We start from the raw sequence: 68,430 nt of genomic DNA on the forward strand, positions 1-68,430 counted from the left end.
TGCAGAATCAAGTTGTGAAAATGTTGACATCAGAAATACTAATAATAATATTGCATTCGAAAATGATAGCACTGAACCAGATGATAATGATAATGGTCAAAAAATATTTGTTGAACATGATGAATCTTCCACTTGTACTTCAAATAGTACTTTTATTAATAATGATATTATTCAGAAATATAGTGACTGCAGTAATGAGGATAATGACACTGAACTTCAAAAACAATCGATGATTTATACATGAATCTCATGATTCTAGTGTAATTACTGATATTACTGATGGATTAAAATACTTGAGAATTAATTATTTAGAAGCACACAAAAAAAGGACCGTACGATTTAACATTAATATTGAACACAGATGGTCTATGTCTGAAGAAAAGTTCCACAGGAAATTGTTGGTCATTAATGTTTACAATTGCTGAGATTCCAAAGAATTTGAGAAATAACTTTGTAATCGTTATTGGGATATAGTAAAATAATCGTAAGCCTTTAATGGACTCGTTTCTTCAATTTTTCTGCAAAAAATTTAAAACCTATTTTGATGAAGGCATTAATTGGTTTCATCCAATAAATAAAACGCAACATAATTCTAAAATTGTTGTTCCATTAATAGTAACTGATGCTCCAGCTAGAGCGCAAATACAAAACATCATGAATTTTAATGGACGCTACGGTTGTAATCTTTATGAAATAAAAACTAAAAAGTGCAAAATATTACTAAACAAAAAACGTAAGCATATATATCCATTTATTAATAAATAACAGATTATCCTTAGAAGTAGGAAAAAAATAAAAGTTTAAGAAAAAAAAAATACTTAAAAGAGGATTAAATAATATTAGAAGTACAAAATGAATTCTCATCATTTCGATTCTTCCTCTTATTGACAGTACGTGTAAGGGCTCGGAGTTTATGCATTCTGTACTTCTCGGACTAGTAAAGCAATTTACAAATCTTTGGTGTGAATCAAATGGAAAATAATGTTTAAAAAGTTCGTTAAACGACATTGACAAATTTCTATTAAAAATTCGACGACCTGATACCTTTCACCAAATGCCAAGATCGTTGTCTCTCTTGCACTTGTATAAAGTATCCGAGTGGTATGTTTGGCTTTAATTTTACTCTATACCTACAATGATTGAATATTTACCGCATAAATGTTTTCAACATTGGCTTGTACTTTCAAAAGCTATTTATATTCTTCTTGGAAATAATATTTTAAGTGAGGACATTGAAAAAGCAGAAACCTTACTTAAACTAAACGTAACCCTTGTAAAAAACTTTATGGTGACAGACAATTAACCTCCATGTTCAAATGTTATTACATCTTGGACTTTGCGTAAAGAGATGGGTTCCCTTATGGACTTGGTCGACTTTTCTTTTTGAAGGTTTCAATAGATTTCTTTCACGAATAGTTCATGGTTCTAAGCACATCGGACAAGAATTAATCAATAATATTATAATTGCTTACCCAGTGAGAAATGATACATCAAACCGATGTCGAATCGATATCGATTTGATCAAATTTCATCGATGTGATTTTTCCGGGTTATTGAACATCGAAATCTCAAATATTTCGTGATTATTTCAATGTCATGATATTCGTATTTGTTGGTAGCAGTAATAATACAATATAATGTTTTTTTCAAGATTTCCAATGTTTTTCCTTGTTTTTATTGAATATCCATTTATTGTCGATTCGATATCAATTCGATACTCGCGAGAGTTGCAGTGGAAAGCGCCGCGGCGCGGTGCGTCCCTACCTTGGTACCGGCCGGCTAAAGTGGGCAGAAGTGTACAACGTGTATCATCGTTTTATATAGGTAATATATTATAACAAAATAAATCAATTAAATTATTACGTTTTGAACATATTTTTAATATATGATTGTTCTGCATCTCATCAATAATTGTTACTATTGTGCACATATTTAAGGTTATGTATTTTCTATTCCAATGTGAAATTATTATTTTGTTGCATTATTATTGTTTCCTGTAAAAAAGAAAGTTTCGAAACGTAGTCGCAACTATAAGAAGCTGGCTAAAGTATACCACGCGTATCTGCATATATTGCTTTATGTCACAGATAATCCCTTGTTTTATCATAAATTATATATTGTAACAGAATAAATAAATTAAATTATTACTTTTTGAACATATTTTTAATATATGATTGTTCTGTATCTCTTCAATAATTGTTACTATTATGCACATATTTAAGGTTATGTGTTTTCTATTCTAATGTGAAATTATTATTCTGTTGCAGACTGTTGTTTCCTGTAAAAAAGGAATTGAAATAAAATTGTACGTTTCGAAAGATAGCCACATAAAAGAAGCTGGCTAAAGTGTATAACGTGTGTGCCTGCATATAAGTGCACGATGTCAGAGGACGATAGGCCTGTAAGTATTTTTTCCAAAATTACCACTATTAATTTTATTATCACGATTCTACTCAAAAGATTTCTCTTAAGTGGTTTCTAATGGCCGTTTTACAATGAGTACTTTAGTCGTAATTCAACAGTATGGCTATTTGGGAGTCATAAGTCGTTAATCGTAACAAAATATCTAAAATGAAATAATATAGTTTATAATTACAAATAACACAGTTGTATTTGCCTTATAACACGATTATAACTTAATTCCGTTTTTGATATCTGATCAACGACTAACAACTCATTGCAAAACGACTATATATAAGATTTATACATATACTTTAAAATTAGTAGAAGAGGATATAATATAATGACACTCATTTTTATTTTATTGAATAACTTTTTCAATAATCAGTGTTTCATATTGAAACTTCAATAATTATATTTGTCAAAGTTTTACTTATGATATTTTAGACTTAAAGTAATGAAGTATTTATTACTTAGTATGTGATTTATAAAAATGTAACGCATAACATAATCGGTGGAAGAGGAAAAGTGGTAATAATACAGCTAATTCAAAAATCAATTAAAAAAATAGTTTAGTTTAAAAAACAATATTTTGTTATAAAGTTATATATTTTTTACTCGATTTTTTATTTTCCATTGTTTAAAATTTTTATTCGTTCAGAAACATTAAAGATATCATTAGAGATAATATTTAACGTTAAATAACAAGAATAAAATAATATCTGTAATGTTTCTGAACGCAGACTTCTAGAGTGACAATCAATTTATCTAAAAAAATATTTTTGTATGAAAATTTCTTTTAAAAAGCTATATTAACAAAATCTCATGTTACTGTTTAACTTTGCATAACCTGAAATGTATACAACCAAATAAAAAGTAAAATAACACAAAAAACATTTGAGTTTACATACATTCGTGTGATAACGTGCTCAAGTTTAAAAACAATGAGGAAGTATATGTAATTATGTGCTGCAATGTACCTTGAAAAAATGTTGAAATGCTCAAAAGTAAAAATGCCTTATAACAATTGTAAGCTTTATGTATTGATATATTAGAGCCACACAAAAAAAAACGGCGGACTACTAAATGAATACTTCTATAAGCACTTGTTAGATTTTGTCACCTAATAATAGAAATAATAGGGGTAGTTGTTCTGTTTACAATAGCCACAATATCTCCTTCTCTACGAATAATTGATTGAATAAATTGGATTCAATAAAATTATTTACAAGATAGAATAGAATTTTATCAATATGAATATTATCAGGAGCCAATTGATATTTATGGAGGACAAATAAGGAAATATATCATGACCTAATTTTCCAATCATCATCGCAGCCTTTACGCAGTCTACTCCTGCAACAAAAATGTATTGTGTGCTGCAACCTTTCTTCCGTTGACCGTACACCCTGCTAATTTAATCTAACTGTAATTGGTAAAGTATACCTGATGGTTAGTTAACGTTATTTGTCGATATTTTGACGTCAAAAATGACGATAAACAACGTCAGCTTGTTACTTAGAATATTTATGATTTCGGCGTCGAATTAATGTCAATTTCATTATTATTTTTTGGGTAGTGATCATGTAACTTTCCTTAGAGCGGAAAGGTGAAAAGTGAAAAATTTTGCCTTTAACTTTAATGGCGAAAGATTTCACCTTTTCGCCCTGAGGAAAGTTACATGATCGATACCTAGCGGGTACAATGAAACATTTTGTTGAATTGACATCGATTCGACGTCAATACGATATCGATGATTGATGTCGAATTGACATCGATTCGATGTCGATGATCAAAACTGTGACCACCTAAATATCGAAATCGATGTGAGGATCGATATCACATTTCGATATCAAATCGACATCAAGTTGATGTCGATTTGATATACCATTTCTCACTGGGTTAAGGCATTCAAATATTAAAAAATGAAGTTAGAGAACATGTATTATCATTAGAAAGTATTCAAAATGGTATTATTGGAAAACCTTTAAAAATCATTCTTAAATAGAAACTGAAATAAGAAGCAAGTTTTTAACATTTGCAGATATAATGGATCAAACGTTACAAATCGAAAGAAATAATGTACTCATTTACGGTCAAGCAAGAATTTTCAATGAAATTTAGACATCCAAAAGATATAAACTTTCAAAAACAAACAGTTACAATATTGAATTTAAAATAAAAAATGCTGAATCAAAACAATATGGATCGATTAGATTATTTTTTACAACGCTCGATAATGTATATTTCATGTTTTGTCCTTTAACAGTACTTAATAGAAAAATGTTTCATCACCGTGACACCAAAACAAAAATAAATTATATATTACCGATAAAAGAAGAAAATTACTTTTATATGATTCAAGTAAAAGATATTAATTATATGTATAAGTTAGTAAGAGTAGAAGAATGTGTCATCGAAAAGTATCGGACCTCTTGATTATTTTAAAAACTAAGCATTTTAGAAAAAAGTGTTTTAGATAAAAGTTGTAGGGTTTCAAAAAATCTATTTACTGATCTTATCAGTTTGACCTTGGATGGCGTCGCCAAGGTCATATCGAAATTATTAACTTAAACACATTACACAACAAACACAACTTTTTTAAATGGAACACCCTACTTTTGATTCCAGAATTTAATAGCTGGTGTCAAGAGCTTTCCACCCTACAAGAAAGTTTATTTTCGTTGAATACTTTCCGATTTGTGGGGCTTGAAAGCTACAATGTACTGTAACTTTCAAACGTTATAACTCGGAAAGTACTTAATAAAAATAAACTTATTTATAGTGTTTTGAAAAGTTTTCGAAATCGACTACAAGAAAATGCAATAAAATTGTAGAATGTTAGAGTAGTACCGATACTCTTTAATTAGGAAACTATTGATACCCTAATGTTATATCTTTTAATGCATTTTCTTATAGTCGATCGTATCAAGAACTTTTCAAAACACTATAAATAAGTTTATTTTCGTTAAGTACTTTCCGAGTTATGACGTTTGAAAGTTATAGTGCACTGTAGCTTTGAAGCCTTACAACTTGGAAGTACTCAACAAAAATAAACTTTCTTGTAGGGTTTCGAAAAGCTCTTGATACGAGCTATTAGATTTTGAAATCAGAAATAGAGTGTTCCATTTAAAAAAGTTAATGTAATTTTGATCTAACCTTGGCGATGTCTTCCAAAGTCAAACTGATAAGATCAGTAAATAGATCTTTTGAAACCCTACAACTTTTATCTGAAACGCTTTTTTCTAAAATGCTTTGTTTCTAAAATAATCAAGGAGTCCGATACTTTTCGATGACCTTGTATGTAACGCTTCTCCTAAGCAAATGAATGATATTAATTTAGCAAAAACTAGAACTGTAAAAATGGAATATTGTTGGATTGTGATTTTTGCACTGTTGTATCAGATGCTTCGATTGTTTATTAAATATTTTATATAGACTGGATATCAAATGTTAGGCAATTAGAAATAAAGATAATAAAGAAAGAACTAGCAAAAAGAAGAAAAATATACAATCTACTTTAAGGTCATAACTAGGTTTTTTAATAGATATTGTGTAGCAAGGAAAAGGCACTTCTAATGATGGCAATACAGCAAGAAAATTCACAATTTTCAGCAAACATTACACGTTTAGATGAAAACTTAATAATTAGATTTTCATTTTTCTTTTTGCAGGCCATTACTAGTGGGAAGAAAATTAATATTTTCAAATTTACTGCGTTTGCTTTTTAAACCGCTGAATTATATGTTTCTTTGTATCCGTGATACTACACGCCAGTCTCTGTATATAAACTTATTCTTCATGGAGGAGATATAATTGAACATGCGGTAGTAACAATTGGTCAGCTATCTGAAGAAGCTCAAGAAGCAAACCACAAATGTTTTAGGAAGTACAGAGAAAATTATTCTCAGAAAATGGAAATCTAATAATACGGATATTGTTAACAATTTGTTAATTGCATCTGACTCAGTTATTTTATCATCGCAAAAGTTTATCAAGAATAAAGTAAAAGTATTCTCTGAGGATGTTAAAAATCTTTTAAAATTCAATGGCACAGATCCTAATGAATAAAATTCTTTATTTAGATATGCATTTGTTTTGAATAAAAATAGTTTTTATTGTGATGTTTTTTGCAAATGTGAGAGGCAAAGGGACTCACATTAAACAAGTACCTCAAAAAGATCAGATATGTGCCACGTCCTAGTCGTTGATCCTAGATAACGGCTAAGAGCACAAAAGGGTAGGAATTAAATTAAGATAAAAATGTAACAATTAAAAAACTATATGATAATATATAAAAAATATATAGTAATAGAGGAAAATTAAGTATTATGGCTACTGTGGATAGAGTTGTCAATGCAGTATCGTTGTGCGGTGTCGTCAAATTTTATAAAAAAAATTAGTCCCAAATAAAAAATATTAGTCTATAATTTGTTAAATAACTGTGACGAATATAATTGTTTAAGTTTCAACATGCTCAGAGAAAAAATTATTTTTGGAGTTTAATTTATTTTGATGGAACACCTTATGTACATATTTAAAAATAAAGTTAAACTATCTATTTTTTATTTATTTTTCTTCGTGTATTTACCAAATTTTTAATTGTTCTATAAAAAATATAAATGTAAAAGGTAATGTCCGGTTTTCGACCGTATCGCCCTACTGTGCGTCGCCCGTTGTAGATTCAATATACGGTGTACACCGTCGACTTTGGAGTCCGGGATACGTTGCGACCTAGAACAAAATTGCCTATGTAGATACCACGAAAAGGAGGGGGCGAACCCCTCTCCCCCCAAAAAATCAACCCCCAGAAACTCGGAAACAGTGCGTCGTATCGAAAAACAAAAAGGAGCCCAAAAAATTTATTTTTTGAGACGTCAGTTGGAAAAAAAATTGTTGAAAAAATAATTTTCAAAACTTTTTTCCCTCATAACTTCTGAACAAATCGCTACTGCAAAAAACCGCAAGACACGTAACCGTTCTTTTTTTGAGTTTGGTGGAAAAAAAGTTGCTTTTTATCTTGACGCTTTCCAATAATTTTGCATCCATTGATGCTGTTGCTGCAGCTGCTGATGTAATCTAATATGTTAGTCCTCAACAACTGTCGTTCCGCTCTTGCGACGTTCACGTTGACAAGCTGGAACGGCAGCTGCAGCGGTGGCAGTTGCATCGGCGGCAGCGACAGCAGTAGCCGGAGGAGAAGAACCCCCTTGTGTAAGTATCATTCCGTTTTTTATTATTATAAACGCATGCGGAAAAATACAAATCAGTTATGTAAATCATTGTTTACTCGTATTCTCCACCGTTAGGGTTAAATTAGGTTAAATTAAGTTTCCGGCCCTAATAGGAACCAGAATGAGATAGTCCGAAGAGCTTCGAGTTTCGAAAGAGGAGCTAGACAAGGCCATCCAAAGGATGACAAGAAAGACCACCGCCCCCCGCCCCTCCACCGGGAGGGTATGGGCGATCGCCCTGATCATTCTGGAGGACCACCTGAAGAAACTGTTTGATAGGTGTCTGCAACTTGGGCGGTTCCTCGCCTCTTGGAAGGAGGCCGGGCTGGTTCTCATTCCAAGGAGGGCCGCCCCCCGGATGACCCTTCATCCCACCATAACTTTCCCACTTTGCCCATTTGCTTGATAGGCGAGGTGGGAAAGTTATACGAGAGGGTCGTCGCGTCTCGCCTCACGTCGCACGTGTTTGAGGAGGGCCCCGACCTTGAGTTTTGCCAATTTGTGTTCAGGCCGGGGAGATCAACCGTCGGAGCTTTTCGGTAATTGAGATTCCTTGTTGACAGAGCGGTCTCCCGAGGCAGAGTGGTTCTGGCTGTCAGCCTGGACATCAAAAATGCCTTCAACCCTTTGCCCTGGGAGAGGATTAAGGACGGCCTCCAAAAGAAGGAGGCCTATTCTAGAAAAATGGGTGGGGAGGGGGCGTAGAGGCCTCTCTTTCCACATGACGCAGGTGCTCTCCGAACATGATTGTTTCAAGGAGCACCTGCACGACAGAACTGGACGGGAGGTTTCCACGAGATGTCACCACTGTCCGGAGCTTAGGAACACGGCGCAACACATCCTCGAGATATACCCAGCATGGGCCAACAAGCGCCGTGCTCTCGTGACGGTGGTGAGGGACTTCCTCCCTCCCCACGGTCAAGGGAAGAATGTTCGAGAGCCCCGACGTTTAGGACGCTGTGTTTTCTTTTTGCAATACAGTAATGTCGCGGAAAAAAAGGCAGAGCGTAGAAGGAAGGAGAATCCAAGGACCCCTCCAAAAAGACAAAAAAAAAGAGGACGCAGGCGCCGAGCCTTTTTGTACCACTTGGAACAGGGGGAGGGGTGGAAGGGAAAAAAGTGTTCTGACCCCGCTGGGGCTGCCACGGGACTGCAAGAATGCAGGAGGTAGTAAGCTTCCCGTGATATTGGCGGCAGGATATTTGCCCGGTTAACACACGGGGGACTGGAAACACGGGACGCCAAGGGCTGGGGAGTCGGAGGCGTCACGAAGCCGCGTCCCGGTTGGGGCAGACGGCCTGACTTGTCAAGGGTGTCCGGTAACTTCCAAAGGGGAGTCTCCGCTCAGATAGGCAGAGGCCCGTTTGGGTTAGGACTGATCGCGGTGCATGCTAGCCCAATCCCGTGATCAGTCCCAAGCGCGGACGCCGGAAACAGTTGGGTTTTAGTGGGTATACCTTCCCTGATTTGGGAAAGGAGCCCCACATACTCCGCATCCTGACGCCACAGGCGTGGAGATGCAGCAATGCATTTCTTAACTATAAAAAAAAGGTTAAGTTAACGAAGATTCTGGATTCGAAGTTCCTCAGAGATGCCGCCCTCTTCGCGGAGGACGCGGCAGAGCGGAACCGCTCGCAGAAAGACCCGGCCCCGGAGAAGAATGAAGACGGTTAGGCCAAGGACTTAAGGATCTCAGAGGAGAAGCTGGCAAAGGCCGTCAAGAAGATGAGGAGAAAGAACACGCCCCTAATCCGGACGGAATTCCGGGCAGGGTGTGGGCGATCGCGGAATTCCGGGCAGGGTGTGGGCGATCGTCTTCGAGGAGATCTGAATGAAAATCATCTGAGGCGGTTGTTTGACCGCTGCCTCTGGGATAGTTTTCATCTCCCTGGAAGAAGGCTAGCCTCGTCCTCATCCCGAAGACGGAACGGCCCGTGGAGGATCCATCGGCCCACCGGCCCATCTGTCTCATCGAAGACGTCGGAAAGTTGTTCGAGAAAGTGATGGCGGATCGCCTCACGACCTACATGACGTCGGTGAACTTTGACGTAGAATTTTGCCAGTTTGGCTTTCAGCCGGGGAAATCGATCGTCGGAGCAATCCGGCGTTTGAGATCTGTAGTCGACAGGGCGGTTTCACGGAGTAGGATGATGTTGGCAGTGAACCTAGACGCATTCAACACTCTGTCTTGGGAGGGCATTAGGGGAACTTCCGGAGAAAAAAGTCTCCTCCTACCTAGAAAGAATAGTTGAGGCCTACACCTTGGCAAACGTGTGGTCATCCGCAGGAACTAAGATGGCAAAGTTATGCGGAAGGCTATTAACAGGATGGTTCCACAGGGGTCTTGAGACCACTCCTGTGGAATATGGGATACAACCACTTTCTTCCTCAGGCAGCCCTTCCTCGCGGGGTTGTCGTTGGTGTGTTACGCCGATGAAATCCTGGTAGTCATCTCCGGTGACTCCTAGGGTGAAACAAGACGTACCGCCTACAGAACTAGACTTTGTCCTCCAAAGAATCCGCCTCCTGGGCCTTAAAGTGGCCTTGAACAAAACCGAGGCCTTCTGGCTCAGGAGGCCAAAAGAGAAAGGTCCGGCCAGGTCCTATATTATAGTCGAAAGAACTCGGGTCGAGGTGAAGTCTCAGATGAAATATCTGGGACTGATCCTCGACTCGAGGTCGTGCTTCCAGCCTCATTTTGAATGGTTGGCAGCCAGGCTCAGTGCCTCTGTGGCTAGCCTGAGCTGTTTAATGTCCAATTTGAGAGGCCCAGTAAGAAGGTGTGCCACTTCATATGGGGGTGATGTGCTCTATCGCCATGTACGGGACGCCCTTGTGGTACAAGTCCCTGGTGGCCTCCATGTACAATACGAAGCTCCTGCACAGGGAACAGAAGAGGATGGTTCTCAGGGTCACATGGGCGTATGCCATTCCGTGGGAGGCGGCGTGCGCGCTGGCTGGCTTGGCCTCATGGATTTACGTAACTTGCTATCTCACGGACGTGTACTAGTGAAAAAAGGAACTTGCACATGGGGACAAACCAGTGACATATAAGATGGTGGAAGCAAGAAGTAAAACGAGAAATAATCTGGCACTGGCAGGAGAAACTTCCTAATGTCAAGACCGGACTGAGGGTGATAGAAGCTATCAGGCCCATTTTCGAAGAATTGGGTGGGAAGGACGCGTGGAAATCTCTCTTTCCAAGTGGTGCTCTCCGGGCATGATTGCTTTAGGAAGTATCTGCATGAGAAGATTGTTCGGGAGGCCTCCACCAAATGCCATTATTGTCCAGAGGCGAGGGACATGGCGTAGCACACTCTAAAAACGTGCCCGGCGTAGAACGACGAGCGCAGTACCCTCACCTCAAAGATTGGAAACGCCCTGTCGACGGTCGTTGGTAGAATGTTTGCCAGCACTGAGTGCTGGGACGCGGTGGTCTCCTTCTGCGGCGCAGTCATGTCGCGGAAAGAGGCTAACAAGCGAGCCTAGAAGGACGATCCAGGGGCCGCCCCGAAGAGGAGACGCAGGAGAGAAAGACACCGCAGGTTCCTACACCAACAACTGTAGGCCTCCTCCTCTTCCCTGGCAAGGACAAGACTGGTAGTCAGAAAGAACAGATCCACTCTCCCCTCTCCTCGGTATTTGGCTGATTCGGCATGCGTCGTCGAGCATCCAAGGCGACGAGTGAGAACTGGGAAGGTCTTCCTGTCTTCTTCTTTCTCAAGCGTTCTTTCTCCTTCTCTTCTGTCTCGAGCGTTTTCTTTCTTTCTTGTTAAAGGCATAGCTTCGCTTGCGGCTACAAATTCCGATTTTCTTGTCGCAGAACCAAGCGCGCGCGCGACGTATTATTATACAGGGTGTTTCAGACCACCCGTACACCCCTTTTCTCTTCGCAGGATTAGGACCAATCAAAAATATGTTCAGACGAAAGTTGTAGGGTTTCAAAAGATCTATTCAATGATCTTATCAGTTTGACCTTGGATGGCGTCGCCAAGGTCAGATCGAAATCACATTAAGTTTTTTAAATGGAACACCCTATTTTTGATTCCAGAATCTAATAGCTGGTGTCAAGACCTTTCCAAAACACTATAAGAATGTTTATTTTCGTTGACTACTTTCCGAGTTGTGCGGCTTGAAAGTTACACTACCGCCAGCATCAGCATTACTCAAGATGTACCATGTGGTGGTTACTTAGTCGGATTTAATCTTGTGTGTGGGTGTGTGCATACGTGCATGCGTATGTGTATGGGGGAGGAAAAGGGGAGTCAAAGTTTTATGTACTCTGCTTTTGTTTATTAACTGGATTGATTATGTTTGATGATCAATCATGTCCAGATTGACTGTATGCATTTTCCCGTGCTTAGCATTATCCAGAATGAACGACGTGGACGTGACGAGAATTTCATCCCATTGGGGTGCTTGATTCACGTGAGTCCCCTTGCCTCTCACGTTTGGGGTGCTTGATTCACGTGAGTCCCCTTGCCTCTCACGTTCGGGAATGAATGAGTGTATGTTTTGTTAAGCGACTAAATGTTCAAAGTGAGCACCATTCTCTGCGATGCAAGCATCAACTCTATTTTGAAAATCATTGGTTGCTCGAAGAATTTCCTCGGCACGTAAGGATCGAATTGCTTCACTTATTCTACGAATCATATTATCCCTCGTAGTCGGACGTTCATGATAGACCAAGTTTTTTATCCTTCCCCAGAAATAATAATCAAGGACGGTGAGATCTGGTGATCGGGGTGGATAATTGATTGGACCGTATTTGCCTATCCACTTGTCGGGGAACATAGTATTTAATGCCGCACGAGCAACTCTCGATGTATGAGACGGACATGCATCTTGTTGGAACCACATGTTCAGGCGCAATTGCAGAGGAATATTTTCTAGTAAGACAGGAAGATCTGTCATTATCAAGGCGGAATATCTATCACCGTTTAGATTTTCGTCAAAGAAAACAGGACCTATGATTTGACTTCCAATAATTCCACACCAAACATTGACTTTCCAAATGGTTTGATGATCTACTTCTCTCAACCAGTGAGGATTATTTTGTGCCCAATAACGAGAGTTCCAAGTATTAACAGATCCATCACTTTTAAGTGTACATTCGTCAGAAAATAAAATTTTCAAGTGGAAATCAAGTGGTTGCTGTCTTATAAAGTTGCAAAATACAAGTCTCTGTCTAATATCGTTATAATTCAACGCTTGATGAACAGACATTCTGTAAGGGTGAAATTTGTTATTTTTTAGAATGCGCCAAACACTGATTTTACTAACACCAGAATCTTGTTCTCGTCGTCTTAAAGAATCATAAGGGTTCAATTCTGTCGATGCAAGAATTTCCACTGTTCTTTCATCCATAATCGGACGACGAATTTGTGTACCTTTGTTATGTTGAGGCTGAACGACACCTTTAATTTTGATTCGTTTAGCCAAACGTGAAAAAACATTTCGCGAGTGAGGAGTCCGATCAGGATAACGTTCCCGCCACAATCTTTCCGCTGCAATGAATGTACCTCGATACTCATCTAAAATTAGCAGCATATCGTATGCTTCTTCATTGGAATAGGACATGGCTAAATAAACCTAGACTAATAAAGAGGGTCGGATTTTTGTTGCGCGATTGATACTGATATGACGGTTATTGAAGACGTAGGTGACAAGTTTGAGAGAGTTATTGTCACTCGTGTTGAGTTGAGTCACAATAGCGTTGTGGTGAATACATCTCTACTACATCCTATGCAAATAACAATATGTATAAAATCAGTTAGTAGGAAAATCTCGACAGGACAACATTTATTAAATGCACAATTCTTTCTAAATTATGATGTAGAAATATTGCTGTATGGAATATTACATATTCAGCATGGTAATATTGTAAATAAAGAATCAAACAATTTTTTAAATAATTGTGAAACATTCATATCTCAATTTTAGGCCTATCTCATTTTTGACAAATATTCCTTAGAGATTTTATTTTGACTTAAGTGCTTTGTTCTGTTTGTAATAATTTATTATCCTAGTACAATTATTCAAAATTTTTGTCAAATTGTGATGTTATTGTTGTACAATATTATTCACGCAATACACTTATCGAAATTATTAATTATCCAAGGAATTGACGAAAATTTTACAATATTGTTTTAAGATGAAGCGTCATAACGCAAGAATTTTATGGAAATAAAATTTCTAAATAATATTTGTCAAAAATTAAATCTCTGTTTAAGCTGCAAATATTTTATAATTATTTCAATACCGTTTGGATCTTTTTATTTAAAATGTCACTATGCTGAATATGTGTAATATATTTCATACTGCAATATTTTTACATTGTAATTTTGAAAGAATTAACATTTTTGTAAACATGTATATGGACTTCCGTTTCCGGTAGCGAGAGTGATAGACGTGTGCTTGTCAGGTGTGTTTGAGATTGTGTTTTCTGAGAAGGAGGGCAGGATTGGAGCGCAAGGGGGTAAGGGGACAGAGGAGTAGCAGGTGGAGTTGGAAGAATAAGGGATAGGGCAGGGGTAAAGGAATAGTGAGACAGGAGTGATAGTAGGGTTGGGACGGGATTTGGAAGTTAGATGGAAGAGCAGGTATAGAGAACAGTGTTGGGAACAATTTAATTGTTTTTTACAATTAACAATTAACAATAAAGACTTTATCTTTAATTGCGATTAACAATTAAATAAGTTAATTGTAATTGTGGGTTTGTATAAATGATTACAATTAATTAATTATTAATTGTCCTTACAATTAAAACTAATTGATTTTTTATTTACTAATTTTAATTGTGTGTGCAATTAACAATTAATAACTCGAATTTGGTACCGCTATTTTCTGTAATTTGGAGGATACCTGTATATCGATAATGATATTAATAACATATAGTCTAAATTTGAAGCATTTTGTATAGAAATCAATTAGCCGGTGAACGTTCTTAAAAAAATGATTTTCATGAAAAATTTGTAATAAAAAATTAATTTCACAGATCTATCTACATTTGTTTTGAGATATTGCCTTATTTAACACAGTTACTTACATTGTCAGAAAAGGGGATGTTTTATGACAAAACGGAAGTCATTTTCGGATTCAGCATACCCTAAATTCCCTAAAACATAAAGATTACGTGGAATAATCAAAACAGCTCTTGAAAAAATTTTTTTTGCAGACCTGTGTTGTATATAACTATATATAAGTAGGAATGTTTAAATTAAATAACATGTGATATTTCAAATTTTTTTTTATTCAAGAATGTAATATAATCAATTACAAAAAAAACTTTTCTTAATTACTAATACACATCAAAATAAAAAATATCTTTGATTAAGTTTTCTTATAACGTAAATTAGTTTTTAAAACAACCCTTTTCTCAAACATTTGATCTGATAACTTATGACTCTTTGGAAGATTAGTCATGCAAATGAAAATAATCTCTCAACAGGTGCAGATGATGGTAGAGCAGTATTATATTTTATGAAGATATTCTTTATTTCCGGATATCTATTGAGAATTTCTAATTCTTTACTTTCTTCTGCAAAAAACTGAAGCATAAGCAATTCGGCTTTTGTTAGTGATGCATCAGAAGATTGATTGAATTGCGTTTCTGAATTTTCAGAATCCAAATCTGAGTTAAAATTGAAAAAGAAATTTTCTTTTTTTGCATCTTTTCTTGTGTGAATGGTCACTGCTTCTAGTTTTTCGTAGATTTTTTTGATATATTGCTTTTGAAACTGTTCAAAATTATATTACGTTGTGTAGATTCTACACAAGACAGCCACTTGTTTTTAAAACGTGGATAAGATAAAGCAGCAATGGCAGCATTTTCGGATTTTGGAGTACTCAGATCGTAAAACTGGTTAAATCTCTTCTCAACACTTTCTATATAAGTTTTCAGTAGCGTTTTACAGTAAGTTAAATTGTTTTTTCTTTCAATTTTTTTGAGTTTTTTTCTTAAAGCGAAAAGACATGGCAGAACAATACCATAATACATATTATTTTCACCTTGCAGTATATTCAGGGCTTCTGCAACAGGCGCAGCACATATTAAATATTCTTGTATGTAGTCAAATTTGGTGTTTTTAATAGGATTTTTTATATTTAGTTCCCTAAGCAATTGTACATTTTTTTCTTTAATAGAGAGAATTTGTCGAAAAGAATCGAATAAACTGTTCCATCTGGTCTCGCCAGGTCGATTCAAAGTATGCTGTAATATATTTTGTATTATCTCTGCTTGGGTCGTCCTGCAGCTTTCCATAAAGCATTGCATTTTTTCCTCACAGCATTATGTATATTTGATAAGGAAGTATTTTGTGCATTTAATACTCTATTAACGTCGATAGTTGCACATAAACTTAATGTATGTGCTGTGACGTGGCAGTTTTAACTGCCTCGCCACTCCGTTTCCCGCCTAAGCATCGCGCAAAGAGGCGCGTATGGCCGGGTCGGGCACTCAGCGAGAGAACGAAATCTCCGGCGGGACTGCGGAGCGTATTATTTTATTTACTCATTCGCGGCTTATTTAATGTAACTGCGGGCACCTCGACAAACGTCGCCTAAGGACCAGCAGCGGCGAGGGAGACGGACCGCGACAGGAAAAGGAGAGGGTGATCGTCCAGGGCCGGCGCACAGGAAACCGCCGACGGAGAGGAGGACGAGACAAAACGTGGCGACAGATAAGCGCCACGCAAAGGAGGCTCGCGAGTGGCACAGCTGATGGACAGGCTGGGGCGGACGAACGGCCAGGACGAGAGCCGTCGAATGCCGGCTGTCCGTCGAGGAGGGTAGCGGCGAAGAGTCGTCGCTGGGAAAATTCTGCTGCTGTCGTCCGCGAGGACGACGAGAACGACGAGGATGTCGGATGCCGACGGGGACCGCACGACACCTGCGGAGACTCGACACTGCGCTGCCGTGACGTCATGGATAGATAAGGATGGCCGCTGATGGAGTGGCTTTAGGAACGCGGCCGAAGATTCTGCGGCTATCTCCAACGTCCCAGTGATTGGAAGTAAATATGCAAATGGGACGACTGGATCGCGTTTTCTCTTACGGAGCATCTCGAGATTGTCATGATGCTTGGAGTTCGGAGGAGTTTTCCTCACTTAAGTATTACACCGATAATGAACGGATGAAATATTGCCCGGCCAGCATGCGACTACACCATAGCATGGCGGCGACGGTTGGACAACTATTTGGAACACTGAGAATGTCTATAGCATTACTCTAGTATTGTGTTATATTATTAAACTATTATATCATAATATTATATGCTGCTTACTCCTGAAGGAGGACTCTATAGCTGGGACACTTAGGAAAGTTATGATATTTATAAATGTGATTTATAAGTATGTGATAAGTGACATTTACGTTCAAAGTGACTATAAGATGCGCAGTGGTAATCTGCTCAAGCATTGCAAGTGGTAGTTTTCTGACGAATTCAGACAGTTAACATGGGACAATATTTAGCCTTTTCCTCGGATAAAGTGAAATTGATGAGTCGGTAAACATATGAGATGTTCAGAGTCAGCTTCTAATTAAGTCTGACTCAATATTAATCTTTACTCGGATTAGCGAACACGTGCGTTGAGACAGTGCGCAATGTGCTAATGCGCATTTCTTCTCGGAAGTGGCTTCAGGAAATACCGAACGCGTGATATTTCCAAGACATTCACGTTACATGTGTGAATTACAGCTGTCGGTTTATGCAACTCACGTGGAGAGGAGCATAGGAGATAGTGAGAGTGCGTATTAATTAAACGGACTACTGTGCGAACATTGTATTATTTCCTAATGATTATACTGAAAATGTACATTAACACTATTCAGGCGGAGACGCATGCGCGTGCGATTTGGACTATTACTAGAGACATGCACTTTGCGGTGTACTCCTCCTTTGGAAAATAAGATTACCTAAGCCGCGTGGATTTGTTACGATAATGTAAGGGGTGCAGCGAAGTCCAATACTGTGTTAAATTGGATATTATAAACAATAGCGCGTTTCTTCGGGATGGATTTTGCCGAGTGCGGCGACTTGCTGCACTCCGTTGTATGATACATGCTCCTCCAGTGGTGGGGCATGACCTACTTTCCGCGCCTTTCCTAGACGAATGGTGAATGCAATAACGGGTGTGAAAAAGTGTTTTTTGACATTTATCCTTGTGATATATGCATAGGATAGTCAGAATAGAATAAAATGGTATACATCGTACATACGTAAAAAATAAAACGTTTTTGGGGAGGAATAGATGCACTCTATAATGAATACCTATATCTATATCATAATTACATAAGTTAACTAAAGGCAAATATAGATAAATTAAGTATATAAGCTTAAGCTTAGCTTAAATATATTATGTAATATAAATAAATAAAACTTCAAACAACATTACCCCCCTTATTAGCAAATGGTTTGGTTTGTTTATATAAAATAATGAACTAGTGGAACATTAAAATAATAAGTGCGATGAGACACTTCCTTCTTAAAAAAAAAAACATCTATGAAGATACTCATAAGTCTGGAAGGATGACTACAACCTGGCATCTAAATATAAATCCGGGAACGTGAAGCAATCTAGGCCTACACTTATAATTAGTGACGTAAAGTTACTTAGTAACAAGGAAAAAAAAAAGGAAGAGAGAAGTGAGTTAATTGTCCGTCAATCACTAAATCAAAAATAACAACACACACATATATATATATATATATATATATATATATACAGGGTGTTCGTTAATGGTTGTCCAGCCTTTTACCGTACGTAGATGCCGTACCGACTGAGCTTGCTAATTTGCTAAACGTTTCCTAGATGACAGCTGCTTCGGTTGAGCGCGCGAACGCGATCTCGCAGGACCGAGTGACACGTACAGGCCCCTGGTGAAAATTTTTCTCATATTTTTTTTCGTATAATTTTTCCGAACATCTGTATAATTTTTTATGAAACGTTATAAAATGTAAAAAAGTTAAAAGTATTTTTTTAAAACTGTGAGATGAGAAATCTCAGAATACTTCAGAATGTACGTGTATGAAAAGTTCTAACAATAAGAGATGTAGACTTTCTAAGTATTATTTCTACGTATTTCTGAAAAATGTTCCTATTCGTATAAAAATTATGAGAAAAACTGTAACCAGGAATGTTAAATTCTATAAACGAGAAATTTTATAAAAAATTATTAGAATAGTTTTTACCGGGGAAAGCTGTGCATACTTTGTTATATTACATTTGTTACTAAGATTACTATTTCTATTTATTAATCAAATTAATAAATAAAGTAGTAAATAGAAACGTAGAATACTGAATACATTTAATAATATATCCACACAATTTTTATCACAAATTTTTAATACTTGTAATCTTTTGAATTTAAATATTATCTTTGAAGTACTTTTAATTTAAAGAACTTCAGAAATAATATTGTAATGTGATATCAAGTAATGAAAGCTAAATGGTAACGTGGACTTCCACACCACCTTTGAGGTTCCACGATTGGCGCGTTAGGTTTTTTGAAGTGGACCTTCGCCTAGAGCCATATTATACCACATTAAAGATCTATTTTTTTGGTACATAAAGCTTAAATAGATATTTTGAAGTCATATTGCGTAAGAACACACGTAGATGAAAAGTTACATCTACGTATGATCGTGCGTAATATGACAACAAATTATCATATTTTTAGAGCAAGTGCTCGAAGTGTCTCCCTTCCTCCTGCTCACAACGTAAAGCCCGACTCAAGATTGCTTGCTCAAGATGGAAGCGAGCCGATTTCAAAGCTTTATGTACCGTACTCAAACGAACTCCTAGATTCCGCGCTATGGTTCGTATACTGATGGTTGGATCATCAGTAACCATTTGTCGTATTTGCGCGGTATGTATGCGCTGTGGTCGCCCTGTACGGAGTATAAAAATAATGATAAAACAATAGAATATTTAAAATTGTATTATCAAAAAATTTTATAAATATGTACCTGCAGGCTTAATAGGTTTAAATTGATCGTATGTTCGCTGCCTTGACTCCAGCCTTGCAAACATATTTCGATATGGCTGTCGTCGCTACGGATATCTGCGCGTATAGAGCAACGTAGCTTCTCACGAATCTCTGTCGCAAAGAAATATATTATAGGTTATATATTGTATTATTATACTATACTTTATACTAAAAAATTGAGTCAAGTACTATCGCTACTAATATTGAGATTGAAAAAAAAATTAAATTAAACTTAAAATTGTTTACTCTGAGATTACTACCAATAATAGTTAGATAAATAGCAATAGAAATTGAATTAATGCCCATGACTGGGATCGTAAACTTAAATTGCAGATGTATATAAAATAAAACAGAGTAAAATACGGTTCTACTAAACTAAAGAGCTTTATACAGGAAGAAAGACTTGAAGTTAATCAATGATTGTAATCGTAAATTAATTAGAAAGCAAGAGCAAAATTAATGATAGAACTGTATTATCGTAGAGTAATTGCTTATCTTGCAAGAGAATGTAGATATGGCCGCATCAGGCTGGCATGTATCCCGGCAAAGTGGCTTGTAACGGGAGAATTCTCTGAAATGAATGCATGTAGGTAGATTAGTTAAAAAATGGATGAGAAGGATTGTAATTAAATTGTATATGTATAAATAGAACTCGTATTTACTGATGTAATAACAACCTGCTTGAGTCAATAACTGGAAATTATACACAATCCATTAAATAGCGTGACGGCATGTTTTACAAGATCTTTGTGGTTAGGATAAAATCTGGAACTTAAATAAATTAACGAAAGTATAATAGATTTATCTTCGTCGATATGAGCCAGAACATAAACAAAAGTAGATTAGGTTAGAGCGATATTCTCGCCGCGCTCACAAACCCATTCAATACCGCAACAAGGCGGGTTCACAAGTACGCTCCGAAAGCTACCTGTTGAGTGCGAAAAGTCCCTAGGGAGTGTTCTTAGACTAACATCACTGATTTTTCGGAGTGACTAACGACAGGAGAACGAGGAATGCAGACTCGCATTATCTACGGTGTGTTCGTAAAAGGGAACGTATTGGTCTTGTGAAAAACGATAAATAACTATTATAACTATTATAAGTATGAAGCCAATTAGAAGTTTGTTCTTTATGTAAATCCGGGCCTCTTATTGGGCACTCCAGGGAACTTTGGACCGAGTTTAAAGGGAAATAATCGCATCGACTCATCGAGCCAATGCGAGTCGATGATACCTTGCGCCCGGCTGATCTCCCGCGATGGACAAAATAACGATATACTGGAATCTGGCGAATACCTGGACAGGCCGTGTGCATGGCATACTGGTTGGCTACCCGCTCCTTGCCTTCCGGAGATGTCATGGGCTGGGATGACCGGGGTAAGGATGTGTTACATAAAACAGGATGAGCTGGTGCTGGATGCACTGCAGCTATACATTATTATGTACAGCCAAGATGTAACTTTGTTTGATGTAACTTTGTTTGTACGATGTGCGCCCCCTGCTAGTGCTTTACACCTCAGCTGAGATGTAGCTTTTCGCTTATTTTGGCAGAGTGGCGTACGTCGAGACGAGGAAATTATCTTTAATTTAACCTGCTTGATTTTCTTTCCGGTCTTTGAAGTCAGGCAAGGGCTGAAATTTGTCACCCAATTATAGGCCGGAACGAGAGTGGGACTTCTGTCGGATAATTAATTAAGCCAATTTTCTTTACCTTATGGATATGGAAAAAAATATAAAAATGCCAAGCTCGGGTGGTCGGATCCCTGAGAACCGGCAATGCGCGGATTCAGCCTCCGTTTGCGCGCGGTCGGCGGTTTTACCGGAATCAAATAAGGGGGATGCTCTCTCTGGAGAGCACTCCTGCTGGTAAGGTTATCTCCGGGCTGAGTGAACAAAGTAAACAAAGAAATGACGTCGTTGGCCTAGAAGTGGATTCGAAGCCGAGAGTTATCTCTATGGAGAATATTGTCAGAAAATTCAAAATAGTAATGCCAAAATTAATTGGCAAAAGAAGAGCGGTCTCTCCTGACACGGACGAGGAAAACTCTAACGAACTTAGAGAGGATGTCAAAGTGGTGGAGGACGACTCACCCTCTTCTAGACAAATAAGCAAAGGTAACTGTAACATAACCTCATCAAAAGAAACCAGTATGGACATGTCACAGGAAGTGGAAAAAGAGGAAAACTCTAACGAACTTAGAGAGGATGTCGAAGTGGTGGAGGACGACTCACCCTCTTCTAGACAAATAAGCAAAGGTAACTGTAACATAACCTCATCAAAAGAAACCAGTATGGACATGTCACAGGAAGTGGAAAAAGAGGACCTTAATGGGGAAGAGGAGGATGCGGAAACAAGGTCAAGCTCCCTCCCCAATGACGAGGAAAAAAAGTAAGAGTCTGTCGGAAGCGCCTGTGCCTCCCCTGTCGAAAGAAAAAAAGAAAGGGAAGAAAGCGCCAACCAAGATTGGCAGGTGGAAGACGGACTTGAGCGACGACGCTTGGGAAGATGTGGATTCAGCGGCTAAGATCCAGAGGAAAGTTCCTTGCAAGAAGAGAAAGATAGGGATCACGAAAGCCGAAAAGAAACTATCAAAAGGCCAAAAGGTGATAGTCAGAGCAAAAACGGAAAATTTTCCTATCATGTCGGCTGCCGAAATTGCTGCGGAAGCAATTAGATCAGTGGACGACGGTGAAGCGGCCAGAGACCGCTGTACAAATATTAAAGGAGACTTAAACAAAAGGATCAAACTAGCCTTATATATTGGCCGTGTTGCGGCCCAGGAGCTGGCCATTCGTGCCAATTTGGCCGGTGACACCACCTTCGCAAGAAATAAACTACTGGAACTCCAGAAAGAAAATGAGGAGCTTAAAAAGGAGCTCACTAAACTCAAAGAGGACAACAGTCGGAACGCTGTTCGAGGTCAAGCTCATGCTACAAGCTCTCTAAAGAAGAATGATCAGAAAGTGACCTACAAAGCAGGTGTTGATGATTTAATAAATACCAACAGAACCGACCTATCGTTGGCTGTAAGTCACAAAATGGAATGGCCTCCTCTAAAGCCTTCACGTCAGAAGGGAATCACTTGGGACCCGAAGCTAAAAGCTCTTGCGGGTGTTGAAGAGACCGAGGAGGGTCCTTCCTCGTATAACGGTCGCGAGGAAATAACTTTCTTCAACTCTAAACTTCATCCGCAATGCTATCCGCTATTGGAAAAACAGGGCGCCGGCGACAGTGACCCTCATGGCTGCGAGATGGAAGAAGGACAAACAAATAGGAGGGGGATAAAACACACTTTCGACCTGAACAAACGGGTGCATGATTATGGCAGCTCAGTCTATCCTTGTTCTTCCTCGGTAGATGAGAACTGGCAGGAGGTCAAAGATACTAAAAAAAAGAGGATACGGAAGAAGAAGAGCTCTATGCCAAAAGAAGATTCGTACGAAGAGCCAAAAATAAATAAGCTGGGCGCTAACTCGCGATTACACACGGGGAATGTGGGAATGCCCCCCTCGCAATGGGGTGTCTTCCCAAAAGCAGGAAATACTAGCATGACGAAGGACGTTCTATGCACGGGACTGCTCTTATGAAAAGTGGGGATACAAACAAGACGCCAAATCAGCATACCCAAGATGCTCCAAAGATTGGCAGGACAACTGCAGAGAAGATTGCCGCCGCGAAGAGGAAAATCCCTAAATCTACAGCAGTCTCCATTACAAGGAGTGTCAATGGCCCGTCGTACGCTAATACATTAAGAAATGCCAAAGATAAGATCTCGTTACAAGACCTAGGGATTCAGCTCACGAATATTAAAAGAGCAGTCAATGGCGGACTGATTATCGAGATACCGGGCGAAAATATGATCGACAAAGCGGACGCCCTTGTCGATAAGCTGAGACAAAATTTTAATGATGATGACGTGCGAATATTGCGCCCTATTAGAACCGGGGACATCCTGATAGTAGGTTTTGATGACTCGGTCACGCGTTACGAGATTGGAATGGCGATATCCGCAAAAGGGGGATGCCCCTACTCCGATGTCAGGGTAGGCCCAATCAGACCTATGAGGAGCGAGTTGTACTCAGCTTGGGCGAGATGCCCATTGGAGGCAGCGGTTGGGGTAGCTGAAGCTGGCAAGCTTGGCCTGGGCTGGTCCTCAGCCGGTGTAACCTTATTAGAACGGCGCCCACTCCAGTGCTATCGCTGTATGGCACTGGGGCACACTAGGGAACGATACCCGTCAGCGGTTGACAGAACAGGCAACTGTTTCAATTGCGGCAGCAACACTCATAAAAGAATCAACTGTAAGAACAAATCATCCTGTCCCGTGTGTGAGGAAAGAGGACTGGCACATGGACACGCGCCGGGTAGAGGTGATGTCTGTAAACCAGTCCCCCCCAAAACTCTGTTCGGGAAAAGTCCGGAAAGAAGAACTCCTCCTACATTTAGGCCTCGTACCAAGAACAAGAAAAGTAGTAATACTAACGGTAAAGAAGGACCCATGGAGCAGATCGGCCGTGACATTATTAAACCGTCCAGGAAAAAACGCATGCTTCCTTCAGCAAGAATACTAGGCTCGGATGTAGACGATGAACCAGGAGGTTCTGGGATAACCAAGGCCACTCAGGAATGTAACGCTGAGAAAAGCGAAACAGATGGGGACGGATATAAATCCCCAACTGAGGAGTTAGCCCAGCCCTTGGAACAAAGGGTAAAGAAGATGGGCCCGGAGAACTTTTCTACACCCACTGGTAGAATAATGAAAGGGATCAGGACTAGTAGCCCTAAAGAAGTGGAGACGGTCAATGTCGAAGTATGGGTGGATCCGGAAGCAGTCGGGGTGCAAATGGACACATCGCAGGAGAAAAACGAGATCCTCGATGACTTCGGGGGATACATGGAAACATCTCCAGTTCTTGAGGCGAGCAAAAAGGAAGCACGGAGGACTTCCAGTAATAAAAGCGAACTGTGATGACGCTGATAGCGCAGGTCAATGCCAATCGCAGCGGTGCAGATCAGGACTTGCTTCTTAAGAAGATAGAGGATGGCGAGTTCTCCCTCGCAGTGGTCTCAGAACCGTTTAGAGTCCCTGAGGACTCGAGATGGTATCCATCGACAGATAACCCACCATCGGTGGCATTAACCTGGCAGGGATCAAAGCGGACCATGGCCTGTCAAAATCTGGATGCAGGGAAGAACTTCGTGGCGATTAGATGGGAGGGGATGGTCGTCATTGGCTGCTACTTCTCTCCCAATAAACCGCTGTTCAAATTTAACGACTTCCTGGAAGCTCTTAGTTCCACTTACAGGAAGTACAAGAAGGAACCTTGTCTAATACTGGGGGATTTTAACGCTAGGTTCTATCAATGGGATCTGTCACAAAATTCGCGGGGTATTGCACTAACATAGTGGGCTGCAGACCTGGGCCTAATCCTGTTAAATATCGAACAGTCGCCCACGACGTACCATCCTCGTGACCTTTCAACGGTCGACCTATCTTGGTCAAATAGGAAGATGTTTGGTCTAGTGTTGGGCTGAAAGATTGATTACGAGGGAGACCCGCACTCGGACCACTTTTTCCCCGTTGGTGTGCCAAGCGTTTGGATAAAGACCTGTTGGCGGCTGTAGCCGTTAGAACCTGGCCTGAGACGGAAGAGGGTAGAATAGCTGAACAGTGGGTTGAACATATAAACTCCATCTTGGTTGAAGCAGCTAATGCAGCAGCGCCGCGTGCTCGTTCCGGACACCGCTCGTCGTGCTATTGGTGGAATGAGGACATCGCGGAGAAGAGGCGTAACTGCAATACCGCAAGAAGAAAAGCCTTTAGGGCCAAAGGTAAGATCAACCCTGAGACTCAAAAGGAACTTGATGACAAAGTTAGAAAAGCCAGGAAATCACTAAGACTGGCCATAGCTTCCGCTAAATCGGGCACCTGGGATGAGCTGTTGGCCTCCCTCGAGGAAGATCCTTTGGGGAGACCCTACAGGATTGAAATCTCCCCCTGCGAGACACTACCTGCTAATACAACGGATAACATTGTGGATACACTCTTCCCCACACATACTCTAAATAACAGGGAGGTGATTCCGAGTGACTGGGGTGAAACGGATGTGCCTGTCACTAAAGAAGAAGTTATAAGAGCAATCGAGAGAATTAATAATGGAAAAGCGCCGGGACCGGATGGCATCATGGGTGAAATCATTAAGGTAACACAAGACCTTCTTTTACCTATATGGTGTCACTGCTTTAATAAGTGTTTCGAAGAGGGCCATTTCCCGAACAAATGGAAAGAAGCCTGGCTAATACTCTTGAAGAAAGGTAACAAACCAGATGGTATCCCGTCATTCTACCGGCCGATATGTCTGCTAGCGAAGGCCGGAAAGATATACGAGAGAATAATAGCCGATAGAATTAACGCTCATTTGGAGGATAACGACGATGGTCTCTCAGACTTACAATATGGCTTCCGCCGCGGGAAGTCAACCATTAATGCAATTGAACAGGCTCGGGAGCTGATAACGGAGGGGGTCGAGGTGGAAGGATTCTCGGTTGCGGTGAGCCTTGACATTAAAAATGCTTTCAATTCCCTGCCATGGGATAAAATCCTGGAGGCTTTAAGGGACAAAGGGATCCCTAATTACCTGTATAGGGCGGTGAGTAGTTACTTTACAAATCGGAACCTAACTTACATCAATAGCGAGAACAAAGTTAAAAAGTATGTTATGTCATGTGGGGTCCCGCAAGGTTCGGTTTTGGGTCCGCTCCTTTGGAACATAAGATACAACGCTGTTTTGGATGTAGAGCTCCCAGATCTTTGCACGGCCCTATGTTACGCAGACGACACTCTGCTACTTGCGGTACATGAGACGTCGGAGGGGGCTATAGCTCGAGCGGAGGTTGCCTTAGCATATTTATGTGACAAAATCAGAGACTTGGGGCTACAGGTCTCACCCGATAAGTCTGAGGCGGTGTTGTTCACACGCAAAAGGAAAAAAATACCTAATGACTTATCGGTAATTATCAACAGATACTTGATTCCCATAGGACACAGCATGAAATATCTAAGCCTGGTCATAAATAGGAATTGGTTCTACGGTGAGCACTTTGGAGCAGTGATACCCAAGGCAGAGAGAATGGCCTCAGCGCTGATGCGTCTCATGCCAAATCTTCGTGGTCCGGGAGAGAGGAAGAGACGCTTATACGCCAATATAATTAATTCTGTAATTTTATACGCGTCACCAATTTGGGCTTGCATCGCTACTAACAAGCAAATTAAAGAGAAAATGAGAAGGGTTAAAAGACACGTGGCTCTTAGAGTGATCTCTGCATACCGTACCGTATCGCACGAGGCTCGGCCATTTTGGCAAATCAAATTCCGTTGGACATTCTAGCTAACGAGAATGCTAGAATCTACAATGTGGAAAGTAGACTCAAGGAAGAGGGTATCGAACTGATCCCTAGAATGCGTATTGGCATTAGAAATATGCAGAGATCGGCGTCAATACAACTATGGAAGGACATCTTGGTTGAAAACAGCGATAGACTACATGGAGCTCGAGTCAGAAAGTGTCTAGTACCCTTACTGAGCGATTGGTTGACCAGAGGAAAGGAATTAGCAATGTCTTTTAGAACCACCCAAATGGTAACTGGGCACGGCTGCTTCAATATATATCTTTATAACATCCGGAAAACGGGCTCTCCAGTGTGTTCGCATTGCGAACAAGAATTGGATACGGCGGATCATACACTGCTTGAGTGTGACAGCTGGACAGAGGAGCGGGTTAAACTTGTTGACGCTTTTGGACAGAATTTTACTCTAGAAAAAATATTTGTAGAAAGCCTGAAAGTGCCATTCAAATGGAAAATCTTTACTGATTATTCCGAAAAAGTAATAAGGAAAAAAGAAGAAGCTGAAAGAACGAGGCAACGAATGGCAGGTATTCCCCCGGATGCCGTAGACCGCCTCGAGCTAGATTTCGAACTCGTCGCACTGGAGTACAAGCTGGAGTCTGAAAATGTAGTATTAAAGGGGCTGATACGGTGTCCCACGTTACTGGAGAAAATATATTCTCGACTCCACCCTATGGTTGGAATTTCATCAGGATCAACAGCGTTTGCCTCGTCTGGAAGCTGCGGTTTGGTGTGTGACCACTGCTAAACAGATGACTTGTGGACTAGCAACGGCGTGAAGATAAACCGGAGAATCCTGGACTCTCTCATTCCTTCCGACTGTTGCCAAGACTCAATAATAATCCTCCTATTCTCTGTATGTTACAAATAGCTCTGGGGACACTTGTTCCACGGTTGGTCAAGACTGCCCGTTCTTAGGCGAGGAATAATATACTATAAGAACGCGGGCGCCCACTGAAGTAATAACGTATTGTTGGCCAGGGGCGCCCGATCGGTCAGCTAGGATACGCAAAAGGAGAGGTTTTTAGGAGGTAGGCGATGTAAGTAGTATCTTAGCGATGTACTCACATCGAATCCTTCACACCCTGGAGTACGGGCCCCGGGGCGTCTTCCTTCCTTCGTCGGGTGAGGGCGGTCAGTAGGGCTGCTCATTGGAAAACGGCTCCGGCAGGACCCGTCCTGACGGACCGACCCACTGATCGGTTTGGCCTGCTATTACTCGTCGTAGGAAGACTCTGTGAAGATTTTCCTCTTCTTCGGTACCAAAAAAAAAAAGGGCGACCGCTGATAGGCCGCGCCGCTAGGCGCAAGGATATCGCGCACCCTGTGGGAGGGATAGCGCTCAACGATCGCGCATCGAGCGCGATCCTCTCGGCTTTTGCGTGCGACCCGGCGTTCGGCGTAGACGATGCTATCGGAAGCGAGAGCGTGGGATATCATCCTGAGTTGCCGGGAGGCGGCTATCGGGTGTCCGGCCTGGCGATCTTTGCCCGGGGTTCTGCAGACGAGGAAGAGGACCGTGCCGAGAGTCGAGGTGACCCGTCTAATCGCTGTGTGAGGCCACGAGCTGTCGGTGTCGACCGGCTCGCGTTCTGGGGTGGAACCATTAGGTTAGTGTGCGAGTACGTCCGCCGCGTGGCGATTGAACGCACCTTGCTTCTTGGTGTTTGGCTGGCTCTCCACCTCAAGCACGAGACTTCGTCGAGGCACCCAGCTGTCGGCTGCCGCGTGTGTTTTGGCGGTTCCGCCGTAGAAGTTAACGGACGATCGGCTTCCCGGGAAGCCGCAAAGCCCTCGCGCACGTGCGCGAGTCGTGTTACGGCCGTGATCGCACGGCCGCCCGGGCTATCGGTGCGTTGTTGCAGGGTGCGTGTTATATTAATTTTGCAGTACGATTCCTGCGACTGCGTTGTCGCCGACGCGAATCTTTTACTGTACGCACTTTTGTCTCAGAATTACGTGACTCGCCTTAGCAGAGGCTCTGCGTTCACGTTCTTGCCGCGCCGGTCAGAGAGTGCGTGATTGGCTGCCGCGCTTCGCGCGGGACCAGTCGCCATAATCGACGCGTGTAGCGTAATTATGGTCTGAGTTGAAATAATTCCCGCGTCTGGCTTATTAATTTCTTTTTGTCAACTCCTTATTTCTTTGTCTTTCTTTCTTACGTTAACCGCTTTTTTTTCTTATTTTATTGTATGCCGTCTCTATTATGCACTGCAATATATGTGATCTCTATCTGTTATATCGGCCTGATTTTACTTAATTCCTCGCCTACCCGTCTCCTCCCGTAAGAGAGCCGCTCCGTCCCTGTCTCCGCTACCCCGCCCCTCTGCCGATTAGAGGAGCTAGCTCGTGCGAGCGACGATTTCGCGTTTCGGCATGACACATTCTTGCGTGTTGTGGATCCGTGTCTAGAGTTGAAAAGTGAACCCGGGGACGCGACCGGTATCATCGCGTCTGGCGCTCAATCTCGCGATTTGGTGCGAGCGTTTGGTGTTTCTCGGTTTGTTCGTCGCTCCCGCGCGTGTTTCGCGAGTTATTCCGTTGTTTGATCGCGTATTTTGCCGTTGCTCTCCGGCGTCAGAGAAATACCTGTGCACAGCATCGTAAATGTGCAGATAGGAAGTAACTTTCCACAATGTGTGAGTCATCCGCGATTGATAAATTGTGAATTTCTTCCGCAAAATCTTCGGAATCAGATGAAATCGCATCGGATACATCTTCATTATTATCAATTGGCTCAATCTTATTAATATTTGTTACTTGTACTCCAAACATCTTGAAAGCCTTTACAAAATTGCTACCATTATCAGTTATGGTGGTAACTATCTTTTTTACAGTGAAGTCAAAATCAGAATTAATTTCCTGTATTAGTTCAGATATACGATCATAACTATGAGTATCTTTGAACCTGCGACAAGCTAATGCCACTGACATCTTAAACAGATCTTTCGTAATCCAATGTGCTGTAACTCCCATAAGACTTCGTTTCTTACCAGACCAGATGTCTATCGTAGTGCAGACACAATCAATTTCACGCAGTGTAGATTTTATTTCTGCTATTTCTTTTACATAATAATCTTGTATACAACGTCGTAAAATTCGGCGACTTATTACCTTGAGGTCAATGTTCGATATATTTAAATCTGAAAAAATTTTCAAAAAATGTTGATCTTCTACAACTCTCAACGGAATCATAGAATGAATAAAATATTTAACAATGTTTTTATCAAATTGCTCCTCTGTCAAAATTTTTGTTAGTTTTTTAAATTTTTCAGAAAGTTTAGATACTTTGCCGCTACTAGTTTCGCAGGCTACATTGCTTAACTTTTTTTTTATTTTTTATGTAATTTTTATATTTCTCGATGCAATCTTCGCCGTGTTTCCTTTTCAAATGACTTAGGAAGTTAGATGAGCAATTATTATGTCCCTTTATTTCTATTTTTTGAGGAGAACATTTCATACATAAAGCAACAATTTTATTTGGTGTTGAACTTTCTGGCAAGTACTTAAAAATTTGTCATCAAGCAGACTAAGGCGTGGTTCTGCCATAAACGAAGAGGTAAGTGATGTTGGTGATGGTTGCGTAGAGGTCTCACTAATTTCCGAAATGTTCACAGAGATATTACTGTTCTCACCTTCGTCAGATATACGAAGAGACATCTTTAAGAGTTATATAATGACTAAAATAACAGTACAATTTATCGTGTACGAAAAGAAGGAACTCGTGCACAAATACGAGGTGTGATCAAAAAGTAACGTGACTTTTCATTTTTATAAAAAAATATTCATTTATTCATCCAAAATTATGTTATCCCCTTCAAAATAATCCCTCTCTGAGACAATGCATTTGTGCCAGCGCTTTTTCCAGTCGTCAAAACATTTCTGAAATGCACTTTTGGGTATTGCCTTGAGCTCCTCCAGCGATGCAGCCTTAATCTCCTCAATCGTCGCAAATCTTCGTCCTTCCATAGGCATTTTCAATTTTGGGAAGAGGAAAAAGTCGCAGGGGGCCAAGTCTGGTGAATACGGTGGCTGATGATGATAGTATTGTTTTTAGCCAAAAAAGTACTCACTAGTAACGACGTGTGCGCAGGTGCATTATCATGGTGCAGAATCCATGAATTTTCTTTCCACACTTCCGGACGTTTTTTTCTTATTGATTCACGCAAACGCCGCATAACCTCAAAGTAATACTCCTTGTTTACCGTACGACCTTGTGGTAGGAATTCTTGATGCACAACGCCATGGTAATCGAAGAAAACTGTGAGCAAAACCTTCACATTCGAACAAACTTGGCGTGCCTTTTTCGGTCTTGGCTCTCCTGGGCTCTTCCACTGGGATGATTGGGCTTTGGTTTCGACGTCATAACCATATGTTTCGTCACCAGTTATAACCCTTTTGAGCAGATCAGGATCATCATTGACGTCGTTGAACATGTCTTGGGCGATGTTCATGCGACGCTGCTTCTGATCAAAATTAAGCAGTTTTGGAACGAATTTTGCTGACACACGTGTCATACCCAAAACATCCGTTAAAATTGATTGGCATGAGCCAAACGATATGTTAAGATCATCAGCTATTTCTCTAATCGTGATTCGACGATTTTTCAACACAATTTCTTTCACTTCCCGAACATTTTCGTCGGTTTTTGACGTGCTGGAGCGTCCAGAGCGAGGTTCATCGTTAACATTTTCTCGGCCCTCTTGGAATAACTTATACCATTTATAAACATTTTTTTTTGCTCAAAGTTGACTCACCGTACGCCACTGTCAACATTTCAAGAGTTTCTGAACACACTTAATACCATTTTTTACACAAAAATTAATACAAACTCTCTGCTCTATTATTTTCAACAGCAAAAAATCGCCGAGCACGCAAACACGAGTCTAACCTTTATGCCTCTCACATAAAAACAACACATGCTATATAGTCAAAACTGTGAACATATGATCGTGACGAGTGTACCAACACAAAAAAAAAATTTTTGAAATTAGAGTGTACAGAGCGCGCGAAATTCAAAGTCACCTTACTTTTTGATCACACCTCGTACACAATGTCTATTTACTTTCGCTTAAAAGGTTACACTAAAAGCAAGGTTGTAGACATGAGGTATCAACAAGTAGGTGGGGCGGAATGAGACTATTGTTCCGCTTCACCGTTCCGGTTTGTTTTGAAACTGAAGTAGGAATTTATTCACTTTTACAGTTTTATTTAAATTCTTTAACCCTTTCGCTACTATGAGCGACTATAGTCGCTCTCCATATGATGCCACTCAGGTACTACGGGCGACTATAGTCGCTTTCCATGTGATGCCGCTGAGATACTACGAGCGACTATAGTCGCTCCCGCTAGATGTCGCGTAATTGTATATATGATAAGCGCCTGCAGTTGCTATGCACAGAGTATCTCACTCTGGACATGCCGCGTGAGTCTTTTGTTTTGCATCATTTGTTTTTTACGGGCTTCAATAATAAACCAAATGCCTCGATCATCAGTCTTACGATACTGGCTCGAACGGTCTGTGCGAATTACGTTAATGCTTACTGCAGGAATATAGTAAATTTAAGTTTTCTTCCAAGAACAGTTTAGTTCCAAACATTCGGGAATAAAAAGGTATGTTTTATTGTCTGTCAAATTTGGGTAGCTCTGTTGAAATTAATTATTTATAAACAGATTTTATCCGCCCCTCAAAAAGATGTCGAATAACAGAAAAAGACGAATTGACACAAATCATAATTTTTTGGATCTGTCAGAAGATGAGCAAATAAATTTAAATTTGATACGGGAAAGATGCACCCAAAATTGTAAAAGATTTCGGCAAATCATATCCAGCACGTCTGAACACGAAGAAGATACTTCAACGGAATCTGGCAGAAATCTCACAGAAATTACATGGACGAAAGAATTATTTCGGCCAACTATTCATAAGTTTAGTTCCAAACATTCGGGAATAAAAGCATCGATTAGTTATTCAGCATCGATTTTAGAGTTTTTTCAATTATTTTGTTCTGAAAACTTTATAAATTTCATTGTCAGCACAACACACGATTATCGGAATAACCTTGATGAGAATATTACTAACGTAAATTATCAAAGCACTTCTGTCCCTGAGATGTATTGCTTTCTCGCCGTCAAATTATTAATGTCGCGAAATAAAAAACTGACATATTCTGAGTACTGGTCTAACGACACATTGTTGAAGAGCAACATTTTTGGCGAAGTTATGAGTAGGGATAGATTTCTATATTTATTAAAAATCTTACATTTTAATACGAATAATGTAACTGCGGATACTGATAAATTGTATAAAATACGGGAAATATGCGATAAGCTCCGACAAAGTTTTCAGCAGGCACTTTATCCATTCGAAAACCTTTGTATTGATGAAAGTCTACTTCTTTACAAAGGCAGATTATCGTTCAAGCAATACATTCCTTCCAAGAGAAATAGATTTAATTGGAATTAAATCCTTCATTTTATGTGATACCCATTCTGGGTTTGTGCAAGATTTTATTATTTATAATGGATCACTGACTATAGTAAACTTTGAAAATGAATTTATCGGAAAATCAGGCAATATAGTCATGGAATTATTAAAACCTTACTTAGGTAAAGGCCACACATTATATGTGGATAATTGGTATACCAGCCCGGCACTTTTCACTCTTTTACATAAAAACGCAACGCATGTGGAACTGTCCGAAAAAGACGAAAAGGCATGCCGATTTTCCAGGATAAATTAAATACTGGTGAAGCGAGTTTCCGTTCTTCTAAGCATTTACTAGCAATGAAATGGTGTGACAAGAGGGAAGTATATATGCTATCTTCTTGCCACAATCATGAATTTGTTAATACAAAACTTCATTACCGAACGCAAGAAATGATAAAGAAACCAAAGTGTGTTGTCGACTACAATCGTTTGATGGGAAGTGTAGATAAAACAGATATGGTTATTAGCACCATACACTCCCAACGCAAATCCATGAAGTGGTATAAAAAATATTTCTTCCATTTAATCGACATGTGCGTTTGGAACGCTTTTTGCCTGTACAAATTAAAAACCAGCAAACAAATCTCTATGGCAAAATTTCTGATGACGTTGACTACTATACTCGAGTTTCCAGATTCGATTCTGAGAATGAGAATAATTCTTTTTCATAAATTTTGTATTAAAAAAAATCAAGAAATTCAAACCTGCTCTTCCATTATTAATTAAATTAAAATTAAACACAATAGATATATAACAATTTTAACACTTAATTTGACGTTTTTAAAACAATCATTGTAAAATTTTATGACAAAAATATTTTCTATTCATGAAAATAAACATTGAAATTTTAATTTAATAATAGAAGAAAATTTTTGAATTTCTTAATTTTTTGAAAAATAATTTTGTATTAAATAATTAAAAACGATTTAAAAATTTTATATGTATAATGAAAGACTGGAATAGACAGCATCTCAAGAAATCTTATTGGCTTACATAATCCACTAAAAATTTCAAAAAAGCATTACAAAAATAATATTTAAAAATGCAGCAAGGTACCTTTTTTCTCTTAGGTTCCATATAATTTTGATGAAAGTATTAAAATGTAGGTGCACATTTGCATCTATTGATACATAATTCACAAAAACAATTTTACATGCAATATGTCTACACGAATTCCAACTTATTGTTTACTAATGACGAATTAGTTGAGGAAGGTATATAAAATCACACAAATAAAAACAAGCACGAAGATCTAGCTGCGACCGTAGAAGGCAAAATGTGTAAAGTTTTATAGAACAAGTTTCCTCTAGAGAGTTTCCTATAGATTAAATTACTTCTTTTCTCATTTTTTTTCATAATTTTAAGAAAATGAACTATGTTCACAGTCGCATTTACAATGTTACATCAAGTTTGCAATTCAACACATTTTTATTTATGTCATTATGTTATCATACAAGAGTTCTACATAGTAAAAAAAAAGTGAAATATGTAAGTTCTTCTCAAAAGCAATGCAAAAATTCTAGTATATTATGAGAAATGAATATTGTAATTAATATTAGTATTCTCAATTTATATATTTATAAAGTAATACGATTTATGCAGATTTAAAAGGTTATGTTATAGTAAGAAACTGTGTAACGGTACGCGGTTTCGGTCTTAGACAGTGTGGTGCGGGAATTCCGGGATCGATCCGGATAAGACTCGTCGGTTGGTCAGTTGTCCGTAATGATCATACCCAGAGTGTATAGTAGCAAAAGAAAGAAGATAATTTATTCAATAAAGAAAAGATAGTCGCTAACAGAACAATAAAGCGTGATACAAGAGAGGAATGTTAACAGAAAGAAAAGAGGTTTGCAGGTATATATACAATGATCACTAGTCGATTGCGCGCGGAACGCAGTTACTCAGAGACAATGCATGAACGAAAACTAAAGTGCGCAATCGGCAACAATATTTCGTATCATAAAAGAATCAAACTAAAGAACTTAATTACATACTTAGGCTAAGATAGTGTACGGTAAAATACTACGTGGTAGCCCTGCCGAAAATATGGGATTAAAACCGATTAAAAAAAAAGTAATCCAAATCGATCGGGATTTTTGCACCGAAAATACGGTATTAAGACCGATTAAAAATCAGATCGGAATTAGTATAATTCGGACGTATTAATATTGGGATAAATCCATTTCAATCCGAAATTACATGATTTCATAAATTATAATTAATTCGAATTTTAATGCGATATGACACGCTGAGACGCTAACAAATCTTATGTGCCATTTTTAAATAAAGAGATATTTTGATGATAACACTATAAATCACGTTAAAAAATTTGTAAAATTGTCCAAAAGCTATGATTTTTTGGCAGTTCATAAACCGTCAAGAAAAAAATAGTTTTAGAACAATTTTATAAATTTGTTAAAATAATTTACAATGTTATTTTATCAAAATAGCTTTTTATTTGAAAATAGTACGCAAGAATTCTTAGCGTCTCAGCGCATCATTTCTCGCTACTAGTGTCAGGATTCCTAAATGTGATGGTCACTGAGAGTATTTAGGAGTCTTGATGCAACTACATTAAAATTTGTAAAAATTTTTATATTATGCATTACACTTAAACAATTTATAAAATTAAAAACAGAAATATATATAGAATAGGTGTCGTATTTCACAGTCAGAAATATCGTAAAGCACAAAAGACGAGCGATACAATGGTTCAGTTGCATTCAGGTAAATATGAACAAATATTACACATCACTCTCTTAAATAATAAATGTCACATTCAAATATCAAAAATTACAATCAGTTCCAACAAACCGTTCGTACATGTATCGTACATGGATAAGATAGAATCAGAAGATTATGTACATAGCTCAATAGTTCCAATAAGTGATGTAAAAAGCAAGATTATTCATGTAGATGTAGGATATTCTAGATATTTATGCAAACCTCCGAATGTATATGAGATTCAATAATATGGTAATAAATACAATGCTGTTTATAAAAAAATGTTATTGTACATTATATTTAAAAAAATGTTAATGCAAATGTTATGCAAACCTTAATATAGTTAAAATTATTAATAAGAAATATTATTGTAATAAACAACTTTTTTTTTATTTAAAAAATCTACAATTTATGTCCAGGTATACTAACGTGGTTGAAATTTAATTGTTGGTTAATTTACAGAATGACAATGTCAAAATTTCTAATATAATTATTACACATAATATAGTAGAAATGCTTAAATTTCGGAGTTGCCAGCATGCTACAAGTTAACCAATGATTAAATTTAAACCTTTGATAGAAATGGGCAATAAGCGGATTATTTTGAATTATATATCCATTCGATTATTCAAATTTATTTGGATTGACAACAGTATGGATTAGAATGTAATTATTTCGGATTAGAAATAATTCGCGAAAGCGATATTAAAATCAATTACGGTTTGTATAGAATTAAAACCGATTATTTTTTAATCCGCTCGTGGATTGAATCGATTAAAACATGCTTAAAACCGATTAAAAAAGATTCGTTTTAATCGGTTTTAATCGCACATTTTCGGCAGGGAGGTTACGCGGGCTGCTTGCCCGTACGGTCGGTGAGTCGCGGGGCGTGACGGGATTGGCTAGCGCGGTTGTGTGAGCGCGTGCGCGAGTGCGGGTTGTTGCCGGCGCGTTCGCTTCCGCGATTCGCCCCAGCGCGCCCCGTGCAAGTGGGGCACTCGATTGACAGGTTGCTTATGCCCTGCCGATGACTAGGTTACGAAAACGCGACCGTATGTCGGTGCGGCAGTGAAGATACTCGAGGACGACGGTGATTGGTCGAGAATGCTCGGTCGGTGATAATGACGAGAATGCTCGTCGAGGATATCGGAGTCGACTGGTCGAGGATACTCGGCCGAGGAGATCGACGGGAATGCCCGTTGATGAGCAGGAGAGCGACGAGAATGCTCGTCTTCAGGGAGCGATCGAGAATGCTCGGTCTCAGGACAGGTCGGGTAATCGGACGGATCTGAACTTGTGCGTTCCCACTGCCGGCTTATATATCCAAACGCGCGGCTGGGCAAGCCAATCCGCGCGCTCGGTCGGCCAAGCTGGAGTGGGAGCGTTGTGGAACGTCACAGTCGGCGCGCGTGTCGTCGCGTGGTCGCACGGCGAAATTCGGCCGTGCGCGCACGTGGTCCCCCGCTACGCTCGGCGTTCGTCGTTCGGTGGACGGAACGGAGGCGCACGGATGGTGGAGGGGCGTATCGTTACAACTGAAAAAGAAATTCAAATATATTTGACAGTAAAAGTAAATCTAGACCATTAAGTAAAAAACTGTTTAACATATATTTTTTATTTATAAAAAATTTGAGCGTAATTTGATAAAAATGAGTTATAAGTACATGTCATTGTAATATAGCTCAAGAACATATTATAGATCTATATATATTTTTCATTCATATTTTATCACGTCACTCAAACTTTTCATAGAAAAATCTCATTCCTAATTAATATAAATAAAAGTATATGTGAAACAGTTTTTAACTTATTGATATAAATTTATTTGTACTGCTAAATATATTTGAAGTCCTCATTTACTTTCTTATTATGTAATTATATTTAAAAATGCATAAATCACATATTACTTTAAAGTAAGAATATTTTAGACTAATATTAATTAAACATATATTACTTACGAGGGCGGTCCAATAACTTAGCCTCACCGCCCGATGGTGCCAGTATCGCAAGAGAGATTTATTATTGTGTAGTACATTCTCGTAGACGGCTACTGTCAAAATTTCAGCCGAATCGGACTCGTAGTTTTGTTTTGACCGCGTGTGGAAGCGGGCGTGTCCGCGGATTTTAGAACAATAGAAAAAGAGCAATATCGGTCGGTGATTCGATTCTTGTTTTTGGAAGGGAAATCGCGCAACGAAATCAAAGAGCGCTTGGATGCTATGTACGGTGACTCTTCTCCTTCGATGGCGACCATCAAAAATTGATTTAACGATTTTCAACGTGGTTGCACGTCGGTTTTTGATGAGCCACGCTCAGGTGCTCCGAAAATGGCTACCACGGAGGATAACGTGACAAAAATCCACGATCTCGTATTGGCAGACTGCCGATTGAAGGTGCACGAGATAGCTGAAACAGTAGGCATCTCAAAAAACCGCGTGGGTCATATCTTACATGAAATTTTGGGCATGAGAAAGCTGTCGGCGCGATGAGTGCCGCGTTTGCTCACTCCGGACAACAAGCGCAACCGTGAGACCACTTCAGAGCAGTGTTTGACGCTGTTTAAGCGCAATTCGAAGGAGTTTCTGCATCGTTTCGTGACCGTCGACAAAACATGGATCCACTGCTACACACCAGAGACCAAGGAACAGTCGAAACAGTGGACTTCACCCGGCGAACGTGCTCCGAAGAAGGCGAAGACTGTCCTATCGGCCGGAAAGGTGATGGCTACCGTTTTCTGGGATTCATAAGGTGTGATCTACATCGACTACCTGGAGAAGGACAAAACGGTCACAGGGCTCTACTATGCTGAATTATTGGGCCGATTCGACGCCGAATTGCAGAAAAAACGGCCCCATTTGGCGAAGAAAAAAGTGCTCTTCCACCATGACAACACACAGGCTCACACCTCCGCCGTCGCCACGGCCAAATTGGTCGAATTGCACTACGAACTGCTGCCCCATCTACCGTAATCTCCAGATTTGGCCTCGTGCGACTTTTTTTTGTTTCCAAACTTGAAAAAGTCACTCGCCGGGCAGAAATTTGAGTCGAATGAGGAGGTCATCGCCGTCACGGAGGCCTACTTTGTAGACCTCGAGAAAACGTATTTTTCAGATGGGTTAAAGAAGTTGGAGCATCGCTGGGTCAAGTGTATCGAGCTAAAAGGAGACTATGTTGAGAAATAAATCACCACTTTTCCAAAATATTCGTTTTTCTTTTGTAGGCTAAGTACTTATCGGACTGCCCTCGTATATAGCAAGAGTCTTATTTATATGAAAAGTTTTATGTATTGTTTATTTTTGATTTTATTTATGTTGAACTTTTGTGTGCTAACATAATAATATAAATAAAAATGTGTTAAATTGAAAACCTGATGTAACATTGTAAATGCAACTATAAACGTAATTCAATTTATTTTCAATTATAAAAAAATTAGGAAAAGATATCAATCCAATAATTATTTTATAAAACGTTTTTTAAGTATTGTTCGCCTGTATATAATAAAACATTCATATTCTCTCTAAATTGGAATCAGTGTATTATTCATTGACAGACAGTGAATAATCTAGCTGTTTTCAGTGATATACTTATAACCATTTTATTTCACTGAATATATTACTATATACTTGTAAGTATTTTATTCATTGTCAGTAATGTATCACTGAAAAATAGTAAATATTCACTAATGACACAATTATAAGTATAGCACTGTAAATCGGTAAAATTTCACTAATTCAGTTTTAGAGAGTACGTAATGCAAAGGGCTGCGTTTCGTAATTCACTTACTGAAAATCTATAGTGTACATTACGTCTACGGTATATGGAACTATAGATTTGTAATACTAGCAGTGAATTTCGAAACGCAGAATGCCAAGTTCAAGCCGAAGCAGATAATCTGCTTGCAGAGTTAAATTTGACAGAAAACCTAACTTATTACGCTTAGCTTAGATTCAATCCAATCGATCGATAAACAGATTGTTTCGTCCGACTTGAACACTGCCCTGCTTAAAATTTCCTATTAAAACCAATTGAATCGGTTTTAATCGGATTAGTGCATCGGAAATTTCCAAAGTGAATTGGATGATTTCCAATTCATTTCAAATCGGGATGAATCGGATGATTTCCGATTCATTTCGAATCAGGATGAATCGGATGATTTCCAAATCATTTCGAATCGGAATGAATCGGATGATTTCTGATTCATTTCAAATCGCAATGAATCGGATGATTTCCGATTCATTTCGAATCGGAATGAATCGAATGATTTCCGATTCATTTCAAATCGGAATGAATCATTTAAAAAAAATGACAGACATGACAAATCTCAATAAATCTAGATGCGAAATGAGGAACATACATATTAATATAACATTCGTTATATTACATATACTGTGTAAATCATCTCTGTAAAAAATGTCACGTTTATATTTATCTTCAACGCTGTAACTTTATTTATATATAATATAACAGTTTGTTGTATCTAAACCTATCTTGCAATAAAATGCTGTTTTTTTTTTAATCAGGTGCCATATATTTCTTCTCTTCATATATTTCTGTTTAGACTCAGTACAAAATATTAATAATATTCATCGCATTTCTTCTCTTATTGATTTCCCTTTTTGTAAGTACTTCGATCGCAATAATCTACGGGGAACAATGTCAGGTAACCATTTCCTAACTCGATACATTTTCCAGAATACGTTGAAATATTTTACCAATCGAAACTAGCTGTTTCGATTGGTAAAATATTTCAATGTTGAGGTGATCCACGATTAGCAGACGTAGACTGTGCAGACGTATTTTAAATTGACTTCCTTCTTTTAATTTAATTTAAATTTTTTAATTTTATCTGCTTGCATTTATATTTATTCATGTGCTAATATATGTAGAATCACTTCATGTAGATACATATAAAAACTCGCATTTTAGCGCTTTATGCCTAATAATTACAGTGTAGTTGTTACATCGCATTGATGTATTTAATGTATATCATAAGTACTCAATTAACAATAATACAAATTATATTGTACATTTGCCTCATGACTTATAAAATAGAAAATAACAGTTTTAAGAAAATTATATTTCTGAAAAAGTATATACAGAATAAGTTTTACAATAATAATAACTAAAGGCAAATATAAAATTACGACATAAAAGCATCGGACAATACTATAAGAAGAGGCAATTTTTATATTTTAAATTTTTTACACTCCGAATATTCGAAAAATGTGCTACACTAAAAAAAATTTATTCTTAAACAATTATTTTTCTTTAATCATATAATTTTTCATTTTCGTAAATTAAAATATTTTAAGATAATAAATCAGTCATTAATTCGCAAATTAAATACCTAATATATGTATACTTATTTAACATTCATTAAGAAAAAAATAATCTTGTGTTTCCTATATACAGGGTGTCAGATAACTACCGCGCCTACAGCCGCGGCTGCCTAAATCTCAGCGACCGGCGGGTGATCCTTGCGCGCGGTGATACGCGCTTATTCGCAGACTTTATTAATTTTTTTTTCGTTAACTATGGCAAATATTAAAAAATGGTAAAGGACTCTTCTGCTCAGTTTTACTTCATCTATCAATCCACGAAACCACGATAGTTACCTGACACCCTGTATATTTATATATAGTTTATATGTAGATTTTTGTAGCCTAATTACAATATTGCGTTTGTTAATCAGAACGATTAAATTGTTGCTAAGGAAAGATCAAATGCCAATTAAACAAAAAAAAAATAAATAAAATTTTGCTTTTTACACTATTGTGTACGTTTGGATTCACATACAACTTAAAAAACACAATTAAAATCTCCCTTTTTTCGAAATGACCTTCGAATAACGTATATTATAAACCTTTTTCAAATTTTTTTTCTTGCGTTTGTATTATTTTTTAATATATACGTATATATGATTTTCGGTTTCGGTTCTTTAGTAGTGATCCACAGTAATGATATCAAAATTAACGTTTTGAACCTTATTTATGGAGGTAATTCTTTAATTATACATTGGAAAGGCCATATGTTTTTCTTGCTATTTTCAAAAGTAGGAGTACCATCGGTATTCATATTTAATGACAAAACAATTTTATGTTCATCATTTTTTTTCTTTATATACTTATTATTTAAATACATCAGTCTATCTTGTATGTCAGATATCGAGTCGTTACTGTTAGCGTCTAACTTTCTCATGAAGTGTCGTGCATTTTTTTGTAGTGAATTTTCAATAATCTCATCTTCCAATAAAGATCGGAGTTGATATTCCATATCAATATTTAAAAAATAATTAGTCGACGAAATTGATAATGTATAAGCCTCTTCACATCGTGTGCATCTTTTAGTTCAACATTACTTTAACATGGGATCGTTAAGTAATATACCACATTGGGAGCAATAAAATACATAAGTTACGCATTTTTCTGGAGGTGTTTTGTATTTAGGATATGTTATTGAATGATATTCACTTCGATAGCTTTAACGGAATATATTTTTCCTTTTTGTTACAAACTCTGCCATGCGGCGTGTGTCTTGTGTGTATATGTATGTGTATGTGCGTGCGTGCGTGCGTGCGTGTGTGAGAGAGTGCGTGCGTGTGTGTGAGTGTGTGAGAGAGAGAGAGAGAGAGAGAGAGTGTGTGTGTGTGTGTGTGTGTGAGTGAGTGAGTGTGTAAGTGAGTGTGTGACTGAATGTGTGAGTGAGTGTGTGTGTGTGAGTGTGCGTGTGTGTGTGTGAGTGTGTGTGTGTGTGTGTGTGTGTGTGTGAGTGTGCGAGTGAGTGAGTGATCGAGAGAGCGAGAGAGCGAGTGAGCGAGAGAGCGAGAGAGCGTGTGCGTGTGTGTGTGTGTGTGTGTTCGCGCCATCTCTCGACGGCGTTACATCGCTGCTCTAAACGCGCTAAGTTGCGAAGTTTCAAATTCTACACAACATACCGTGCGCCTTGACAGGATTGTGCTATCAAATTTACTTTATACATTATAATGCATGTACTAGGTTGTCTTTTAACAAAATTTGAAATCAAGTAAAACTAAACTCTATATAATTTTAAACGGAAATAATAATGAAACTAAAACTGATTGTGATACTGTACTGTGTAGTGTAAACAATCTTGAGATTGGCTTAACCATTGGAAGCGGTAGAATATGATGCTACTCCTCGCTTCCTTTTACATCCTCTTCTACCGGGAGTATAGCAAGTTTAGTTGCTGGTCTTTTAAATATTCCAGACGTTGTTTTGATGGTGGCCGTACGAACAATGCCATCGCTTCCCGGAAACACCTCCTGGACTCTGCCTAATATCTATTTCAAAGGTAATCCATCCTCACGTAGGACTACCAACTGCCCAACTTGGAGTGCTGGGCCGCAACCTGTATGGCTATCTGGCGATTTGTCTTTATCTGCGTTAGGTCCGTCTCCGGGTAGGAAACTATCGCCTCACCTATAATGAAGTGCCCTGCTGAAATATAACTTAAGTCGTTTGGGTCAAGCGACAAAGCTATCAAAGACCTCGAATTCAGAATGGCCTCTATTTGTGTCACAAGAGTTGATGCCTCTTCAAATGTGAGCGGTACATCCGCCTCTACTCTATAGAAATGTCTTTTGAAGGCCTTGACAGTTGCCTCCCACAGTCCACCGAAATGCGGTGCTCGCGGGGGGATAAAGTGTCATTTGATGTGATCCATCGCTGTGCTATCTGTGAGCTTGCGCTGATGCTCCTCTTGATTGAACAGATTTCGTATCTCTTCCAACTCACGCTTTGCGCCAATAAAATTGGTGCCGTTGTCTGTGAAGACGTCTGAGGGTTTGCCTCTGCATCCAATGAATCTCTTGAAGGCATTGAGAAATGCATCCGTAGTTAAATTCGATACTACTTCCAGGTGGACTGCCTTTATTGCTAGGCAAACAAATACGGATACGTACGCCTTTACATGCTTGCTATTTCTGCGCGATCCTTCACGAATATATAATGGACCGCAGAAGTCTATGCCTACGCAGCTGAATGGTCTGTACTGAGTGACACGATGACTAAGCAGACTTCCCATTATTTGCTCCGAAAATCGAGGCCTGGCCCTAAAGCATCTTATACACTTTTGTAGCAGTCTTCTCACCAAACCGCACGCCCTAAGCGGCCAGTATTTCAGTCTTATCGCAGCCAGCGTTGCTTCCGCTCCTGCATGCATGAGTTTGCGATGTTCATGCTCAATGATGAGTCTTGCAAATTTGAACTTTGATGCATTAAATATGGATGCTTGATATCCGATTGCAATTTTGACTTCTGCAGTCTGCTTCCAACTCGAATCAGGTTTTCTTCATCGATGAATGGACTCAGTTGCTTCAAATTGCTTCGAATCGATTCAGTTCCTTTACTTCTTATGTCCTTGATATCTTTGGCAAATGCTATTTCTTGCTCACTTCTTATTAGTTTTTTGGTTGCTTCTTGCAATTCGTCAACCGTTAAGAAACCATGACGTTTTTGCCCTCTACAATTATATGCAAATCGCAGGCATGCGGCTGCTACCCTAATCATCCTTGTAAACGTAGAAAATTTATCGAATGGATTTGTTTCTATATGGGTGACCACCGCTGCTCCTTTTGATCGATCACACTCCTGCAGTTGATTTTCGTCATATTCTGTCACTTTATTTGAATTTTCTGGTAGGCCTTCACCATGCAGCCAATGGGGTCCCGCCGCCAGCTGTGAGTTTAGTAGCTCCTTAAGAGTGGTTCCACGTGACAGCAAGTCTGCAGGATTCTCTTTGCTGCCGACGTGTCTTCAATTTTCAATTTGGCAGTTATTTCTTGGATCTTTCTTATTCTATGTGCTACGAACACTGGTAGTTTTTTGTTGCTAGCTTGGAGCCAGTACGATTAGTGAATCGGTCCAATAATACTTGCCGTTCACAGTGATTTCTAATGCGCCTAGCACCTTTTCCATTAGCTAGTAATTGCGCACCACAAAGCTCCAACCTAGGTATAGATAATACCTTAAGAGATGCCACTCGAGAGTTGGAGCATATCAGATGCACTTCCGCTGTCCCCTCCGGAATGATGCTACACATATAAACGCAAGCACGTGGTTCCAACATGATAGCGCATCAGCTCACAAGAGTTGGAGAGTCCGACAGTTTCTACACTGTCTCTTTCCATGTAAGTTTATTGAACTTGGAAGACATGTTGAATGGTGTCCCAAATCTCCGGATCTGACAAGTCCCGATTTTTTCCTATAGGGACTTATAATAAATGTGATTTACGCAGAAATACCTAAAACTAGAGACAATATGATAGACCGTATAAGAAACTGTTGCATTTCTATTCCTAGAAATGTCCTTCTGGAAACTGCTCAAAATTTTAAACGTCGAATTTGACTATGTATACAGAATAAAAGAAGAATTTTCGAACACTTATTAACACTTATAGAAAATTCTCTAAATCTTGCCTTCACTAGCCGGATTTTTTCCGATCTTGCCTTGACTGGCTAAATCACCGATCAATCTTGTCTTAACTGACTGGATTACCGATCGATCTTATCTTGATTGGTTGGATCACCGATTAATCTTATCTTGACTGGTTGAATTATTCTCCGATCTTTCTTCAAACACAAAAAAAATGTAAATCCGACTAAGCTACCTCTACGTGGTACACCTTGTTTAATGGTAATACTGACGGTACTGTAACTTTCAAGTCCTGTATCTCGACAAATAACGAAAAAACATTTAATTATATTGTTTTGGAAAGGACTCAAGATAAGCTACAAGAACATGTCATGAAAAATAGGCAGTTCCATTTAAAAAATTGAAAGTGACCTACGCTTTCAAACAACTATTCAAGATCAAATTAATAACACTATCTTATGTTCTCCTCAAAACCATGCAACTCTTGTCTGAAACATTTTTATTGAAAATGTTTAATTGAAGAATTATCAAGATGCGTTTTTAAAAATGGGACACCCTGTATATTGTAAAAGATAATTCAAAATGGGGATAAAGGGCTGAGATGTCGCAGTTGTATCAGAGACGCTATAGGGTGACACCCGTTTGGACACGTAACAATTGGACACAGCACGATTGGACACGCAGTATTGGACACGTAACGATTGGAAACCGCACGATTAGACACCACACGATTGGACACAGTACGATTGGACACTGCACGATGGGAAACGCAAAGTGCACGATTGGACACGGCTTTATTGGACACCGCATGATTGGTCACCGCATGATTAGAATGTTCACGACTGGCAACGCTTACTACACAATTGGACACCGCAAGTTTTAGAATCGCGCGATTGAAAACCGTACAACTGGACACCGCACGATTGGGCACCGCACGATTGGATACCGCACGATTGGATACCGCACGATTGGAAACCGCACGATTGGATACCGCACGATTGGAAACCGCACGATTGGAAACCGCACAATTGAAAACCGCACGATTGGAAACCGCGCGATTGGAAACCGCACGATTGGACACCGCACGGTTGGACACGGCTCGATTGTACACCACACGATTGGACACCGCACAATTACTTGTGGCTAATAATAAAGGCCATTATGCATAAAAAAATTTGTTGTTTTTGTAAGTCTTTAGAAAAATTAGCTAATCAAAATTAAAAATTTTATTGTATACGTTAGATTACATTAACACTTTGACGTATATATTACACTTATTTTTGGATAAAATGCTTTGGTATTTATGTATAAGCATTTATGCATAAATAGGATAGTACAGCAAAAGTAAAATTATGTAACTTTTGTTTTGTTTTGTTTGTTAAAATTATGTATATACGTTAACTGTTTGTTATTTTTACGACATCATTTACGTTAAAAAAAAAGACTATATTAACGATCTTTATTGCGTCTTTTGTATATTCTATGTATTTTTAAATGATTAAATAATGTGTAGAGATATTTTAATTAAAGATAATTATGTTTTAGTGGCAGATTAGGAAAAGCGATTCATATTTTCACTAAAATGACATACACATTCGAGGAAGGAGAGAAGATAAAAAGTGATTTAATTACTCGCATTTGGCCTAATTAGCTCTGTTTAATTATCATATTCAGATACATTTCAGTCTAAACAACTGGAAATTTTAAAGAATAGAATCCATATGTGTTTAATATATGATACCTCACTTTTAGTACGTTCAAAACACGTGGATCATTAAAGTAAATAATTGCTAAATCAATAACTCTCACATTCTTCTTATATGGTTTTAATATTATACGCATTAATTAAACCAAGTGATATAACCTCATAACCTTACATCTGTCACACTGCACGAGAATGAGCAAGCGTGAAATATTACATGAAAACAATATAAATAAGGTGTCTGTTAATTACAGCATATTTATATTACATTCAGGTAATATCAATGTATATATCATTCTCGTTTGTTCTCATGCAGTTTGACAGATGTAAGGTTATGAGGTTATGTCGCTTGATTCAATTAAAGAAAATAATATTAAAACCATATAAAATAAATATGAGAGTTACCGGAACGTTAAGTATTTACTTTCTTTAATGATCCACGTGCTTTGTAAATGCTGACAGCGAGATATCATACATTAAACACATATGGATTTTACTCTTCAAATTTTCCAACTGTTTAGATAAAAGTGTATATGAATATGGTCACGAAACAGAGCTAATTAGGCTTAATGCGAGTTATTATACCTGTTTTTATTTTCCTTCCGTCCTCAAATGTGTTTGTCACTTTTACTAGTGAAAATATGAATCGCTCTTTCTGATCTGCCACTAAATCATACTTATTTTAATCCTGTCGTTAATGCAATTTGAATTTTTAATGAATTAACGTTTCAAACAAGTATTTAATGAATAAATAAATATATACAAGGATACTTTTAACTTGTCACTTTTATAATCCAGCTTTTAAATTTAAACATATATACTATAGGCATTAAAAGTGTTTCTGTATATCCACTTATTTATTGAATACTTGTTTTAAACGTCAATTCATTAAAAATGTAAATTGCATTATCGACAGAATCAAAATAAGTAAGATTTAGTGACAGATGAAAAAAAGCGATCCATATTTTCACTAGTAAAAGTGACAAACACGTTTGAGGAAGGAAGAAAGATAAAAACAGATATATTTACTTGCATTAATATTAATTATCTCTGTTTCATGGTCACATTATTCATATACACTTTTATCAAAACAGTTGGAAAATTTGAAGAGCAGAATCCATATATGTTTAATGTATGACATCTCGCTTTCAGCATTTAAAAAACACGTGCATCATTAAAGTAAGTAATTACTAAACATTCCAGTTACTCTCAAATTCATTTTATATTGTCTTAATATTTTTTTCTTTAATTCAATCAAATGATATAATCTCATAACCTTACAACTGTCTAACTGCATGAGAATGAGCGAGCGTGAATTATTACATGAAAGCAATACAAATAAGCTGTCTGTTAATTACAGCATATTTACATTGCATTCAGCTAATGTCAATGTATATATCATGCTCGTTCGTTCTCATGCAAATTGACAGATGTAAGGTTATAAAGTTATGTTCCTTGGTTTAATTAATGAAAATAATATTAGAACCGCATAAAACAAATGTGGTAGCTATTGAAACGTTTAGCAATTATTTACTTTAACGATCTACGTGTTCTGTACGATCTGCTAGTAAGATATATATTACACACATATGAATGATACAGTTCAAATTTTCCACATGTTTTAATAGAAGTGTAGTATGTACATAAATATGGACATGAAATAATTAGGCCGAATGCGCATAATTAAACATGTTTTTATCTTCCCTCCTTTCTCGAATGTGTCACTTTAGTGAAAGTATGTATCGCTTTTCCTGATCTGCCAATAAGTCATAATTATTTTGATTCTGTTGTTAATGCAAATTAAATTTTTAATGAATTGACGTTTGAAACTAGTATTTAATAAATAAATATATATACGAGAATACTTCAAATGCCTGTAATATGATTAAATTTAAAAGTTGAGTTATAGAAGTTGAGTTATATAGTTGCAGCTTAGAATTATTCTGGTATATTCATTTATTCATTAGATACTTGTTTCAAACGTTAATTTATTAAAAATTCAAAGTGCATTAACAACAGAATCAAAATAAGTATGACTTAGTAACACATCGGGAAAAGCGATTCATGTTTTTACTAGTATAAATGACAAACACATTCGAGGAAGAAGGGAAAATAAAACAGGTTTAATTACTCCCATGGGGCCTAATTAGCTCTCTGTTTCATGACTATATTCATATATACTTTAATCTAAACAGTTGGAAAATTTGAAGAGTAAAATCCATATGTGTGTAATGTATGATATGTCACTTTCAGCACGTACAGAACACATGGATCGTTAAAGCAAATAATTACTAAACATTCCCGTAACTCTCATATTCATCTTATATGAACGAGCGTAAAATATTATATGCAAGCAATATAAATAAGATGTCTGTTAATTACAGCATATTTACGTTGCATTCAGATCTTGTCAATGTATATATCATGCTCGCTCGTTCTCATGCTGTTTGACAGATGTAAGTTTATGAGATTATGTCTCTTGGTACAATTAATGAAAATAATATTAAAAACATATAAAATGAATATGAGAGTTACCGGAACGTTAAATATTTACTTACTTTAATAATCCTCGTGTTTTGTAAATGCTGAAAGCGAGATATCATACATATAAATTTTACTTTTCAAATTTTTCAACTGTTTAGACAAAAGTGTATATAAATATGGTCATGAGCTAATTAGGCTCAATGCGAGTCATTGTACCTGTTTTTATTTTCCCTCCTTCCTCAAATGTGTTTGTCACTTTACTTAGTGAAAATATGAATCGTTTTTCCTGATCTGCCACTAAATCATACTTATTTTGATTCTGTCGTTAATGCAATTTGAATTTTTAATGAATTAACGTTTGAAACAAGTATTTAATGAATAAATGAATATACGAGAATACTTCTAAGCTGTCACTTCTATAACTCAGCTTGTAGAACTATTCATATATAATAAAAGCATTAGAAGTTTTCTATATTTAGTTAAAAATTGTGTATATTTAATTAAAATTCAAAGAATTTGTTACATATAAATATTAAATGTAATTGTTTGAACTTCTAATACATGTCTTCTTGATTATTTTACTTCCTCTTTTCACAAAGGCATACAGGCGCAATGATATTTTGCAAAAATGAGAATATGGAGAGAATTTACACTGAGACGCTCTAAAAACAATAATATATCTTATTACAGGACAATACAATAGGAAAGGTTAAAAATGTAATACGTTATGCAAGAAATAGTATAATTTTTAATTATTTAAATGTAACATACAAACACTAAGTAAACACTAGAAATATGCTTGCTTAGAAGATGGTACATATTCTTTTTATTAAAGTTACAACACATCAATTTGTCACTGCGAGCTTCGTAACGATTACGACTATTATGTATCACATTACTAATTATTGCAACGCAATATACTGTTGTACAATATGTTATGAAATATTTAAACCAACGTATGTAATAACTAATTTTGCACCTTATATTGTAATATAATTATTATCACATATCAAATTACAACGCAATATAAAACAAATCGCAACGTGTTTTAATAAAAACTGTTGAAAAACTAATTAAACTTAAAACAATAACATCCAGCAAATTAATATTCCTCTTAAAAAGCGTGAAAAATACTGTTGTACTTTGAATATGTTATAAAGTATTGAACCAACATACTTAACAATTATTTTGCAACTAATTTTTCACTTTATATTGCAGTATGATTAGAACTAGTGTGTGTACTACATTACACATTACTACGCAATATGAAACAAAACAACGTGTAGTAATAAAAAAAAGCTAACGAAGAACTTATAAAATTGAAATCTATCTAATTAATACTTTTCTTAAACAAATCTATCACGTTAAATGTTTTATCAAATAATTAAATCTTTTAGCTTAAAGAACAGGTTTTATAACAATAATACAACTTTATATTGGGAAGCTTTTGGCTTTTGTTGTTTTGATATTTTCTTTTAGATACTTTCTTTTTCTTGTTTCTTTTTAATTTTCGTGTTTTTTTTATAATTGTTATTGATATTTAATCGATTTGGCTGGAATATTTGTGTTATTAGAACTGAAAAAGATTTTAGCAATTAAAAAAATTATTTTAACTTTTTTTAAATTATAAAAGTGGTTAAAATTGTGACTTACTTAATAGTAAATAACGGTTTTCGTTTCTGTTGGCGTTTTGTCTTGGTTTGTACGTTTAGCTTCTGAATAACGACTTGGCATTTTTGATATTCCTTTTTAGTATCTGAAAAATCGTTTTTATCAAAATTTTATAATATAAAATATGTAAAATAAACAATAAAAATACTAATAAAATATTATATATACAGGTTGTTCAAAATTTGTCAGGACAGCTGAATATTTCTAAAAATATACATTTTATTGAAAAATATTGTAAATAAATGTTACAGGATAGAAAGTAACTTATTTTAATTTAAAGCTTGATTAATATTTAACAGTGTGAAACCTAAATCGAAAGATTAATTGTTAACATTGTCGATATTTACATTACTTTTTACAAATAAAGAAATAAAATTAAACATTTAAATTTACATTGAAAGCATTTAATATTATAAAAGTAATTTTAGTAAAATTTAAATGTCCAATTATTAATTATTCTAGAAAAATTTAAATATCCAATATATAATTTATTATAATTTAAAAACTAAATGTTAATAAGAATTTATTAATATTTTGTTCAGTACTCACAATTAGAAAATAAAATAGAAAATTGAAAATAATAGCATTTATAATTATCTGTATTGTTATTACATCCCGTATTCCTTATACATGTATAAATAATCTTGAATAGTAATCATAGACAAAATATAAGGTTATAAATATCCTATCTGAAAAAGTGCATTACATCTATACTCGAAATCTTAAAGTTTATTGTCGCTTTTCCGATGTGTTGATTGATTCTCATTCAGTGCTTACTTCATGAACGGTTGTCATCGCGGAAATCGCGTATTTTAACTATGTGTATTAAGGGGTTAATAATGTAATATTAAATTTGTAATTTGTATGAAAGTATGTAATATTAGAAGCTTTGTAGCGCGTGCGTGTTTTGTCTAATAAAAATAATAATTATACCTAAAAAACAAAAAAAATTATAAAAAAGCATTTTATATCGCTACAAGCATCTTCTTCATGGCACGTTCAAAAGACATTGCTTGTTATCCGATTTGCAAAATAATGACTTGGTAATTCGAACGCGCTGGATACGAAATCGATAGTGAGCACGTTGCGTGTTCAGCCTCCCGAATCACGTTTAACGCACGTTTAATGTCGATTAAGCCTTCTTAACTATGATTCGTAAGACACTTGTATTTTACAAGCCATAGTCGCAGGTAGCAAGTCACTTAAAAGAGACGCACTTTCTGGGGTGCTTTTGTCAACCCGTGACTTGTTCAAAAAATCATGGTCAATCGAGCTGATCGGCCGGTTAGAGACATGGTCTCATTGAACCGATAACGTGACGAAAAGTCAGAGTGCACATTGCAATGGTCTCCGATATCAAATCGTTTCCCGTAATTGCGCATGTGCTTATTCGAACGCGAAAATTATTTTCTACAAATAACAATCTTACACTTATCATGAAGAGATAAAATTCTCTTTTCTCTATTTACAAAAGTGCATTGCATTGTTACTTGTAATCTCGAAATTTATGTTGTCGCTTTTCCAATGTACTGATTGGTTCTTATTCAGCGCTTATTTCTTAAATGATAGCCGTTCGCGGAAATCGCGTATTTTGACTGTTTGTATTGATGATTAATAATGTAATATTCAATTTGTAATTTGTATAAAATTATGTAATATAGGTCTTGTAGCGCGCGCCACACGTGCGCCTGTTTTGTCTAGTATTATAGAAAACTGTTTATTTAAAAAATTTTATTTAAAATATGAATATAATAAAAACTATATATTACCTTCAAGTTCATTTGGATTATTTTCAATAGTATGTAAATAATCAATAGTTTGATTTTCAATTCCAATTGATTTGATTTCCATATTTTCAACATTAGCATTTGAAATTAAAAATAAATATATATATTACTTTCTCTGTGCGCGCGCACGCGCGTGTGTGCGTGTGTGTGTGTGTGTGTGTTTACAAAATTAAGTAGCAAAATTTGTTTTGCCAGCTTTAAAAATATATATAGAGTGTATGATTTCTATAGTACGTTAAAATTAAAACTTTGAACAAATTTAGAAATAAGAGAAGTGGCTCTAAGGTAAAAGCTAAATATAAATTTAACCGAGGCAAATAAAATCCCAAATACAACATTTTAATTCTTCGTATGCTCTTAAAGACTTATAGACTATACAAAAAGTTTATTGAAGTAAAATTGTTTTAAAAATTTGATGTATTAAGAAAATTTTTGTCTTGTGCACAGCATTCAGTTTCATACAAAAATTAATTTTCTACGAAGTTCAACGCACTATCATCTGCGTTCGGCTCTCATTTGCCCCGGTTTAACCTTTAAGCTATGAAGTGTTTTTCTGAACTTATTACTGAGATATTAGAATTATTTTTTAAAAATCTTAATATCAGATTTAGTTTCAAAGTCGTGTATTCAGCCAAAAAAAATAAAATAGAAAATTTGAAAAAAACGTTTTGTAATTTGTTGTTATGGTACTTGTGTTATACTTTTACTGAAAAAAAATTTTCTATAAACTGCAGAATTGCACTCAGAAGTGCAGAAAATGGACAACAAAATAAAAACACTGATAAAAGATATAGTTTTCTTTATCAATATATTTTCCTTATTGAATAATTTCTAAAAAAGATACAGACTGTATTATTTGACTATTGCAGGCAAAGAATGACCCAACTCCTTATTAATATAGAAAAGTATATTTTTCCTAGGTATTTCTATTTTTTTCTGTCTATTATCAACACTTTGCAGTTACATAAAAAAAAATTTTTCTCAAATAATTTAACACAATTATTATAAATTAAAATATTTTTCTTACAAAACGAACCGAACGTTTTTTTTTAGATATTCCTACAATTTTTTGCAAATATGTCACACAACTTTGAAACTAAATTAGCATTTTTTAAACAATTATGTTAATATTATGTTATTCACCAAAAATTATTACAAATAAAAAATTTAAAGAATTTTAAAATTTTAAGTTTTAACTTTGACGTATTATTAGTGGTTTTTAAAAACATAGCATATTCCCAGTTCTGAACAAGAAAATTGTAACTGTCACAAGTGTTTCCATTTTTTTGTCTACTCTCTATATATAGTGAAAGCAAATGGAATTAAAAAGAAATTTTGTATATAATAAGTTATTTAACAGAACTATTTTGAAATAAACTTTCTATTTTATAAATATACTATTGGCCAATGTTTGAAAAATTATTACAAAGTTAACTGATGTTAACCCACCTGCATCGACATCACCTTCTTTATATAAGTCAGCACAAATCTCCATTTCATTATCATCATCTAAAAAATTCAACTTTATTAATATGTATAAATTATTGTAGAACAAACAAATAATAAAGTCGTACAAAGGAATAATAATAGAACCAAGAAGATAATAATTTTACAAAAATAATCAAAAACACAAATGTTTATATACAAAACTTTGTTCTTGAAAAAATTAATTTTGAAAAAAAATTGGAAAATTTGAGGATGATATGCTTTTTTTAAATTAGAAGAACCATATGTAATTTAATATAATTTTCTTACAATCTTATACAATACATTATTAAATTTATCTGATAGAATTAACTTTGTGAATATTAAATATATATGAAAAAATAAATTTTTACATATTAAAAATTTAAGTTAATATAATATATTAAAGTTTGATTTATGTACAATTTTTTTAGTGAACTATTTTAAATTTTACAAAATTAAACGTTATACTTTTTTATATTTATGTATTGTCATTACTGTGTGAAGACAAATTATATAGGTGACACATTACATAAATTAAAGATCATTTTTAGCAAAAATTTGAATAATTGATGTCAAATTGACATAAAAGAACATAATGTTGATGAGTTCAACGTCAATAAAACATCAATTTGATGGGTCATTTTTTTAAGTAAAGAGAAAAAGAGATAAAGAAAAGGAGAGAAAAAGAGCAAGACATGCAATAATTCAAATTTAAATTAATTAAAAAGAATGCCAAAGTACTTTTCTTAAAAGCAAAGCCTTATATAAAAAAAAAATTATTTATACAATTGTATATACTTTTTTTTTATGTAAAATAGGGTGGTCCTTATTTTCGAACTTAACATATTTTTATGCAGGACCCCTTCAATTTGTTCCATTATATAAATAACTATTTCTTGCAAAAGTTGGGACCGATCAGTAAATATTAACCCGTGCCCCATAGGACCCAAAATTTAAAATAATTGTACAAGTGTCAAACTCATTTTCAAAGAAATTGGACTTACATCGTTCTTCCCTTCATTCGTTTTGTCGTACAAAGAGTCAATTGTACACACGATAAAACAAATAAAAAAATTGGTAATATAATTGTAATAATAATTGTTAATAGTATAATTGTCGACTTTTGTTTTTTGTGGCAACAACGCTGTACACTTAGCCAGCTGATTTTAAAAATAAAAATTGTTTTTTGTAATTACTAAGCTGCGGATGTTCGTACACGTTCCTATGTCGCGCACGGAGAACCGCAATGTGCGAATCAATGTGTGTTCGTGTGTGTGACGATTGTCAATTCTTGCTGGTGCACGGTCACTAACACACACAACTCGCACGCAGAGGCGCTCAGAAACAGGATCGTGCACGAATCGTCCACACCGTAGTAGTTACATTGATACATTATTCTTCAAATTTGAAAATGTCACGAAAACCTATTTTTCTTGTCGGTTCAATGAGAAAACAAATTACTGGTAGTAAATTACCATGCCAAAGAGATGTTTTAAGTGTATTGTTTTACAATATGCGTGAAGTGAAATTAAACTTACATGACAGTGCTTCTCTTGTAATTGACGAATGTTTAATATTTTGGAAAAAGGCTCGTATACCAACTCAAGATCGTTCTGATTGTATTAAAAAATGCAAGAAGCTGTATGAAAACTTCAAAAAGCTGGGAAAGCATAAAACGCGAGCGAGTATATCTTGTAGACAAAAAGAGAAAGAATTTGAAGACAGCTTAAATAATCTCTTTGATATAGCACATGCTAATGCATTAGATATAATAAAAATCAATGAAGATAAGGAATTTTTACTTATGCAAAGGAAAAATGGACGACCTGGTTGTATGTTGGGAATAGATATGAAATTAACTACTGCCGAATTGAAGAAAGCTGCGCAAGAAGAAAAGGAATTGCAAAGAAGAAGAAAACAATATTGTGAAATTGCAAGTACAGGTAACTGACATTTATTTAATATAATTCTACAAAGTAACTTTTAGTGTTAGAATTTTTTCTTTCCAGTAATTCTGTATTTATCTTGCGTCCTTGCAATTGTGATGTGAGATGTAATTTAATACAACCTTTTATTTTTTTTCTATATATTTCAGTACATGATTATCTGTCTTCTTTTACTGATTCTTCTAACGAGTCGGAAATGGAAATTGAAACAGATATACCATTTTCTAGCCAACCCGGCACATCAAAAAGTGAAGAATATGCAGAAACGGAAACAGAAAATAATTTTTCTTCGAGTCCTAAGCTGTCAAAAAGTAAAAGAGCTAGAAAAAATATTTTGACTGCTCGACTCTCAGCAGCATTAGACAGATGTAAAATTAGTGATAGGGACGCTGTTCACATATTGACAGCTTGCGTAGATGCTATCAATTTAAATCCACAAGAGTTCGTCATTAATCGAACTTCCATTAAGACAGCTCGAGAATATTATCGTAAAAAGATCTCACTGGATGTAAAGTCAAAATTCTACAATTTGAATTTAAATTTTGTGGTTATTCATTGGGATTCTAAGATACTTCCAGACATTACTGGAAAAAAAAATGTTGATCGTCTTCCAGTCATAGCTACAGCTCCAAACGTAGAGCAACTTTTAGGAGTTCCTGAACTTTCGTCGGGAACTGGACGTGAAATATCATCGGCTGTTTACGATACCTTACACGAATGGTCATTATTAGATATTGTTCAAGCTGTCGTTTTTGATACCACTGCAAGCAATACAGGTCGTTTGAAAGGTGCATGTTATCTTTTGGAACAAAAACTGGATCGTGATATTTTATTTCTGGCTTGCCGTCATCACATTTTCGAAATTGTACTGCAAGGCGTATTTGACGAAATACAACTTTTTCCTAGTAAAGGACCAGACGTACCCCTATTCAAAAGGTTCAAAAATACATGGAAAGATATTGACCAAACGCAATATTTAACATGGTTGTCAGATGCAAGTGTTAGAGAAATGTTAAAAGACGATGCAAATGAGATATTACTCTATGCTAAAAAAAAAATTGAAGAAGATCTACCTCGTGACGATTATCAAGAATTTTTAGAATTAATTATAATATTCTTAGGAGAGACACCATCACGAGGAATACATTTTCATCAGCCTGGAGCATGTCATTTAGCTCGATGGATGGCCAAAGCAATATATTGCTTAAAAATATATATGTTTAGACAACAATTCAAATTAACCCATAAGGAGGAAAAAGCTCTAAGACGGATTTGTTGTTTTATAATAAAATGCTATGCAGAGGCATGGTTTTCTGCTCCGAACGCGATCGAAGCTCCTCTTAACGATATCAATTTTCTAAAAAAATTGATAGCTTATAAGATCGACGACAAATTAGTTGCGGAAAAAGCAATTAATAAGTTTATTAACCATTTATGGTATTTGAATGAAGAATGTGCGGCTTTTTCTATATTTGATGAAAGAATAAGTGATGAAGAGAGAAGAGATATAGCACAAAAGATACTTCTGGACAGAGAAACAAATGAAGCGGACGAAAAAAACGATAAAGAACCAGAAGAAATGAGAAAGAAACTATTTATCAAATTAGATGATTTGGAATACTTCCTTAATAAAGATCTTCCCCAGGAAATAATTACGAATAATTCGAAAAAATTATTTGGTAGGTTCGAAATTTCTCAAGATTTTCTACAACTAGATCCTATGCACTGGAAAGATCAGGATAGTTATAAAAAAGGAAGGAAAATCATAAATTCTTTGAGAGTGGTAAACGATACAGCGGAAAGAGGTGTAAAATTGATGGAAAAGTTTAACTCAAAATTTACGTATGACGAATCTCAAAAACAATTTATTTTACAGGTTTGCAAGATCTCGTTTCTGATATTTTTTCAACTTTTCCATTTGTATTGTGCCTCTATTTTTGTTAATTTTTATTATATATAATTTAATGTTCTTTCTTTTGTAGGCGGTACAAGATTATCGTAAAAGGTATCCAGGACATAGTCGAGAGACGTTAAATAAACCATACTTATAGTTATAAATATCAGATTTTGTACTTATAAAATAAATAAACAAGTTCTATATTACACAATTTTGGTATTTATTTAATCGTAACATAATTTTTAGAAACTGATTAGTTAAAAGAATTAAAAAATCGATTTTTTCAAATTTAAATTCGATGGGGCACAGGTTAATATTATCCGATCGATCTAAAATTTTATATGGGTTGTTTTTTTGTATAATGAAAGAGAACTAGGGGGTCCTACTATTTAAATTGAAAAAAAAAAAATTTCCTATATAAATAAGGACCACCCTAATGTAAAATTACTTTTTCAAATTTTTTATGTTATCAGTTATGAAATATCTTGTAAATAATGACATAAAAATATTTTAAATTTAAAATCTACATTTTGCATTCAATTTGTATGTATAACATTTTTAAAGTAATTATACATAAAAAATAACAAAATGTATTTTAACAATAACGTCATAATATATAATAAAATATTTAAAAAAATAATAACTAATTTGTCAATACTTACCTATCAATAATGCTATTCTTTGTTGCTTACGTAAATTTTCCTTACTAAATAACTGCAAAAATTCTTTCAATGAATAGATACCACTGGATAAATAATATTGTGCTTTTTCAATTTTTTTATTTTTAGACTCGTTAAACGGATTACGATCCCTTGATAATTGTAGGCCATTTATTAAACGGTTATAATTAATTTCCTGATCCATAATTAATTTGGAAATATTATCTGCAAAAATAAATTATTTTATTAATACACATAAAATCTATTTTAATACATATAACGTTACATAAAAAAATTTTTATTTTTATATTTAAAAAATTAATTTAAAATTTCTTTTTACAACTTTTAAATTAATTTCTAATTCATTAACTAAACAAAAATAAAGTTCTCCAGTTTTATATGTATAACAATAAGCTTAAAGAAAAATTATTAAATTTTATAAATATAATTTTTTATATACATTTATAAATACTACATAAATTATACCTAAGAATGTCCAAAAATTTGGATGAACCGTATGCATTTTTTTCAACATAATACTATGAAATGATTCCACAAGATTGTTAGTCCTAATTGGGCATCCATATACACTTATATTTTTTGATATTGGAAGCCATGTGTTTCTCATATATCTCAAAAAGACCAATACGTTAGGATAATTTTCAGATTCTTCATCAACAATTGTCTGCATGAGGTTTAAACCTTCTGCAAACATTTCTGATGGTGTTAATGCTAATGTCATTGCCATGGATACTATTTTATATGGTGCTTTCAAAAGTCCTAATCGTTTCCACTTTTTAAGAACAGCCTACAAAAGTAAATATAAAATGTATAATTAATAAAATATAAATAATACAATATGTAATAATATATTTCATAAATGTTTAAACGTTTTTTAAATAATTTATTAATAGATAATTATTTTTTTTGCATGTTTTTTACATATAAATGACAAAACTTTTAAAATACTACATAAATATTAGAAATAAATAATATAAGTAATCTCAACCAATAATTTTGTTAATAATAAGTATTTGACATACTTGACAGTAATGAAACCAACAGCCTCGTAGAGATGCATGAGGAAACTGTTCATGGACAGCGTTCATCGATGCTTTTTCATAATCCATCATTATGAAACGCAAATTACATTGTAGATTAGGCGCCAATTTTATAATTTCTTTCCATATGGATTTATAAACTAATTGTGTTCTGGCTTCACACAAAATAAATACTACTGCAATACCCTAAAAAAGAAATGAGAAAACATTTTTAAGAGTATATATAAAATAAAGTATATAGAATTAATGAAAATCAAAATACCTTATCCATGTATCGCACATGTATTGAAAATAGTTGTGCAAAGCTTGGTACTCTAGGTACAATCTGAAATAATATATATTTATATATGACTATAATATAATATTTCCTCAATTATAATTATCTACAAATAATATTCCAAAAAAGTAATATTTTTTAATCACAAATATGAAATGCTAGTGATTAATACTTACAGAAAATGTACCATCAATAAAAATTTCAGAACATTTTTCTAATATTTTTAGAAGCTTATCAGTAGTAAACATGTAGGAACATTTGTTATCTTCAGATATAACACAGCCTTTATAAATATTTGTTGTAGGTTCATAACCTCGAAGCAAACTGTCAAGCTCATACACGTTTGTAGGTAACGAAGGACGCATTTTGATTTTTTCTTTTGATAATTGATTTCTCATAGCTTTATATGAAATGAAAGCTGCAGCTTTTGGATTTTTTCGAGAAACGGTATCAAATATTTCTTTGTTTGTTGTAGTGATTTCTTTACACATTTGAATCATTTCTTGTTTTAGTTTTAAAATATCAGCTATGTAAGGCTCCTTTGGATGATTATGTTCATTTTTAATATAATATTTTTGTTCTACTTTTATTAATGATCCACTACACAGCACAGTACGTCTTTTTGCGCAACGGTATATATTATTACATCTTTTATCAATATTGTATGTATATCCTTCATATACATACAAATAACTGCCTTTTCTTTTTCCAGATATTATTTCTATTTTTATATTGCAAATATAAAAAGTGTACTGTAAATTAAAAAAATATATATAAATAAATATAAAATGTTTCCTGCTATATTTATTTTTTCAAAATATATATTTCTTTAGTTATAACAATGACGTTCAAAATTTTTATATCTTTTTATTTTATTAAATTTTATGGCCCATTTATGTTTACAATTTTATTAAATTAATAAAAAGCTTATATATAGATTGCATTCCGTAATTCACTCGAAGATCTATATTTCACGTTATGTATTATAGATTAGTACCGGCAATTAATTACAGTACACAGCTATATAATGTATATACAATAACCTTTAATTGATTTAATAAAAGTACTTGTAGTCAAAAACAGAAAAGAAAAACTCAAGAAAACAAAAAGATGTAAAAATCTTGACGATATTGTGTAATTAAAACGTTTATATAATATTAAATTAATTAAGACATACAATACCTTAATCTAGAAATCTAAGCACTTAGGAAACAATATTTCTGTTTTTCTGTTTTTTCTTCAAAAGTTATATTAGCCTCTGCAATCTAAAGGTTAATATATGAACGTATATGTACGAAGACGTCCGTTCCCGACAACTACAGGCAAACCACAGAACATATAAGCGAACACCAACGACTTCTGTTTAGGACTTCCAAAATTCACTGTCACTGAAAATCTAGATTTCATACATATTTTAAATTTTTAATGAATTTTAGAACGCAACTTAGTGTTTATTTACATAAAGTAAGCTGTTGTACTAACAATTTCAATAATTTAAAAAACGGTATTTGACTGCTAGTCGTTTGCTGATTTTTGTATGTTTTTTTTATATTTATTTTCTTTGCATATTTATTTTTTTGGCAAAAATTGAAATTAAAGTTTGGACAAATATAATCGTTTCTTTGGACTTTTATCTCGTAATTTCATGAATATTGCAATTAAAATATTTGTATACATAGTCGATTCATAGTCGATTCTTATATTTAAGATCATTTTAAGTATCATCTTAAGATGCCATCAACTAATCATAGAGCCGTATTAGCATCTTAAGACGTTACTTAAGACGATCTTGAAATAAGAATCGACTATGAATACCGGTCATAGATCTAGCAGAATTTCGGAAGCCCTAAACAGAAGTCGTTGGTGTTCGCTTATATATTCTGTGGTTCGCCTGCAGTTGTCGGAAACGGACGTCTTCGTACACGTTCATATATTAACCTTTAGATTACAGAGGCTAATATAACTTTTGAAGAAAAAGCAGAAAAACAGAAATATTGTTTTCTAAGTGCTTAGATTTCTAGATTAAGGTATTGTATGTCTTAATTTTAATATTATATAAATGTTTTAATTACACAATATTGTCACGATTTTTACATTTTTTTATTTTCTTGAGTTTTTTTCTTTTGTTTTTGACTACAAATACTTTTATTAAATCAATTAAATGTTTGTTTGTTTGATAGATCTATGTATACAAGTATTATATTTTCATTTTATCGCTAAAGCCTGCCGCAGACGATACGTTTTTTCTTACGGGATTGCTTACGTGCTCCTATACTGGCAGTCTTACGTGCTCCCGTATTGGAAATGGGTAGCTTACGGGCTACGCTACTGGCTCGCGTACTGGATTTTCGTAATAGATCATGTCCTATTTTTCTTACGTGATTCTGTACTGGTTTATTGTGAAAGCCAATCAGGACGCAGTCTGTATAGGTTATACTGGGTTATACCAAGTTATACTGTCGAAGTGTTGTCAAAGTTCAAACGTGAATTCACTTCGCAAACATGACATCGTGCAAAAATGAAAAAACTTCAAAATAGTCCAAAAAAAGTATTTTATGTTTAATAGAGGCCTACTAATAGGAACCATGTTTATATGCGATAAACACACCAAATTACCATGATAAGCACAGTAAAAGTAAGGCATTAAAGAATGTATTGACTGTCGACTCCATAAACGTCGGCGATATTTATTTTGTTGTCGCAATTTTTCAATAATTAAAAATAATGCAATTTTACGACAATGTACAACTGTTGCAATAATTTCATCCATCTCATCTATCTCATCCATATTTAAGCGTGCCGCTTCTATGAAACAAATTTCAGTTGCTTAGCCCCTACGAAAACTCGCACCGTGTGAAGCTACGGCCAGTAGCACTGCCGGTACCATTGCCCGTACGGTAGCAAGTAAGAAAATCCAGTTAGAAATCCAGTAAGAAAAAACGTATCGTCTGCGGCAGGCTTAAATTATAGTACAACATATTTCATTTATTAATAACTTGTAAATTTATGTAGTAACTTTAGTCCTAGTTACTTTTAAGCGACTTAATGCATCATTTTTGTTTGTGCAAGCAAAATTATGTGAAAGCAGGTAAAAACATAATGAATTTTTGTCTCCCGAGTACAAATTAGTAAAAATTCACAAAAAAGTAAAGTTTATGTATTCTAAGAAATTTACGATGTAAATTTTGTTTGCCCATCATATTAAATAGTCATTTTGAATATGTTTGACACGGGTGACACATAAGTATATATACATAAGTACATATTTAATCTATTTCCATATATAATACGGAGAGAGAGAGAATACATTTCATGTGCTTAACAAACAAAGAGAGAGAGAATACATTTCTTGTGCTTAACAAACAATATTGCTAACATTGATAATACATACAATATAATGATCAATATTAATTGTAGTAATCCATTCCTACTTTAATTTTGAAAGAATAGAGTATGTGTGTGTGTTACAAAATATTTACATTGTAAACTTTTTAGGATACCCAACTTCACTAATTTTTGTGAATTTTTATTAATTTGTACTCAGAAGATAAAAATTCATCATGTTTTTACCTGTTTTTACATAATTTTGTTTGCACAAACAAGAACGATGCATTAAGCTGCCTAAAAATAACTAGATATAAAGTTACTAGATAAATTTTTAAGTTAATAATAGGCCTGTTCGTGTTGTTGCCCTTTTTGAATTAATTTCTTTATCGTCTCTCTCTTTCTTACGATCGAATATATATTTATCTCATCTCCAGTGCAAAAAATTTTTGGGGATTTCAAGTAACTCGAACAAACCTAATAAATAAAATATTGTACAATTTATCGATAAAATAAAAATATAATACTTGTGTACATGGATTTATGACTAGCAAACATTTCAATCGCAACATTCATGAAATCACGAAATAAAAGTCTAAACAATGGCGATTATACTTGGTGATTAAACTTGATTTGGGTGACACCGTTTTGAACACAGCACGATTGGACACCAACCAATCATCTTAACTTATCTAACCGAACCAACGGAAAAACTCTAGGCATCGGCCGCTGTGAGTAGTGGTGTCCAATCGTGCGCACCCCCTTGATTTTAATTTCAAAATTTTGCTAAAAATAATAAATATGAAAACAAAATAAAAAAACATATAAAAATTAGCAAATGACTAGCAGTTGAATAGCGTTTTCCAAATTATTGAAAATTATTGAATTATTGTTATTACTATTTGTCCATTTCTTTATGCGTTTGCTTAAGGACCAATCAATTTTCTTATGCATATGTTTATGCGACCATGCAAGATTGTATACCGGCCATTAGATTGCAGAGATTTCAATGTAAAATGTAATTAAAGACCTTTTGGGGGCTTGAGCGTGTGCGAATGTGTTTGTCCGTTAATATAAACGTTTTTGAAACCGTCAATTGCGTGACGATCGGCAATAAAGGCTTCGTTCGTAAATTCATTGTCAATACTGAAAATCTAATAATTATCAAATAGTATACATAACGTGAACTATAGATTTTTAGTAGTGAATTTACGAACGCAGCCTAATTGGAGTTAACAGAAATCGTTTTCCATGTGTTTAAATTTTGCACAGTACGTCTTAATTTAATATTATATAAATATTCCAGTAATACAATAGCGTCAAGATCTTTTTGTTTTCTTGAGTTTTTCCATTCTGTTTTTGTTCACAACTAATTTTGTTAAATCAATTAAAGATTATTGTATATACATTGTTGGTTGCATACATTGTAATTTACTGCCAATATTAAAAATTTATAATATGTAACATGAACTACAGATCTTTAAAATACTGGTAATGGATTACAGAATGCAGTCTATATATAACCTTTTAATTAATTTAATAAAAACATTGTAAACATAAATACAACAAAAAATACAACAGAACAAAAAAATCTTGAACCTTATTATATAACTAAAAAAGTGTATATTTTAAGAAACAAATATAAACAGAAAACATTTTTATACATATTATATTTTATATATTTATATTTTTTTATTTACAGTCCATTTTTTATATTTGCAATATAAAAATGGAAATAATATCTGGGAAAAGAAAGGGCAGTTATTTGTATGTATATGAGGGATATACATATAATATTGATAAAAGATACAATTACATATATCGTTGTGCAGAAAGACGTAGTACAGCATGCAAAGGTGTGCTAATTAAAGAAAATGAAAAGTTTATTTTAGATTGTAAACACAACCATTCAAGCGAACCTTATATAGCTGACATTTTTAATTTAAAAAAAGAAATGATTCAAATGTGCAAAGAAACCACTATGACAAACAAAGAAATATTTGATACTATTTCTCGAAAAAATCCAAAAGCTGCAGCTTTTATTTCATATAATGCTATGAGAAATCAGTTATCAAGAGAAAAAATCAAAATGCGTCCTTCATTACCTACAAACGTGTATGAGCTTGACAGTTTGCTTCGAGGTTATGAACCTACAATAAATATTTATAAAGGCTGTGTTATATCTGAAGATAACAAATGTTCCTACATGTCTACCACTGATAAGCTTCTAAAAATATTAGAGAAATGTTCTGAAATTTTTATTGATGGTACATTTTCTGTAAGTATTAATCACTAGCATTTTATATTTAGGATTAAAGAATATTACTTTTTTGGAATATTATTTGTAGATAATTATAATTGAGGAAATATTATGTTACAGTCATATATAAATATATATTCTTTTAGGTTGTACCTAGAGTACCAAGCTTTGCACAACTATTTTCATTACATGTGCGGTACATGGATAAGGTATTTTGATTTTTATGACAAATGATGATTATTAATTCCATATGTACTTTTATTTTATACGTACTTTTTTAAAAATGTTTTCCCATTTTTTTTTAGGGTATTGCAGTATTATTTATTTTGTGTGAAGTCAGAACACAATTAGTTTACAAAGCTATATGGAAAGAAATTATAAAATTGGCGTCTGATCTACAATGTAATTTACGTTTCATAATGATGGATTATGAAAAAGCCTCGATGAACGCTGTCCATGAACAATTTCCTCATGCATCTCTACGAGGCTGTTGGTTTCATTACTGTCAAGTATGTCAAATACTTATTATTAACAAAATTATTGGTTGAGATTACTTATATTATTTATTTCTAATATTTATGTAGTATTTTAAAAGTTTTGTCATTTATATGTAAAAAACATGCAAAAAAATAATTATCTATTAATAAATTATTTAAAAAACGTTTAAACATTTATGAAATATATTATTACATATTGTATTATTTATATTTTATTAATTATACATTTTATATTTACTTTTGTAGGCTGTTCTTAAAAAGTGGAAACGATTAGGACTTTTAAAAGCACCACGTAAAATAGTATCCATGGCAATGACTTTAGCATTAGCACCATCAGAAATGTTTGCAGAAGGCTTAAACATTATGCAGACAATTGCTGATGAAGAATCTGATAATTATCCTAATATGTTGGTCTTTATGAAGTATATGAGAAACACATGGCTTCCAATATCGAAAAAAACAAGTGTATATGGATGCCCAATTAGAACCAACAATATTGTAGAATCATTTCATAATATCATGGCGCAAAAGATGCAAACAGTTCATCCAAACCTTTGGATATTTTTAGGTATTTCTTCTTAGTTTTATTTTAATATATAGTATAAACACAATATATTATTACAATATACATACAATGTATTTTAATATAATATAAAATATATTAAATTTTTAAATGTTTATATTTTTAATTAAAATATTACATTTTTATAGATAATATTTCTAAATTAATAACAGATCAAGAAATCAACTACAATCGTTTGTTGAACGGTCTACAAGTAACAAGAAATCGTTGTCGATTCACTAAATATAAAAATACAAGGATACAAGAAGCACAAAATTATTTATCTACCGGTATCTACTCATTGAAAGAATTTCTGCTGATATTTGATGTGGATAGCGGACGTCAGCAAGACGAAATGGTATTACTAATAGGTAATTATTTATATACTACCATTTTTATTCATTAATAAAATATCTTAATTATGTATACATATCTATGTCTACAAATAGTATTATATATATATAAAATTGCGTAAACTGATTATATATATATATATATATATATATATTATTATATATATATATATATATATAATTAGTTTACGCAATTTTAAAAGTCCGAATGTTTTCACTTTTTTTAGAACAGTCTGTAAAAGTAAATATAAAAGTTATGCACGTACTCGTGTGTGTGTGTGTGTGTGTGTGTGTGTGTGTGTGTGTGTGTGTGTGTGTGTGTGTGGGGGTGTGTGTGTGTTGGTGTGTGTATGTTTACTTTTATAGGCTGTTCTAAAAAAAGTGGGAACATTTGGACTTTTAAAATTGCGTAAACTGATAAAATAGCGTATAATTCTATGCATTTAATATACTACTGTGTCCAAAAAGTAAGGTGACATTGCATTTATTTCGAAAATTCTTTATTTATTCTTGCAAATCAATTTCGTCCCCTTCAAAGTAATCCCCCCCTGATATAATACACTTATTCCAACGGATTTTCCAATCTTCGAAACAGTTGTAATAATCGATTTCAGGAATGGCCTTTAGCTCCTTCTTCGCAGCGGCTTGAATCTCTTCTATCGACTCGAAACGGTGATTCGTGATTTTTTAACCAAAAACTCGACTAATATCGTTCCACAACCACCGTATTCACCTGATTTGGCTCCATGCGACTTCTGGCTATTCAGCAAACTCAAGCAAGTCGATAGAAGAGATTCAAGCCGCTGCGAAGAAGGAGCTAAAGGCCATTCCTGAAATCGATTAT

At 35.4% G+C, this 68,430-nt stretch overlaps 3 protein-coding genes and 1 long non-coding RNA gene across 4 annotated transcripts; 2 read left to right on the forward strand and 2 right to left on the reverse strand.

The window, feature by feature from the left end:
- Positions 1–18,938: 18,938 nt before the first annotated feature.
- On the reverse strand, positions 18,939–20,543 carry LOC120357255. Its single transcript, XR_005574418.1, has 3 exons — positions 20,300–20,543; positions 19,603–20,193; positions 18,939–19,524 (listed from the first exon to the last, which is right to left on the reverse strand). It is a non-coding gene; the product is annotated as an uncharacterized LOC120357255 (long non-coding RNA).
- A 12,950-nt stretch (positions 20,544–33,493) lies between these two features.
- LOC120357366 (piggyBac transposable element-derived protein 4-like) lies at positions 33,494–35,245 on the forward strand. Its single transcript, XM_039447544.1, is given in 3 exon segments — positions 33,494–33,707; positions 33,710–34,110; positions 35,180–35,245. Coding segments are annotated over 3 exon segments (561 nt in total). The 5' UTR covers positions 33,494–33,613.
- A 15,308-nt stretch (positions 35,246–50,553) lies between these two features.
- LOC120356790 lies at positions 50,554–60,668 on the reverse strand. The gene is made up of 7 exons (XM_039446998.1): positions 60,576–60,668; positions 60,296–60,499; positions 59,739–60,060; positions 59,256–59,477; positions 54,733–54,792; positions 51,479–51,581; positions 50,554–51,401 (listed from the first exon to the last, which is right to left on the reverse strand). The coding sequence occupies exons 1-7, from the start codon at positions 60,582–60,584 to the stop codon at positions 51,356–51,358; spliced, it is 966 nt and encodes a 321-aa protein (XP_039302932.1). The 5' UTR covers positions 60,585–60,668; the 3' UTR covers positions 50,554–51,355.
- Positions 60,669–65,880: 5,212 nt separating this feature from the next.
- Positions 65,881–67,825, forward strand: LOC105204709. Its single transcript, XM_011173895.3, has 6 exons — positions 65,881–66,192; positions 66,321–66,383; positions 66,480–66,683; positions 66,918–67,239; positions 67,383–67,591; positions 67,814–67,825. Exons 1-6 carry the CDS (start codon positions 65,896–65,898, stop codon positions 67,823–67,825), a joined length of 1,107 nt encoding a protein of 368 aa, XP_011172197.3. The 5' UTR covers positions 65,881–65,895.
- The last annotated feature ends 605 nt before the right edge of the window (positions 67,826–68,430 follow it).

The sequence above is a fragment of the Solenopsis invicta genome, chromosome 3 (genome assembly GCF_016802725.1).
Source record: "Solenopsis invicta isolate M01_SB chromosome 3, UNIL_Sinv_3.0, whole genome shotgun sequence".
NCBI lineage: Eukaryota > Metazoa > Arthropoda > Insecta > Hymenoptera > Formicidae > Solenopsis > Solenopsis invicta.

Bases quoted from the DNA above. Each gene is read 5' to 3' on its own strand.
- LOC120356790 (XM_039446998.1), bottom strand. The intron at 51,582-54,732 runs GTGGGTTAACAT...ACGATTTTTCAG, and splicing joins AGAAGGTGATGTCGATGCAG to ATACTAAAAAGGAATATCAA. The intron at 51,402-51,478 runs GTAAGTCACAAT...AATCTTTTTCAG, and splicing joins AAACCGTTATTTACTATTAA to TTCTAATAACACAAATATTC.
- LOC105204709 (XM_011173895.3), top strand. From the start codon at position 65,896: ATGACAAACAAAGAAATATTTGATACTATTTCTCGAAAAAATCCAAAA. The intron at 66,193-66,320 runs GTAAGTATTAAT...ATATTCTTTTAG, and splicing joins TTATTGATGGTACATTTTCT to GTTGTACCTAGAGTACCAAG. The intron at 66,684-66,917 runs GTATGTCAAATA...TTACTTTTGTAG, and splicing joins GTTGGTTTCATTACTGTCAA to GCTGTTCTTAAAAAGTGGAA.